Source organism: Apium graveolens, chromosome 8 (genome assembly GCF_009905375.1).
Source record: "Apium graveolens cultivar Ventura chromosome 8, ASM990537v1, whole genome shotgun sequence".
In the NCBI taxonomy this organism is placed as follows: Eukaryota; Viridiplantae; Streptophyta; class Magnoliopsida; order Apiales; family Apiaceae; genus Apium; species Apium graveolens.
In genome coordinates this window covers 180,313,183-180,385,271 of record NC_133654.1, presented here as the reverse complement: position 1 = coordinate 180,385,271, position 72,089 = coordinate 180,313,183, and the positions used below count along the sequence as shown (strand labels likewise).

The 72,089-nt window shown below is 36.9% G+C and overlaps 1 protein-coding gene, 1 long non-coding RNA gene and 1 other non-coding gene across 3 annotated transcripts; 2 read left to right on the top strand and 1 right to left on the bottom strand.

Annotated features, from left to right (window-relative positions):
• Window positions 1–27,977: 27,977 nt before the first annotated feature.
• LOC141676463 (uncharacterized) lies at window positions 27,978–29,901 on the top strand. Its single transcript, XR_012557032.1, has 3 exons — window positions 27,978–28,198; window positions 29,105–29,384; window positions 29,695–29,901. It is a non-coding gene; the product is annotated as an uncharacterized LOC141676463 (long non-coding RNA).
• Window positions 29,902–30,865: 964 nt separating this feature from the next.
• LOC141677041 (putative pentatricopeptide repeat-containing protein At1g69350, mitochondrial) lies at window positions 30,866–33,738 on the bottom strand. The gene has a single exon (XM_074482771.1). It carries the CDS (start codon window positions 33,521–33,523, stop codon window positions 31,256–31,258), a length of 2,268 nt encoding a protein of 755 aa, XP_074338872.1. The 5' UTR covers window positions 33,524–33,738; the 3' UTR covers window positions 30,866–31,255.
• A 12,029-nt stretch (window positions 33,739–45,767) lies between these two features.
• LOC141681258 (small nucleolar RNA R71) lies at window positions 45,768–45,874 on the top strand. The gene has a single exon (XR_012558699.1). It is a non-coding gene; the product is annotated as a small nucleolar RNA R71 (small nucleolar RNA).
• Window positions 45,875–72,089: the final 26,215 nt, after the last annotated feature.

The following is a 72,089-nucleotide window of genomic DNA, read 5'->3' as shown; positions in this document are numbered from 1 at the left end:
CCTTGAGCTCCCGAATCTTAGTAATAAATACAGCAAATAATAACCTTAGTTTTTTATCCATAACATTTGGCGCCGTCTGTGGGAACGCTAACAACCATGGCGAGAACACGGAGAACAATTGGAGCTCTAGAGGAAGGAACACCATCAGAGATAACCCAGGTGATTTCATCAACCGTGGAGATTCCTCCTCATTCAACTTATGCATCTACTCAGGGGAAGCCCAGATAGGGGCAACTCAACCTCAGCTACAAGGGACAACTCCCCCGACTATTCAAGGTACGAATCCTCAAGTTCAACAAATACATATACCTGTGAATTCTCGACCCGTCGGGTATGAATATTCAACTATTGTTACTACTAACCCCCCTTATGGGATGCCCCTTCACCCTGAGGTTGGAGGAAGCGGATATGCTGGGCGAAGCGAAGCACGAGGGCGGTCGCCCCCCTATATACGAGGTTTGGGTCCTATCCCTGAGGATCGGGAATTTTCTGGTCCTTACACTGAGAGAGACTCCGAATCTTCGGATGATGAAGTGGCCCCGCGAAGGAGGCGTCCTGGAAAAGAGCCAATGGCCGATGGAAGGCAACGCCCCCAAAGCACCCCAGGGGCGAATCCCCAAGAAGTGCAGGAAATGATCATGGCTCATGAGGCTGAAATCCAAAGGCTGAGGCATGATTTGGAGGCTCACCAGGCCACCAGACCCCACATACCTCCTAGGGGGAGAAATCCTCCTCCCATCATAGACCTGGATGGTCCGGTAAGAAGAAGGGCTGCTGTCCCAAGAACTGATCCAAGCAATCTCCTTCCCCTTGGAGATCCTGATGATCCAACTCCACCCTTCACAGAAGAGATAATGAATGCCCATATCTCAAGGAAATTTAAGATGCCCACTATCAAAGCCTATGATGGCACGGGAGACCCCGCTAATCATGTTAGGACATTCTCTAATGCACTGCTGCTGCAACCCGTGAATGATGCTATAAAGTGTCGGGCCTTCCCTCAAACCCTGTCGGGTATGGCTCAAAGATGGTACAGTCGCCTGCCCCCAAATTCTATTGGATCGTTCAGAGAATTAAGTCAGGCTTTTATTAAGCAATTCATCAGTGGAAGAGTCCATGAGAAAAGTTCAGCATCTCTTATGAGTCTTGTGCAGGGAGCTAAGGAATCCTTGAGGGATTACCTGAATCGTTTTACAAAGGAGGCTTTAAAAGTCCCAGACCTTGATGATAAGGTAGCCATGATAGCACTGCTACAAGGAACTAGGGATGAGTTTTTCAAGATGTCCTTGGCCAAACGTCCCCCTGAAAACATGTTGCAACTCCAAGAGAGGGCAGGGAAGTATATCAAGGTTGAAGAAAGCATGAGGAAGACCGTAGTAAGTAATGAGCCCACTAGAGGCAAGAAACGAAAAACTGATTTGGAGTATATCGCTAAGGACAAATATCCTAGAACCGAACAAAACCCTGATTCAACCCCCAAGAAGGGAGGACCTGGGCAAAAGTTCACTGAATACGCTAAGCTGAGTGCTCCTAGAAGTCAGATTTTGATGGAGATTGAGAAAGATAGAGATATTCGCTGGCCTAAGCCCTTGAAGGCTAATCCCGCCAAGCTAGATAAGAGCAAGTATTGCAGGTTTCACAAGGATGTTGGCCATGACACCGATGAGTGTAGACAATTGAAAGATGAAATTGAGTTTTTGATTCGAAAAGGAAGGTTGAACAATTATATTGGAGATGGAGGGGACAGAAACAATAATGGAAGGAAGAACTTTGAAGATCGTAGGAGGGACCAAGACGATCAGGGGCGGAATCCCCAACCTAGAGGGCCGGTTATAAATGCAATTTTTGGAGGACCACGACGTCCTCGAGGACCTGTGATAAACACGATCTTTGGAGGTCCAACTGCTGCTGGATTGTCCAAAAATTCCAGAAAGGCATACAATAGGGAGGTTATGCATATTGTTGGAGAAGCCCCAAAGAGGGCCAGGACAGAAGTAACATTGGCTTTTGATGATTCCGACCTAGAGGGTGTGAAGTTTCCCCATGACGACCCGCTGGTCATAACACCGATAATAGGAAATAGCCCGGTTAAGAGGGTCCTTGTGGATAATGGTGCTTCTGTGGATATCTTGCTCCACGACACCTTTCTAAGGATGGGGTATAACGACTCCCAGTTGACACCTACCGACATGCCGATATATGGATTTGCTGGAGTAGAATGTCATGTGGAAGGGATAATCAAATTACCGACCACCATAGGTACGGAGCCAAGGCAAGCAACGCAGATGCTGGATTTCGTGGTGGTAAAGGCTAGTTCGACTTATAATGCTATCATGGGGAGAACAGGGATACATGCCTTCAAGGCAGTCCCCTCTTCCTACCATTCAGTCATGAAGTTTCCCACCCGAAACGGGATTGGAGAAGAGAGAGGAGATCAAAAAATGGCTAGAAGCTGTTATGTGGCCTCTTTGAGGGCAGATGGAGTCGGGGGCAGGTTCTTCCTATTGAAGATATGGATGTTCGAGAAAATGATGAGAAGAGAGGAAAGCCAGCAGAAGATTTGGTTTCGATTCCTTTAGACCCCAAGAATCCTGAGAGGATGACTTTCATTGGAGCCACATTAGAGGAGCCCCTTAGAGGGAAGTTGATGAAATTTTTGCAAGAAAATAGTGATGTGTTTGCATGGTCAGCAGCTGATATGCCAGGTATAGACCCGGAACTGATTACTCACAAGTTAAACGTGGATCCAAGCCGGAAAACCGTGAAACAAAAGAAAAGAAATTTTGCCCCGCAAAGACAAGAGGCTATAAAACAGGAAGTAGAAAAGCTCTTAGAGGCTGGTTTCATTGAGGAGATTCAATTTTCGGAGTGGTTAGCAAACCCTGTAATGGTGAAGAAGGCTAATGGAAAGTGGAGGATGTGTATAGACTTCACTGATCTGAATGATGCATGCCCCAAAGACTGTTTCCCGCTGCCTACAATTGATACTTTGATTGATGCCACTGCTGGACATGAGATGCTGAGTTTTATGGATGGATTTAGCGGATACAATCAGATCAAAATGCATAAAGATGACATTCCAAAGGTATCATTTATCACTGACTTTGGTGTTTATTGTTATCTTGTTATGGCGTTTGGTCTCAAGAATACAGGAGCCACCTATCAGAGGTTGGTGAATAAAATTTTTAAGGATCTTATTGGGAAGACTATGGAAGTCTATGTTGATGACATGCTAGTCAAGAGTCTAGTAAAGACTGATCATATAACCCATTTGAGGGAAGCTTTTGAGGTCCTAAGGTACCACAAGATGATGTTGAATCCAACGAAGTGTGCTTTCGGAGTAGGATCTGGAAAATTCTTGGGATTGATGGTCTCAAAGAGGGGAATTGAGGCCAACCCCGATAAAATAAAGGCAATCCTGGATATGGAACCACCAAAAACTGTCAAGGATGTTCAGAAGCTCACAGGAAGGGTTGCGGCGCTAGGACGATTCATCTCCAAGTCAGGAGACAAGTGCTTGTCATTCTTCAAGTCATTAAAAACATTAAAGACTTTGTATGGAGTGAGGAAAATCAGAAGGCATTTGAAGAGTTAAAGAAGTATATGGGCCAAGCCCCGTTGCTGGCCAAGCCAGTTCTGAGTGAAGTTTTATTCTTGTACTTGGCTGTTTCAGAGAGCGCCTTGAGCGCGGTGTTGGTTAAGGAGGAGCTGAAAGTCCAGAAACCCGTATACTATGTCAGCAAAATCTTGCATGGTGCAGAGTTGAATTATTCAACTATTGAGAAATTTGCTTTAGCCTTGGTAATGGCTTCAAGAAAGCTGCGTCCTTATTTTCAAGCTCACCAGATTGAAGTGCTAACAAATCAGCCACTGAGAAACATCATTCACAGTCCCAAGGCAAGTGGGAGACTGATTAAGTGGGCAATAGAGTTGGGAGAGTTCGATCTCAAGTATAAGCCACGTACGGCCATAAAAGCCCAGGCACTAGCTGACTTCGTGGTGGAATGTACCATACCCAACCAAGAAGTCGGGGGGCAGGAAGATACCATACCTCAAGACAAAGAAGTCGACAATGGGGACAAGGAGAAAGAATATTGGGTTCTCTATTTTGATGGAGCATCAAAAACAAATTCCAGTGGAGCAGGGTTGGTTTTGCAAAGCCCTGATGGGTTCTTAATTGAGTATGCTATGAAGCTAGATTTTCCAACCACAAACAATGAGGCAGAGTATGAAGCCCTGATAGCTGGCCTTGGTCTAGCTGGGACACTTAGAGTCAAAAACTTAAAGGTCCGTGAAGACTCGAAGCTGATCATATCCCAGGTAAAGGGAGAATTTGAGGCAAGGGATGATACGATGGCTAAGTATGTCCGCCTAGTAAGGGTTGTGATGACCCAATTTAATGAATGCCATGTTGAACATATTTCAAGGGAAGAAAATGTTAAGGCAGATGCGCTATCAAAGTTCGCTTCGTCTAAGATTGAAGAAAGTTCAGGAAGTGTGTACTTCCGTGTTTTGAAGACACGAAGCATAGATATTAAGCTAGTGGCTCCCATAGGCTTGGGGACGTCATGGATTGATCCCATCAAGGCTCACATTCAGACCGGTTGGTTGCCAAGTGATGCAACTGAAGCACGGAAGTTAACTGTTCGGGCACTAAGGTACTCTTTGATAGATGGGATTCTTTACAAAAGATCTTTCGTGGTTCCCTACTTGAGGTGTCTCAGGCCCGATGAGGCACGCTTGGCTCTTGAAGAAGTGCATGAAGGTATTTGTGGACAACACTTGGGGGGCAGGGCCTTGGCTCATAAGATAACTCGTTTAGGCTTCTATTGGCCAGAAATGATGGCTGATGCCAAAGAATATGTGAAGAAGTGTGATCGCTGTCAGAAGCATGCACCAGTTGTTAGACAACCCCCCGAGATGCTGACCTCTATCAACTCGCCTATTCCCTTTGCCATGTGGGGGATGGATATTCTAGGGCCTTTTCCTATGGCCACGGCACAAAGGAAATTTCTGATTGTAGCCATTGATTATTTCACCAAGTGGATCGAAGCCAAACCCTTGGCCAAAATCACTACTAAGCAGGTTGCACAATTCCTGTGGGAAAACATTATGTGCCGATATGGAATTCCCCGTATCCTCGTCACTGACAATGGAACACAATTCAACAATGAGGAATTCAAGAAGTATTGTGAAGAAAATGAAATTGAGTTACGATTCACCTCTGTGGCTCACCCGCAAGCCAATGGGCAAGCAGAGGTAGCAAATCGGATAATCCTGGATGGACTAAAGAAGAGGATCGAGATGTCAAGAAATAATTGGGTAGATGAGATACTTCCAATATTATGGGCCTACAGGACTACCTGTAGAGTCACGACAGGAGCAACTCCCTTCATGTTGGCATATGGGGCAGAAGCAGTAGTTCCAGTAGAGATATCACATTCCTCTCCAAGGATTCAAGCTTTCAATGCAGAAGAAAATGAGGAAGGGCAAAGGTTAGCCCTGGATCTGATCGATGAAGTGCGAGATAGGGCACATGCAAAGATAGTAGAATATCAGAAAAAGGCTTCATTCTACTATAACCTAAGGGTCAAAGAAAGGTTTTTTAAACAAGGCGATCTAGTCTTGAGGAAGATAGAAGCATATGGTGTAGGACAAAAAGGGAAGCTTGCCCCGAATTGGGAAGGACCGTACAGAGTCAAGAGTGTTCAAGGTAGAGGAACCTACAAGTTAGAGACTATGGATGGTTTTGAAGTCCCGAGAACTTGGCATGCACAAAACCTGAAGGTTTACCATGTATAGGGCAGCCGGATACGATTCTCACTCGTCAGGATGACGAGTAGGTTGAAAAGCACCTTGAAGCTTTGCTTGCTTAGGATTTGTATGTTTTAGTTTTATTACGAAGTTTATTAGGACTTGTGTAAGGGACGAATCCCAGACAATTTTATGAAATTCATGAATTCTTCAAAGTATGTTTGTGGCCTAACGAATAAAAACCAAATGCATGGATGCAAGCATAAAAGGTGATAAAATAAGATCAGATAAATATTACAAGAAATTTGATAAAAAAAAAAGTCTCGAAAATAAGACAAGCCACGCAGGGCTGAAAAAGCTCTAAGGAGCTGAGGTGCCCTCGGCATCCATATCATCGTCCTCTCCACTCTCGCTGGATGTCTCTGTCGTCTCGGAGGAGGAGGAAGAGCTGTCGTCCTCAGCAGGTCTGGAAGAAGACTCGGGAGGAGGAAGGAGTGGATCCTGAGGAACATGGTCCGAGACAACTACTCGGGTACGAAACCTCTGTAGCAAAGCCTCGTCATCAGGGCAGATATAGTCCGCCGGGTTAATATCAGGACAAGCCTCGTTCACGGTCCCAAGGGCTGTGTCCCAACCAGTCCTAAAAAACCCGGGAAAGACTGAATCATCCCTAATCCTCATGGATTGGGCAAACTCCTCCGAGTCCAGATAGTTGTCTATAGCTTTATCCTTCTACGCCCGAAGTACCACCAGCTCGGTGTTAGACTCTCCGAGTTCTTCCTCCTTGCGCTTGAGCTTCTTCTCCAGGGTAGCATACTTCTTCTGTTGCCTCCTGAGGGCATTATCGGCCTTATCAGAAGCCCGCTTCCATGATTCGGCTTGCCTCACAGCGCCTTGAAAGTAGGCGTTAGACTGAAACAAAGCAATTAACAAAGTATAAGGCAAGAAAATGCTACAAGAACGAAAGATAAGTTCAAAAAAGAGAAGGCATACCGAAGTCAGAGACTGAGCTCCCATGAGCTTAATCCTCTCAAGATCAGGGGTGGCCACCACATCAGTAAAGTCCTTGGGAGTCACGCTATGGTAGGACCAATCCCAAGCATGTTTCGTGGAACCAACTACGGTGTCCCCTCGGCGGAATCCCTAGAGAGGCTGAAAGGCGCCTGTGGCAGCAGCAGTAGGGGCAGCAGCAGTGATAGGAGCACCATGGCCTCCAGCTCCTTCAGTTGAAGCCTCCCCTATAGGCTCTTTGTGCTTCTTCAAAAAGATAGGCTCCGTGGCCTTTCCCCGGGTGTCTAGGCCTGCGAGCCGAGCTTTCTTCATCCTAGCTGTCTCCTCAACCAAAGGAACATTGTCCTCGTTAATCTCCTTAGCAGCTGAAACAAAGCAAAGGACAAAATAAGTGATGTTAATAATGCATGAAATGAAGTAAAATTGAGAAGGGAAGAAAAATACCCTGTTGAGAAACAGAGGATAGTCCCACATGAATCAGGGAAAACTCCTCTAAGAGAGTCCAGCTGGTGGTGGTGCCATCATCCTGAGTAAGCCCATTATAAATAATAGTTTCTTCAGGAGTTAAGTGAATGGATTTGAGGCTACCATCACTGACCTTCCCGAAGGAAGATCGAAAAAGTGTGCCCCAGTCACCATTCTCCCAACGTAACCCAACGAAACTATTCCTCCAATTTTGATTATTATCAGGAATAGAGGCGCTGTTAAAGATATGTTTGCTTTTGGGCCTTTGCTTGACATAGACCCAGCCACAGATACTGAAAGAACTATTATAATACTGAAAGACCTTCCTAAAAACAGCTACAGAAAGAGGAAAGCCCTCCCTAAGACAACAAACCATAAAACATAGAATGTTCCTCCAGGCGTTTGGAGGAAGCTGACACGGGTTGATTTGTAAATCAGCCAAAAGATGAGGAATAAAAGGATGGAAAGGAAACCTAAGCCCAGCATTAAGGGCATCTGTGTAAATGAAGAGAGTGTCGGGTCTCCAGTGGCAAGTACGGTCACCACCAGAGACTGGAACTAATCTAAGAGGAGGAAGGACGTTATAACGAGCATTTAGTTTATTGAAATCAATGTTGTGCCAAGTGTTATAATGATTAAAAGAATCGAGATGTGCAGTAGAGGGATATTCATCCCCCCTAGTGTTAATCATATCGATTAAAGACATGTACGAAGAACGGATCTCGATATCCTTACCTCGTTTTGAAGCCGAGGCAATCTTCGCCGCTCTCTCGGAATTCTTGTCAGCCATTAGTAAAGCCTAGAAAACCTGAAAGTCTTGAAGGGAGGAGTGGCCAAAAAAACTAAAGGAAGAGAAGAGGGAGAAATTTGTAGGATGAGTGGAGAAGTGAAATGAGAGGTGTGAGGAATCACACTCTCATCCCACCTTTTTATAGCCAAGAAGAAGGGGATTTGGGCCTCAAAAAAGCCCATATGGGCCCAAAAATGGAAGGATCTAGAATGTTCCAGATTATTTTAGAAAAATCTTAGAAAAATATGGAAAAATCTGGAATGATATAGAAATTCCAGAATATTCTGGAAGTGAGGCTCAAGAGTTAAAGCCCAATCCAAGTTTGAATGGGCTTTGGATATTAAAGCATGATAAAGGCCCAGTCCAAGAAAGCCCAGAAAGAGGGCCCAATTAGTTGACAGACAAAAGCCCAGATTTAAGAAATGGGCCCTGGATGAAGACCCATTAAGAGGGTGGCCCAAGAAATCCAGGCCCAAATCAAGGACCAAGAGAGTCCACCCCAGATGTATGGCCCAACTTCAAGGTAAAAGGATATGAAAATAATTATTCCTGACCCATTCGACCAGAAAACGTGAGGAAATCTTGGTCGAATAACCTGAGGTCAAAGTTCTGTTGATCAAGGCTGAAAACTAAGCATAAATCGACCAGAATTTAAACTCATTCGACTAGAAATCAAATGAAATCCTGGTCGAAACAATCCTGCTCGAAATTGCTTCGACCAAGGCAAAAAAGATGGCTAATTCGGTCAAAAAGCATGAAATCCTGACAGAAATGAAATCCTGGTCAAAACATTCTACTCGAAAAATACAAAAAAAAAATGAAAAAAAGGGGAAAAATCCTGGCCGAAATTCGACCAAGATTCCTGATCGAAACCATCCTACCCGAAATCCTGTCGACCAGGGCAATATGGAGGTTAATTCGACCAGGATCCTGGTCGAATGGATTCCTGGTCGAAATCTGCATAAAAAAAAAAATTCCTGGAAAATTACAGAAAAATAAGGAAATTCCTTAAATAATTTCTGAAAAATACTAATATTTTCAGGAATAAGGAATAAATCCAGAAAATTAGGGAAAAATCCAGAAATTAAGCATAAATCCCAGGAAATTAGGGAAAACTCCAGAAATTAAGGATAAATCCCAGGAAATTAGGGAAAAATCCAGGAAATAAAGGATAAATCCCAGGAAATTAGGGAAAAATCCAGAAAATTAGGGAAAAATCCATAAATTAAGGATAAATCCCAGGAAATTAGGGAAAAATCCAGGAAATAAAGGATATATCCCAGAAAATTAGGGAAAAATCCAGAAATTAAGGATAAAGCCCGGGAAATCAGGGAAAAATCCAGAAATTAAGGGAAAATCCCAGAGAATTAGAAAAAAAAAATTCCTGGAAATTAAGGAAGATTCATTGTAAATATGTAGGTCGCTCCACACTTTACGCAAAAATGAAACCCTGTAAGGGAACGAATAGATTTAACTTCTGCGAAACCTAATCAATGTTTCCCAAAAGTTGGGGGGCAAATGATAGGGTTAAATAAATCCTGGTTTTATAATTAATGGGCTGCTAGGCCCAATAAGAAGATGTATGATATTCAGACCAGAAAGGTTAAGCCTGATGGACCAGATCAGGCCTGGTGGAATAAAAAAGGCCCAAAAACCCTGATTATTAATTAATTTCATAATTAATTAATAAGGGAAAAATCAGTTATTGAGAAGAGTCCCGATAAGGATATAAATCCTTATAGATTAGCCTCAAGGGGACCTAAAAGGATAAGGAATCAGTTTCTTACTATCTAGGACTCCAAAGTCCATTCTAATTATGAGACTTGCCCATCAAGTCTCCTATACCAAGTCCAATTCAAGGACTCCCAACATCTATATAAGGGCCCTCACCCCACAGATCAGAACTACGTTTTTTGGCTTGATTCTCTAATTCACAGAGATACGTAGGCATCTCGTAAAGGCAGATCGAGCCACGAAGCACGAGAGCAGCCATTAAAGGCCTTGAGCTCCCGAATCTTAGTAATAAATACAACAAATAATAACCTTAGTTTTTTATCCATAACAGTCGAGTGCTACGTTATTTCACTAAGTAAAATCTACCAAGATATTTTGTTCATGAAATCATCAAGTACGCAACATTTGCACAACAATTGCATAATCTATTGGAATATGAATAGAGTGTTCATCGTATCAAAAGAAATCAAAAATCAAAGTGATAGTATAAATAAAATTTTGGATTTTCAAAATAATAAAAAAAGTTCAGATTTATTTATAAAATAAATTAATTAATTAATTAAATTAATTAATAGATTTATTAAATAAATAAAAATGAATTTATGAAATTATAAATAAAAGTAAAATAAAAGGTAAAATAAATTCCGAAACATAATCCAGAATTGGGAATTGGGGATTTTAAGATCAAAACCGGGTCGAAATTCCCAGGAAAATGGGTCCTGAAGAACAAACCCGGGTTAATGAACCCATCGGAAATTTTCCAGATTCCGGTGGTTCTCCCGGAATCCGGCGAGATCAATTCCCCGTCCAATAACTCCGTTTCGCTCCGATTTTCCACCGTTTTCGTTCACCACAGCCACATCAACATCAACGTCGAATTTACAACGTCCGATCATCGTCCCCACCCGAAGTCCGACCAAAAACGCGAAGAACTACGGCGAGCTCCAACAAATTCCGGCTAGCTCGATTTCTGGTCAAAACACGTATCGTTCATACCAGTTTTTATAGGGAATCAATTCTAAACTTGATTCTAAGCAATAATCAACCATCAATTACAACCCATAACCCTCAGAGAAATTTTCCGATAAAAATCAAGAACAACTCCGGCCAAATCCCAATCTCACTAATTTGTACATGAAAAATTATAATCTATAGCTTAAAATAAAGCTTAAAGCACCTATAATCAAACCCCCAACAACATACTAACCTCAGATTCTACAAAATCAAAAACGATCAAAGAATAGAAACACATAAACCATAATAATCGAATTAACACATCAAGCTATCGTTTGATGATATAAATAGTGCAAATCGATTGTAAACAACTATATAAAGCTATTCAAGTAATCAATTTCATCACATAACCCCAGAATCAAAAAGCCCTAAATCTCAGTCAAGAACCCTAATTTACGAATTTAAAATCCAAGAATCAAAACGTGAAATTGATTGAATAAAAAGATAGAGGAGATCAAGAGGATCAATTTGGATACTCACATGATATGATTTGAATTTCAGAAACTCTCAGAATCAGAGATTAATCTTTCAGCAAAACCAAGAACAATACTCTCACCCACACTTCTGAATTTTCAGAAAATAAAATATTTTAATGATTTTTTATAATTAATTAATAAAATTTCAGCTATTTATAGTAGTAAGAAAAATACCCCTAATTAAAATTTAGTCCCTAATTATATCCCTAAATAAATTTAATTGACCCTTAATTAATAATTTTTGGGTAATAATTTTTAATTTTTAAATATCCAATAAATATAAAATATATGCCAAAAATTCCCAAAAATTGTGAATAATTCAAAAATGCCAAGAAGTGAAATATTTGAAAGTCCCATGATTCTATAAAAATAAAAATATGATTTTTATGGGGTTTTTAGCACCCGAAGGGGCCCGGAAAAGTTGTTTTTCGCGAAACGAGAAAATTTCTAATTTGCCTGGATGTTCAGAATATCGATATGTTATAGGCCATACTAGGAAAAATAAGGCCAATTATTTTATATGAAATGTCAACTATTAAAACGAAGTTTGGGCCGCATAACTTTTAATAGAACATCATTTGACTTACAATAAAATACCCGGAAAATATTATGACTATACGGAATACACACGGCACATAACAGGTAATATTTTAAGACTAATCACATTTAACGATATAGTAAAACACATAATTCACCTTTATTATGATATAATATAGTCGTAATTCCCAATCGTTACAGATTAGTTTGGTTTGGTTTTTTCACATAACGGTTTGGTTTTGGATTGAATTTTAGGGAAACCGCTTTTGGGACCTCCAAACCGACCGATGCTAAGCTCTAATGATAACAAACATATGTTATTTATAGATGAACAAGGAAGACGAGATGAAGATAAGTATGTATAAAATTATAAAACTGCATTCATTAAACGACTACATTAGAGTAAGTCCAAGAGTATCTTAGTGTTGTATTTTAACTCCAATAATAATTTTTATACCTTAGTATTATTATAATAATATATGTTTAAAGAATTGGACAAAAAGGGAAGGAAGAGAGAGAGAGAGAGAGAGAGAGAGAGAGAGAGAATAAATCAAAACACAGGGATAATTGAATTTTTTAGTGATAAAAACAAAATAAGGGATAATTAGTGGATCCTTATTAATAAGGTATGAGATGTTGCTCTGAACTTGGATTACTAAGAAGCTGCTGAAGCACTATTTTTGCTCAAAATCCTTATAATATATTATTAGTTAAGAGCTCATATAAGTAATTTGTTGGATTGGCTCTTATAAATCAATTGTGTGTGGAAATGAAACCAAGCGGGGCTTTATATATTGCCAATACCTACTCAATACAAAGATCAAATTACCTGTTGGGTCCCAATGTGTTTGTAGAAGGGGGGGTTGAATACAAACAGTACCGAATAATCGAATTAAATACGGAATAAAAAATGTGAAACAAAATTCAAGTTAAATAAAAATATTATTAAACTTGAAAGGTGTTACAACAACTGTATCGATTACAAGGAATTAATCTCAAATTAATTATCACAAATTTAGAATAAATTCGACATGAACTTTTTCTATTTTTGTAATAATTAGAATCAAATGCTAAACGCGATTTGAGATTAAGTTCTAGGGATTTTGATCCGCTAGATTGTTACACAAGAACAAGATAAAGATTTCTAGTTGATTGGATTTAACTTTACAATCTAGAAATTGATCTTGAAGTTTTGCAGAGAAGAATAAAATGTTTGCTGCGGCTGCTCTGTTCTTGTTTGTTGACTTGTGTATTTGATGATAATTTTTAACTGCTGCTTGTCTGCTTCTTTTTAATCAACAGAATAGAATTGAACTGGCAAGACAATCCTGAGCTCAGCAAGACAATCGGTAGGACAATGGATTGAACTAGCAAGATAATCTGAATGAACTAGCATGACAATCAGAATGAACTAGCATGACAATCTCCTTCCTAGTGTAACTTTCGGTGAGACTATTGTTTGTACTAGCATGACTTTCGGTATGACTATTGATTGTCATACCGATTGTCATACTAGTACAATCAGTTTGACTTGTTGAATTTAAATGAATTTTAATCCAATTTAAATTCTGAAAATTCCTAAAATTAATTCAGAATTAATTAATCAATTAATTCAATTAATAAATAAATTATTCTTCGCAGATATAATTTATTTTCTTAATTAAATTAGATGAATTAATTAATTAATAGAGAATTAATTCTAGTCTTCAACAGCACCCATCTTTCTGCAAATCTTCTGAAAATCACTGAAAATTATGAATCAATTCCACCACTTCAATGTTGACACCCGATGTACTATCTGGTTCATGAGTGACTAACTTCCGTGACGTTTCTTCATGTCTTGACTTTGACACTTTGATTTTCTTCAGATTAAATCCTTGTAATTAATGATACTCTGACGAGATCTCTGTCACTTGATTAAATCCACGATCTTGATTTATATCACTGAGGCATGATCAACTTCTTGAACTTCTTCCAGTGAATTACCTCCTCAAGTCTGTAGATGAACCTTGTTTCTGAATCCTTTGACAGATATTACTTTGCGAGATCTCTCTGACGGTCGATCCACTATTTACTTATTACATTCTTATTTGAGTTGAGTTGAATCCTCGAATATACAAATAGGCTATGACATATGACTTACAATCTCCCCCTATTTGTTTGTTAGACAATAACACACAAATACCTAGAGGATAACTCAACTAACAAATAAGAAAAAGATATAACCATACATGCAAAGTAAATAGCAGAAAAGTTCTGGATGAGATTTAACATTTTCCAGATTCCAAGTAGATGTTCCTCTAGACTGAACATATCTTCAAGTAGTTCCATCTTCATTTGTACAACCACATTTCCTGTTGAGAAGCCCATATCTCTTGCTTCTCCCCCTATGAGAATCAACTGATTAAAGAAGATCACCTTCGTTTACCACCTCTCCCGTACAATAGGATCCGCAGATAAAACCAATGGTACTCCCTTAACAGCTTCTTCCCTTATCAGAAAATCACCTTGTGTTTACCACCTCTCCCGTACAATTGTTAGGTCCCAATGTGTTTGTAGAAGGGGGGGTTGAATACAAACAGTACCGAATAATCGAATTAAATACGGAATAAAAAATGTGAAACAAAATTCAAGTTAAATAAAAATATTATTAAACTTGAAAGGTGTTACAACAACTGTATCGATTACAAGGAATTAATCTCAAATTAATTATCACAAATTTAGAATAAATTCGACATGAACTTTTTCTATTTTTGCAATAATTAGAATCAAATGCTAAACGCGATTTGAGATTAAGTTCTAGGGATTTTAATCCGCTAGATTGATACACAAGAGTAAGATAAAGATTTCTAGTGGATTGGATTTAACTTTACAATCTAGAAATTTAATCTTGAAGTATGCAGATGAAAAGATGAAATATTTCTTCTTGATTTTCTTTTCTGCCTTGTTTCTTGACTTTTGTGTTCTTAATAATAAGTTGTTGCTTCTCTGCTTCTTTTTAAATCAACAAACGAATAGAATTGACTTGGCATGACAATCCTATAGCTGGCAAGACTTTCGGTGAGACAATTGAATGAACTAGCAAGACAATCTGAATGAACTAGCATGACAATCAGAATGAACTAGCAAGACAATTATCCTCCTAGAGTAACTTTCGGTATGACAATGGAAAATGGCCTAGCATGACAATCGGTATGACAATCCTGATTGTCATGCTAGTTCATTTTCAATTGTCTTGCTGATTTAATGCTTGAATTTAATCCAATTAAGCTTCTGAAAATTCCTAAAATTCCTAGAATTAATTCAGAATTAATTAATCAATTAATTCAATTAATAAATAAATTATTCTTCGCAGATATAATTTATTTTCTTAATTAAATTAGATGACTTAATTAATTAATAGAGAATTAATTCTAGTCTTGAGCAGCAACCATTCTTCTGCAAATCTTCTGAAAATCACTGAAAATTATGAATCAATTCCATCACTTCAACGTTGACACTCGATGTACTGTCTGGTTCATGAGTGACTAACTTTCGTGATGTTTCTTCATGTCTTGACTCTGACACTTTGATTTTCTTCAGATTAAATCCTTGTAATTAATGATACTGTGACGAGATCTCTGTCACTTGATTAAATCCACGATCTTGATTTATATCACTGAGGCATGATCAACTTCTTGAACTTCTTCCAGTGAATTAACTCCTCAAGTCTGTAGATGAACCTTGTTTCTGAATCCTTTGACAGATATTACTTTGCGAGATCTCTCTGACGGTCGATCCACTATTTACTTATTACATTCTTATTTGAGTTGAGTTGAATCCTCGAATATACAAATAGGTCTATGACATATGACTTACAATCTCCCCCTATTTGTTTGTTAGACAATAACACACAAATACCTAGAGGATAACTCAACTAACAAATAAGAAAAAAGATATAAACATACATGCAAAGTAAATAGTAGAAAAGTTCTGGATGACATTTAACATTTTCCAGATTCCAACTAGATGTTCCTCTAGACTGAACATATCTTCAAGTAGTTCCATATTCATTTGTACAACCACATTTCCTGTTGAGAAGCACATATCTCTTGCTTCTCCCCCTATGAGAATCAACTGATTAAAGAAGATCACCTTCGTTTTACCACCTCTCCCGTACAATAGGATCCGCAGATAAAAACCAATGGTACTCCCCTAACTGCTTCTTCCCTTACTAGGAAATCACCTTGTGTTTACCACCTCTCCCGTACAATAGGATCCGTAGTTACAAACAACAATGGTGTGGTGTAGTGTACATATGATCTTTTTCTTCCTCCCTGCTATTTCTCCCCCTTAGTTGAGGAATCCTCCAAACTATTACTTAAGCTTTTATCTCCCCCTTAAAGAAGGAATGTATGCCGTCGTCTGAAGGAGTTCTCATATTTCACTTGGTTGGAAAAGAAATAACAAGTAGTTTCTCTTTCTTCCTCACTGTGAGTGTGTGATTCTGTTTAGTGTACCTCACATGTGTTTCACTCTTCTCTCCACTCGTGTTTACACTCATTCTCATAAGTGTATCACTCCTCTCATAGCTCCAAAAATCAGCTATACCTGCAAGGAAAATCACCTTAGCCATCCTTAAGGAGGTCACAGGTGGTGCAATGAGAGTTCACAAATCCCCATCCTTGTTAAACTCGTCAGATAAATCTGAGTCATAATCTACAAGTTGCTAGTTTCCCTTTTAGGGTTCCAGATTTGAATTCTGGGAAGGTAAACAATGATCCAAAGATTTTAGCATAAAGATCAAGGTTCCCTTCTAATGTCTGTGAAGACATTTCCTTGTGGCTCATCAGGTAATATCTGAATCATTGTCAACAAGTTGCCGATCTGCGCCTATGTCAGATCCACTATCCGCAGATGCATCCAGGGGATTTAAGCCTGGGGAGGTAGACACTGACCACTGACATATGGCTTTTGGATCAGTATCCTCTCCTAACACCTGTAAAGGCAATTGGTCCACTAACGAACCTTGAACAATCGAATCTGACCTTAAAATGGTCGAAACTCTTGTTTCCGTCAACTCATCCTTTGTGTGTGTAACATTTCCTTGTGCATCAAGAATTGTTTATGTTTGAAATGGTGACACTACATTGGATACCTTGGCCGACAGGCAAAGTTCAATAGACGCACCCTGTTGAGAGAATGAATCTAGTAACTATTTTTGTGCCTTTTCAGCCATTACATCTTTTTGAGAAGATGTATGGGGGCTAGCAGTTGTCTCGGTTTAAATACTACTCATCTATGTAGGAGACAGAGCTACTGGGTTGACTACAGAACCTTCCTTATGTGGTGCACTAGGCACTATCTCCCTCACGCTCATTCATACTACTTTTAGTGGTAAGAGAGTGTTGGCTGGTTCTGTTTTTTGTGTTTGTCTTTACAGTCTGGGATAGACGTTGTGGGTTTTCAACCTCATGACTGTTAATGAAAGAAAGTCATTGGAGACTGAACCTGTAACACAGAATATATGGTAATAGAGAGAAAATGATTTACAATAGTGATTTCAAAAGATTTTACATGAAATAAGAAATCACTAATGTAGAAAGAAGTTTAATTTTTGTTTTTCAAAATGAATGAGTTTTTGATAAAACATTGATCACTTAGGGTAAAGTCTAAGTAATTCTCATTCATGTCAAAAGCTTACAAATATCTGCAACATAATGTTAACAACATATCATTGACCGATACTTGTCAAGTACTTTAGATACTAATTGTTATGTTGCATAAACAATATACCACTGCACATATAAAACAATATGATTGTGCTTAGTGATAAGATAGTTATTAATATGACGACTCTACTTATTCATATAAAATTATAACTTCTGTTAGAGTGCCATACCATGTTCTTGACGATTGCTTGAGCAGTATACTAGTTCATACCAACCTGAAGTGAGATTGTGAAGAAGAAATTGCATAGTCCAATAGATCTGCAGCTGCAAAGTCCATGAACTGTGGTGCATTGACTTCCTCTTTTGACTTACCAACCAGGAGTACACTTGTACACATCTTACTAGAGTCCAATTCTAAGTGTAATGTGCAGCAGGTGCCTGATATGTCGTAATATTCTCAAGTCTCGTCACTGGTGCTATATGTTAGATACTGCTTCCTGATAATAACCTAGCACAATATACAAAATTACAATGATAACATTCCCAGCTTGCAAACAGCCATATCCCTCAGATAAACCTTTGCTGTTATCTCCAAAGGTAACCAGGGGGCCAGCTTTCTCAATCCTCATTTGATAGCAGGGCTCTATCTCCGGTCATATGTCTTGATGATCCACTGTCAAGAATCCACACTACCGGTTACACCTGTTTAATGCCCTGCACTACAAATGGATTAGACCTTCTTCGGAACCCAAACTTGGTTGGGCCCGGCATACTTGTAGAACTGTCCTTTGTCAGGCAAAACAACATTTTTAATTTTAACGATCTCAACATCCTCAATGACTGAACATTTGACCTTGTAAACAGCCTTAACAAATTTCTGTTTAAGCTTAGGCACAAATGTCTCCTTTCTAGCCTTAGAAGGACTAGCAGTCTTAGACCTATCATGCTTCTTGTTATTCACATGCTGACGAGGAGTAGTCTTATCATTAAACACATGCTTACCATTAAAATAAGCATACATCATATTAAAAGCACAAGACATACAATTAGCAACACCACATGCTTTATGAGAGTGATTAACAGCAGGCAATTTATGCATGGTAGACATGGCATTATTGTTATCCAACTCATGTGTGTCTGAGTTAGTCTCAGTTGCTTTCACAACTTTGACTGGAACTTTCGACTCACTTGACTTGGAAACAATCTTCTCATAAGCGTGATCCTCAGCACGTATTTCTTCTTGAATAACAGAAGAGGTCGCATCAAATGGTTCAGCAATTGATGCTTTATAGAGGGGTTCATCAACACCCTTAAGCACATGTGGTACTTCCCTCCCTTTAGCACATACATGAGGAGGGGAGTTTATGCCTAATTCTCCAATAGCAGCATTGTAATCATAACCTATTCCAGATGTTTGATTAACAGCTTGCTTACTGTAGAACTCTTTAGCCTTCGAACAAGAATTGAAGTAGGCTCTAACCTTAGTCTCAAGACCGGTGATCTTGTCTTTGAGAATAGTTTCGAGTTTTCTATAACAGTCAACTCTATTCTCTAGAAAAGATACCTGTTCTTTTAATTTGTCTTGATTAATGTGCACAAGTCTTAATTCATTGACCTCTTTCTCAAGGTCTGTGATCTGTAAACTTAACAGTTCATTATCACGACGTGCACAATCTAAGTTACCTCTTAGATGATAAACCATTTCAGCATCAGAAAGTTTTACCTCTATTCTTGACGATGAAGCTTTTCCATCAATAGCCATAAGAGCAAGATTTCCTTCATCTTCATCTTCACTGTCAGTATCATCCCAGCTTCTTCCCTTTGCCAGATAAGCCCTTTCAGAGTTCTTTCTTACTTGCTTTGGCTTTCTACATTCTGTGGCAAAGTGTCCCAACTCATTGCAGTTATAGCATCTAATGGTGCTCCGATCAACCATCCCTGTTTTGTATCCACCACTGCTGGTGTTAGAGGATGAAGATCCACCTTTCTGGAATTTGTTGTAGTTGGACTTGTACTTAAGCTTGGGATTCCTCTTGAATCTGACATGGGAGAATCTCTTGACAATTTGGGCCATTGACTCGTCTTCCAATTGCTCCAGCTCTTCCAAGGAATAAAAATCATCACTTGATTGATTTGTAGTAGGAGGATCATATTCTGCTACTAACTCATTTTCCTCACCCTTGGAAAACTGTACCATTCTTTCTAACTGTTGAGATTGTTGTTGTTGTTGACCTTCAGCTACAAGTGCAGTAGATGTGCTGACCATTCTATCCTTCCCGTAGACTTCCTTCTGTTGAATCTGCTCCAACTCATAGGTTTTTAACACTCCATAGAGCCTGTCCAAAGAAATCTCACTCAGATCTCTAGCTTCTCTAATGGCAGTGATTCTATGTTCAAGATGAGCTGGCAGTGTTAAAAGGAACTTTTTGTTGACCTCCCTGATTGAATAATACTTTCCATTGATGTTCAGGTTGTTGATCAACGCATTGTACCTCTCAAACACTTCAGTAATTCCTTCTCCTGGATTTGATTTGAAATGTTCATATTCAGAGGTTAGGATTTCCAACTTGTTCTCCCTAACTTCCTCTATGCCTTCATTAATCACCTCAATAGTTTCCCACATGTGTTTGGAATTTTTACAGTTCATCACATGTCTGTTCATCAAGGGATCAAGGGAATCAATTAATATTAATTGAAGGCTGGCATCCAAGGAGGCTTCTTCCTTCTCAGCAGGAGTAAAATCTTCAGGCTCTTTTGGATAGGTTGTAGCTTCAGTAGTCACCACACCATTTATTATTACCTCCGGTTCAATAATCATCGGAGTTTTTATACCCTTCTTTAACAAGTTTGAATATTTGGGATTTGCAACTTGTAAAAATAATAGCATCTTCTTCTTCCACATGATATAATTCTCTTTATCAAATTGTGGAATTTTAACGGTTCCAACTTTATGTGAAGTCATTATGAATTTTTGAATAAATAAAAATTCAAGGAGTTGAAAAATCACAAAAGTCTAGGATCTTGATTTGTTCGTTAATCAGAAGGCTCTGATACCAATTGTTGGGTCCCAATGTGTTTGTAGAAGGGGGGGTTGAATACAAACAGTACCGAATAATCGAATTAAATACGGAATAAAAAATGTGAAACAAAATTCAAGTTAAATAAAAATATTATTAAACTTGAAAGGTGTTACAACAACTGTATCGATTACAAGGAATTAATCTCAAATTAATTATCACAAATTTAGAATAAATTCGACATGAACTTTTTCTATTTTTGCAATAATTAGAATCAAATGCTAAACGCGATTTGAGATTAAGTTCTAGGGATTTTGATCCGCTAGATTGTTACACAAGAACAAGATAAAGATTTCTAGTTGATTGGATTTAACTTTACAATCTAGAAATTGATCTTGAAGTTTTGCAGAGAAGAATAAAATGTTTGCTGCGGCTGCTCTGTTCTTGTTTGTTGACTTGTGTATTTGATGATAATTTTTAACTGCTGCTTGTCTGCTTCTTTTTAATCAACAGAATAGAATTGAACTGGCAAGACAATCCTGAGCTCAGCAAGACAATCGGTAGGACAATGGATTGAACTAGCAAGACAATCTGAATGAACTAGCATGACAATCAGAATGAACTAGCATGACAATCTCCTTCCTAGTGTAACTTTCGGTGAGACTATTGTTTGTACTAGCATGACTTTCGGTATGACTATTGATTGTCATACCGATTGTCATACTAGTACAATCAGTTTGACTTGTTGAATTTAAATGAATTTTAATCCAATTTAAATTCTGAAAATTCCTAAAATTAATTCAGAATTAATTAATCAATTAATTCAATTAATAAATAAATTATTCTTCGCAGATATAATTTATTTTCTTAATTAAATTAGATGACTTAATTAATTAATAGAGAATTAATTCTAGTCTTCAACAGCACCCATCTTTCTGCAAATCTTCTGAAAATCACTGAAAATTATGAATCAATTCCACCACTTCAATGTTGACACCCGATGTACTGTCTGGTTCATGAGTGACTAACTTCCATGACGTTTCTTCATGTCTTGACTTTGACACTTTGATTTTCTTCAGATTAAATCCTTGTAATTAATGATACTCTGACGAGATCTCTGTCACTTGATTAAATCCACGATCTTGATTTATATCACTGAGGCATGATCAACTTCTTGAACTTCTTCCAGTGAATTACCTCCTCAAGTCTGTAGATGAACCTTGTTTCTGAATCCTTTGACAGATATTACTTTGCGAGATCTCTCTGACGGTCGATCCACTATTTACTTATTACATTCTTATTTGAGTTGAGTTGAATCCTCGAATATACAAATAGGCTATGACATATGACTTACATTACCCATATATTTTATTCCTCACCAATAGAAGATACATTGGCTGCACCAACCAAGTTGATTGATTTCAAAGATATAGAGGAATTATGCATTGACACTGTTGACGTGTTAAAGAAAAGCTAGTTTTGCAGACTTTTCAAGTACATGCTAACATGACTATACCCGTTGGTGCTCATATTGAAGGGACATATAATGGTCAGGTGAGTTCTTATGGAGGGAATACGTATTTTGATGATGCCAAAACTTAATTGCACGATCTACAATCTCTTGGTTATGAGAAGATGCAAAAGATTCAGAAAGTTCATGAAACTAGGGATACAAATCTTGCTGGCTACATTGGAGTTGATCTATTTTCTGATCTCCAAATTTCACGTGATTGGTTGTGTGTTTCAAGTGTCCTTTGGATTATTGTGGTCTCTTATCTGTTAACGAGGTAGTTTTGTGCTATCATGCTTTTTGACTATTCAACTGTATTTTGTGTTTAGTTTCGTACTAATTGTTATGGTAGCTTGAGTTCGGCTGCACACATGTAGATCTCTTTGATTTTGGTTGTAATAAGCACTTATACACACTATTTAAAATTTTTTAACATGTGCATTGCCAGAAACTCTAATGTGGGTAAGTAGATCATAATTAATTTTTTATATTACCGGAAAAAAGAATTTGCCAGATATGACATATTAGCATTTCAGCCCTTTATTCAAAAAAAATGCACATAAAGCCTCAAGAATACAAAATTTTTTATATTTACCCTTCAAGTGGAGGGTTGTACTTTTTAGTCCTTTCTCCGAAAGAGAATTCTGATATTGCCCTTGAGGATTTTTATGTCCATGATTCCATACTAAAAGGCAATTTTAGTTTATTAAGGAAATCTTGTAAATAACATGCAAGGACAACTTGAGAACTATGGAAAGAAACAAAAATATCAGATATGACAAGTTTATCACCTTTTGCAAAATCAACATGCAACTCCTTAAGACATTCTCGAGGTCTAGTTCTCCGAAACCAACAACTGTATGTTCTCAGACTCCTCAATAGTACAAATGAGTTATATGATCAGTCTTTGCTAAACACTTTTAGCACTTAAAACAAAGTTTAGGAAGGCTAGAAGCCACTGTTCACTACATTGCCACAAGAATAATAGGCGTGGCAGAAAACTTCATGTGTTTAATTGGACTAGCATCCATTTTCTTCTCATTCCTATTGCAATTTTTGTAATGAACTACTTCAAGCAATTCATTGATATTGCGTTCTGATATGACACATACTCATTTATTTCCTGCTTATTGCCTGTCCAAATACAATTCTCAGAATACTCTTTTGAGCATCTCAAATGGAAGGTGCTAACAAAGGTTGACAATATCGCCAACTCAACAAAAATACTAATATATTATTTTCTATTTCTTAAATTATACTTTTGACACCCTTCTCTTCAACAATTAGCACTCAAAGTTGCCAATTTATTCATACAAGTATAGATAAAAATAGACATGAAGGATCTTTAGTGGGATATGCAACATCTTTGAGGGTGTCAAAAGTTGACAACTTTTATTGGCACCCTCTTACTCCAATGGAGAGCCGACAAGAGTGCCATGCCATCAGAGGCAGATACTCTAAGGGGTAAGAGCGGTTATCTGACCCCACTTAAAAGTTTAATTTAGTTAAATATTGAAAGGCATATGTCATAGCCTACTCGTTTATTCGAGTATTTAACTGAACTCAAATAAGAATGTAATAAGTAAATAGTGGATCTATCATCAGAGAGATCTCACAAAGTAACATCTGTCAAAGAATAAAGAAACATTGTTCATCTGCAGACTTGAAGATTCACTGGAAGAAGTTCAAGAATTTGATCATGCCTCAGTGATATAAATCAAGATCGTGGATTTAATCAAGTGACAGAGATCTCGTCAGGGTATCATTTATTACAAGGATTCAATCAGAACAACAAAGTCAAGACATGAAGAAACGTCACGAAAGTTAGTCACTCATGAACCAGACAGTACATCGAGTGTCAGCATTGAAGTGGCGGAATTGATTCATAAGTCTCAGTGACTTTCAGAAGATTGTCAGAAGAATGGATGCTGCTCAGGGTTAGTATTAATTCTCTATTAATTAATTAAGTCATATAATTTAATTATGAAAATAAATTATATCTGCAAAGATTAATTTATTTGATTAATTAAATTAATTGATTAATTAATTCTGAATTAATATTAAGGTTTTTCAGAATTTTAATTGGTTAAAATCTGTTTTAATTCTAAAAAGACAACTGATTGTACTAGTATGACAATCGGTATGACAATTGATAGTCATACCGAATGTCATGCTAATTCAGTTGATTGTCTTGATAGAATTATTATTTAGATTAAAATCACTTATTAATTCAGTAAAACAATTTCATTTGAACTAATATGACAATCGGTATGACAATCAATAGTCATACCGAAAGTCTTGCTAGTTCATTTTAATTGTCTTGCTAGCTCTAAAAGATTGTCACACCGAAAGTATTATTGGACAAAGGATTGTCTTACCAGTTCATTGATCTCGGCTGTGTTGATTAAAAAGAAGCAGAAGCATCCAATTTACTTACTTACACAGAAAAGCAATCAAACAGAAGCCAAGAACAAAACAGAGAACAAGCAGCCAAATATTTCATCTTATCTGCTAATTCAAGATTACAATTTCTAGCTTGTAAAGTTAAATCCAATCAACTAGAAATCACTCTCTTGTTCTTGTGTATCAATCTAGCGGATTAAAATCCCTAGAACTTAATCTCAAATCGCATTTAGCATTTGATCTTTTAATTACAAAAATAGAAAAAGTTCATGTCGAATTTATTCTAGATTTGTAATAATTGATTTGAGATTAATTCCTTGTAACCGATACCGTAGTTGTAACACCTTTCAAGTTTAATAAAAGTTTTATTTAACTTGAATTTTGTTTCACAATTTTATTCCGCATTTTATTCGACTAAACGGTATTGTTTGCATTCAACCCCCCCTTCTACAAATAAATTGGGACCTAACAAATATGTATATTCAAATTATATAAAAACTAAAAATGACCCTCCTGAATTTTTGCTAAAAAACCGCCCCTACTTAAAAGTTTTTTTTATGTCAAAAGTTTTTTCATTGCAGGAAAAATTTGTAAGTGAAAATTTAATATTTAATATTATAAAAAATTTAGAATTAAAAATGAAAATAAATATTAGGAATAAATGACAAAAAAGCTAGGAATGGATATTGAATGAGTGTTTTCAATCAACATCACTTTTGTTGTGCAAGACACGCCTATACATAATAAGACTAAGTCATCTTGACAACCCTAAGGATAAATTTTATGATAATTTATTTGTATTATGTAATTGTATTTCTTGAATCTGTAAAAATGCTAAGTAGATTAGACTAAAAGATTTTTCTATGAACAACCATCAAGTTAAGGAATAAACTGTGGAAAAAGATCAATCCTGATCATGCCTCAGAGAGAATTATATAAACTTGGAGCTGAATAATGTTATTTTAGGAAAAATATTCTAAGTCAGATATCAACAAGTTACAGATCAGGAATGTAGAGAAGTATGTCGAGAAGCCTAAAATGACTTGTAGAGAAGTCCCAAGAGATATCGACAAGTCAATCTGCATGTAGAGAACTGAAGATATCGACAAGTCAAAAAGTCCATGTAGAGAACTATAGATATCGACAAGTCAATTCCTCATGTAGAGAAGCAGAGCTATCGACAAGTTAAATCCTCATGTAGAGAACTGAAGATATCAACAAGTCAAAATCTTATGTAGAGAACTTGAGATATTGACAAGTCATTCTACTTGTAGAAAACTGGAGACTTCGACAAGTTAAAAGCCTATATAGAAAATTTGAGATATCGATAAGTCATTTCACTTATCGATATGTGACATCTCTACTAAACAAAAGAGATCTCGACAAACAACTTCAAAATTCAGAATACAGACAATTTGAAGATTCAAGATTATCAGTCAACAAACAATTTTATCATTGAATTGGAAAACCTACAAATGCTGCTTGAAGAATACAAGATCAAGGGCCAAGATGAAATGGACAAAGAAGGGTCACAAACCTAGTTGATTCTGCACAGATATGCTAACACTAGAAATGGAAATAGACAAAGTAGCTTTAGAAAATGTGTTAGTCTATTTTAGTGCAAGTTATGTAAACCGCGCATGTTGATCTATAAAGCTTGTCACGGATCATTTATTTAGTAGTGACAAACAGATCTAGAAAAATCTTGTAATTCTCTCAAGAGAAGTAGCTGAGTTCTTATTTTTAAGAACACAGATTTGTATCAAGACAAATTTGATTTAATACAAATCAAGTGTGTCTGCATCTAGTATTTTATCACTACAAAAGTCATTCAACTGTTTTGTTCCATAAGCCATAAATTATCACACTTAACCAAAAATCAAGAAAACACATTCACCCCCTCTATGTTGCACTTCATACCTAACAACTTTAACACCACTTTAAGGTTAGTTTGATAAATGCTGTAATTGATTATCAATTGGGAAAGACGAAGGAGCATTTTGATAAAGTTAATATGAAGTTCATTTCATGCATATCCTCCCTCTTAACATGGCAGAAAAAGGGAGATAGATGGTAAAGGGTTGCATGCGCCAACATAATTCTTTATTAGCTTTTAATAAGTTAAAATTAGTTCAACTTGCAAAATTTGTCCCAATTTAGAATTTTGTCCCAATTTAGAATTTAATCGAATTATTTTCTATCACTTGAAGATCAATTTTTTAACTATATAGTTGACATGCGAACCAAAGTTGATTTTCAAAATTTGAAGGGTATTTCTGATTTCTCTCAAAACATGGTTGAGAAACACAAAAATATTTAAAAAAATTTGGTTTATGGTTTATATATTGAGAAAATTGTTACTGATTCAACGGTTTGCAACTGCAACAATTAAGAGAGAATTTTCAACCGAAAATATTCGCAGTAATTCCATATATAAAATCGTATTTTGGAATTTTTTTCGAGCCGAACTTGAGCCGAACTAAGCCGATTTCGAGTCGAGCTCGAGCCGAATATGCTAAAAGCTCGACTCGAGCTAGTTTGCTTAATGAACACATTTTTTTGTTCAAGTTCGAATTCCTAATAAATCGAGCCAAATCGAGGATATCTCGAATTTGTTCGCGGACAACTCTATAGACACGATCTCGTAAATATTACTTCCTCCGTCCCTGCCAAAAGTTTACATTTAGGTTGGGCACGAAATTTAAGAAAAATGATAAAATAATAGATGAAAGTTAAAAAAGTGAGTAAAGTATTGAAACCGATTAATATTATATGTATAAAGTGAGTATAGTGGAGATAATTAGTGGATGTAGTTATTTTAAAAATTATAAAAACTTTACTATTTTTGGAAAATTTTGAAATGTAAACCATTATAAGGAACATTCCAAAAAGGAAAGTGTAAACAAATGGGAGGGAAGAGAGTACAATTTTTTTTATCCCCCTATTTCCGAACCTGGATCAGCCTCTCCATCCTATGTGAAATTTTGGCACTCTTTTTGGCACCCCATCGGAGATGCTATAACATATAAATAATTCTCATCAGCAGGTATATGATTAGAATGGATTTTTATGATCTTTATACTTCACCGTTGGACACACGACCAAATAAATAAATAACCCACGACCAAATAAATAAAAAACCTACAGGTCAACTTATCATTCTAAATCCTTCGTAGACTAAGAATTGACATGGTCAGACTCAATCACATGTTCAGTTGTGGAAGAGCCAACACTAAGATCCTATCTAGTAAATAAAAAACAGACTCATAATTAAGAATCGTTTCAGGTGGTGAATAGTTTTGATTTTCTTGACAAACACATGCCATTGAAGATTGAGAGGATTCCACATTTTGGAGATCAAGTGGGGCTTTGCCTTTGTCATTAGATTCCATGTCATGCATTGTTCTGCAGGAGCTTTGCCAGCATTGTTGAGTTCCTTTGTTGAAACTTTGTAATGGCAATGGTACGAATAAATTGTTTTTGAGTTAAGCTGTAGGTGGGATCAGGATGGTTAATTACCTGGGCTACTAGTTCAGTGTAACCATTGAGTCTGTAAGTTGGAGTACTTGAAAGGTCATATTTGACTGCAACTTCGTGATTGAACAATCTTTTAGACAATATGAACCCCTTGTATTCATATTTGACTGCAGCTTCGTTATTGAACAAACTTTTGGATCCAATATTATAAATATTACAATGTGAGATTCGATAGTATATATTTGATTCTGGTCATGGATTATAGAATTCAAATATTCCCCGTAACACAACAGAAAAATGGTGTAACTTCATATCTTACATGCGGGGTACTATGGATAATAGGTTACTCCGGCTGTTGAGTAAGTTTGATTTGTTTTACTAGCCGCCTGGTTCGTAGTCTTTGTTGTGCCTAGCTTGTGATTCCTCTGTTCCCTAGCCGTCATGGTTTTAATATATTTCCCGAAAACCATAGAGATAGAAATTGAAATGAAAGGCTTAAGGTAAAACCCGTGCATCTTGTGGGTAAGGAAAGCATGACGATGTATTTGAAAGAATGATGACCGGGAACAAATTGACATTGAGTCCCAACTTTTGGACATGTTTCCTTGGGCTCTGCAGGAGTGTGTAAAAAAAGGAGCTTCGGAAGTGATAAGAAAATATTACCAATTTTTTGGGATACGACTTGGCTGACAAGAAATTATATTGTAAATAACTTATTAGCTATTTTTTCTCATATTTTATTAGCTTTTATCAATCATGTCAATGTCATTTTGCCTGACAAGTATCCCGTTTTTATTGATTATACTGATTTTAATCAAATCTTGACCCATTTTAAAAACAACTTTAGTTCCAATTTTAGCATACTAGATCAATTAGTCACCGTCTAGCGATTAACGTGCAATCTTGAACCATGTTTGTAATAATTATGAAATCTCAAATTTTATTAAATTTTAAGAAGATATGTTGGATACGCTCCTATATAAAGAATATTATAGGGTTTGGTCCAATTACCTCCGCTCCTCTCCAGACGCATTACTTTGCGGCTAGAGGTGAGTTGTTCTTAAAGACGCATATTTCGTAATTACATTTATTGTCACGAAATCAGGTATGCTTTCGCATTCAAGTTTTATTCGCTAGTTGTAACATTAAGACATAATTAAGACGTTTGTTGTGTAATCTTGATAATCTTAAACAATTAAGATGATCCGTGTTTATATAATTAAATCGAACATTCTTTTGGAAAATTAAGGTTTTTTAGATTGCAGGGAGAAGGACTTACTGCAAAATTGTAATAAGAGCATGGAAACAGTGAAGATGCAAGAAAAAAAAGACACAGAAATTATAATTACTGGGGAAAACTTTGACACTTGTAGAGACAAGTCTGTAAAAGATGAAGAAGTTTCCATGAAAAGTGACGATGCTTTGGTGGGACAGAAAAAGACTATACTGGGTTTATCTCTTGATTATGATTGGATAATTTGTGCTTGGGGTGATCAGTCTTGGGTGAGAGATGATGACCTTAACGATGAGTGGCCTGACATAATGGTTAATGATTCTTTTCCTTGACATTCAATTTATTCTTACATTTATGTATCTATATTAGTTAACTGGTGGTTTAAAAAAAGATTAGTTAAGAGGGAAGCAGGTTACATTTTAGGAAAAGAAAAACAATGCATTCAGTATGTTGTTAATGTACGGGTATCTATAACATATTAAACATATAGCACAAAATTACGAAAGACTCTGCTCTAAGGGTCTCAGAGCACTGTCAAAAAAACAAGATGCATGTGTGAATTTATTTAAATAAAAATTAAATAGAGAGACTAATATATTTTGGGATTACATAAAATTGTAGGAAATTGTGGAAGATGGCGATGAAACAGATGAAGAGGAGTGAAGACGAGGATACCAAAGAAGAGTAGCTCAGTATGTTTGGTAGTTTTTGTGATGTTTTGGGTTTTTTTAGGAATGAATTTGCTTGGACAACCTATTATGGGCATTCAAGTTATCTTGGGCTATGGAAAATTATGTAGCGTGAAATTTATATTATTACGCAATGAGTTATTTCATAAATTATATTAATTATGTGTTTCGGACGCTTTATATGCATGCGTTGTATTAACATATACTATATTTGTTGCATCATGCCACAGAACATCACAAACTAGCCGCAGGCTTCTGCCCAATTTTTTATTGTTGAGCTGGTTCAATCTGTTTTACCCAACCACCTGGTTTGCATCCTTGCTCAAGTATCCCGACTAATCTACGTTGTAGATCATTGTCGCCACCACAATAAATATTTGTTCCTGCAACAAAAACACCCTTTCGTAGTGTTTCACCATACATATTTTGTGCATATATATCATATCTTTGTACTTGATCTCCGGTGAGCATATATTCTGCTTTGACCCCATAAACCAAACATGCATCTGCTACCAAAAAGGTGCCAGTTCAATAACTTATGACTGGATATTTATTCACAAACATAGTCAAACAAAACATTGTCGTTAAGCAGAGGTTTATAAACTTGTTTAAATTTTCTATTTTCTTCTTATTATGTGATGCCTTCATTTGTGAATTATGTTTATACATGTGTTTCACATGACTTTGCACCACTAGTGCTACAAATATTTTGCTGTTTAAATTGGAGTCCGAGCTCCTTTTAAAACAATTGAACATTTGATCAAATTACCATAAACCCCTACTATATTCTCCCAATCATTTGATGTAATGATGAAAGTCTGTTATCGAAATCAGTAACTACAGCAGTGGTGTTGTTTGTTAGTCACAAGTTAAAAAATATCAATGTATCAAGTCCCAACAGCAACTGAAGAAAAGCAAGTCCTCATTGAGTTGTTGCTGAAACTTCAGTTCACAATTATGTCTTAAATAATTACATATTAAACTAAAATCCACATGATCCATATCTGAAATTAACTATTAAAACGTTAAAATTTAAAACCTGCTTCTGAGTCATTATTAGCTTGTGTTCAAGTATCGACATTATGTAAGAAAGACAAAGAATGTCAAAGTTATTAAGATCATACTGGACTGGGTTAATAAGTTCTCTCAGTATCTTGCCGAAAAATATTGCCCTTCGAGTACATAGAGGGGGACATATAAACCCCCAAGGACAACTTTGGCAGAAATGTTAGCAAAAAGGGCTCAAGTATACGAACCTCGTCGTTGAGGGGCAAAAAATATAAGTTTTTTGTTTACAGGTTAATGTGTACAACATGTCATGCTTTTAGAGTTGAATTGCTATTCAGTTTTTACTCTAGTGTACTGTGTACTCTGTAATTAAGCATATCTACAACATTTCTACAGTTCTGGACTCCTGGACAAGATTTTGAATGTTAAATGTTTACTTTCTTTTATGATTGATGCACATCAACTGCTTTTATGATTGATGCACATCAACTGCTTCCATGCTTCCCTTTATCGATCTCAATCTTACTTTTTCCTAAGCCCTTTTTTAGACCTAAACCATTCATCAATGATCTCACCATACTAAACTCTCCCCATTCTCCACCTTCTGCAAAGACATTGGATAGTAGAGTATAATATCCAGTGTCATCCATATCTAAACCTAGAAGCTTTTCTTGAATTTTTCGTATCATGTCTACTTGTCTATGAATCCGACAACCATTCAACAGAGCACCCCAGTTGCTAGCATCAGCTTGGAAAGGCATTGTATTAATGATCCTGTATGCTTCGTCTAAATTGCCACCTCGGCTTAAAAGGTCAATTAAACATGCAAAATGTTCTGACTGTGGTTCGGCACCAAAGTCCTTCATTGAGTTGAAGAATGATTTTCCTTCTTCCACGTATCCTGCATGACTGCATGCAGATAATATATTCATAAATGTGACTTCATTTGGTTTCACCTCAGATTCTACCATTCTGTTGAATAGTGAAATTGCAAGGTCAATTTGGCCATGCATACCATAACCACCGATCATGGCACTCCACGATACAACAGTTCTTTCTGACATGGTATTGAAGATGCCCCGAGCCATGTAAAGGTCTCCACACTTGGCATACATGTCTAATAAAGCTGTATTAATGTATGTATCATCATGAAAACAAGTTGTAATAAACTTATGGTGAATCCATTTCCCTTTCTCAAGATATCCCATATTTGAGCAAGCTTGGATTACACTCAGAAATGTCACTGCATCCATTTCAAGACTTTCTGTATACATCTGATCGAAAAGACTAATCGCTTGTGCTGAATAGCCATTATGACAGAATCCACATATCATTGAATTCCATGTTACAACACTTCCTTGTTGTCTGTTCTTAAATACCAAGTATGCTGAATCCACAAACCCGCATTTGGCGTACATGTCAATTAGTGAATTCAGGACAAACTCGCTTGAACAACTTGTTCTTATAACATGACCATGTATCTGACGTCCGTACAGCAAAGAACCAAACTTTCCACAGGCTGAAAGAACAGTGGCCAGTGTGAATGAATCTGGAGACATACTGTAACTTTGCATCTTCCTAAATAGAGTCAGCGCCTCTTCTAACATTCCTTCCTCAATGCAACGTGATATGAGCATGTTCCATGATACTATCTGTCTCTCTCTTGATGCACATAAGATCATGAATGCATATCTTATATTACCACATATAGCATATAAATCTATTAAAGCTGGCCCTAAAAAATTATATTCAGGGTCTATAATTTTCCTAATAACAAAACTATGAACAGACCTGCCCATTTTTAACCAACCCAACCGAGAACAGGAGCGAAGAACACCCAACATAGTTACTGCATTCGGTTCTCCCTTAGAAGATAGCATCTCCATAAAAATATCTAGCACTTCTCTAAAACACCCACATTGATTATAGCACGTAATCATAGATGTCCAAGTAGCTGTAGATAAATGAACAACACTATTAAAAAGCCCCTCTGCACTACGCAAATCACTACATTTACCATACATTGTAATCAAAGAATTATCCAACGCTCCATCACTCAGAACACCCTTTCTCACTACATAACCATGAACCGACTTCCCTTCCCTACACAACCCCAACTCCGCACACGCCTCAGCCACACTAAGCAAAACCACCGAATCAGGCTCAACACCTTCCGCAACCATTTCACAAAACAACTCCACCCCTCCACTCTCCTCACCATTCTGCACATAACTCAAAATTACGGAACTCCACGAAACAAGGTCCCTCGCAGACAATTCCTCAAATACGCAACGCGCATACCTCAAACAACCAGTCTCACCATACATACTAACCAAAGAAGTCTGAATCACAAGATCAAACTCAAGCCCACATTTCACAATCCTCCCATGAACAATTTCACCAATACCCAAATCACCAATTCCAGAACAAGCCCTCAAAATTGATGGAAAAATAAAGCTACTAACTTGGCTCAATTTCTTTAACATACAATTATACATAAAAATAGCATCTTTATACAAATCATTCCAAACATAACACTTAATAAGTACACCCCACATGAAAGAATCAGGGTTTGAGAAGCTATCAAACACAATTCTAGCAGAATCAAGATGACCCACGTTTGCATATGATTCAATAAGTTTAGTTGAAGCAAGCTGGCTCTTTTGGTGACCATTGACTATGAGATAAGCATGAAGTTGAGGTACACTTCTTGAAGTTAGAATTCTTTTGAATAAAGGCATGTAAAGTGTCATTTTTGTAAAGGCAACTTGTATGCAAGTCTTAATGTTGAGTTAAATGGGCCAAAGAGTTGAGCTTTGTACAAGATTGCATCAATGTAATACAGTATTACATCAAATTACAAGATTTATTTGTATTGTGACAGCAATTCATAATTAAAGAGGTGGTTGAGGTTTTTTAGAACAGTGAAGTTTAGGAATGAAGCTTATTACAGAGGCGCGGAAAGAAAAGAATTTATGTAATCCGCGGCAAGAATTTATGATTATGCGTATTCAGTTATAGTGTTAAATGCGGTTTACAATATAGAAGAACCCTTGTGATTTACCCCGTGCGCATCTAAAGAGTAGCCGCAGGGTAGCGGTTCCGGCTTATCTACGATAAAAAAATAATAATTAGAATATTATGAATTTTTAAAAAATAATACAATATTATTATTAAGCTTGCTGTATTAGTTTAAGAATGGGTTGAATGATAGGATTTTAAAATTGAACCTGTAAACTATCAAATAATATAATTGATTAATTAATTGATAAAATTAATAATTTATAGAACGGAACATATTTGTGATAAAAACTTGAAAATGTAAAATAATTATTAGAGGTTTTTCCTGGTACGGTCCAATGCGATTTTAATATAAATTGCAAAGTAAATTACATATGTGGGTTGATCAAATTCTGAAAGTGTTACCGCAATGCTAAATTATGGTTTATTATTAAACGGATATTTGAATATATTTATTTACGATTCAAGATATATTCCCTCCGTCCCATTGGGATGTTTACGTTATTATTCAGCACGTATTTCGAGGCTTCTATAAAATATAGTTTCATAATTTTTTTTAATTTTTTTAATAAAAATTTAAATATAAAATTTTTATTCAAAAAAAATTAAAATTTTTTTATAAAACTATACTTTAAATGAGAATTGAAAAACGCGTGCTGAAAATTAACATAAACAATATAGTGGGACGGAGGGAATATGTATTTAAGATAAAATTTATTAAACTATTATTCACCGGCATGTAACACTAACAAAACAAGGCTTTATCAAGTAGGTGACTCACTTAAAATTGTTCTATCAAATCATGGATAAAAGTAAAAAATAATAATGTACTCATTCTTAATATAAATAGTTGTAAATGTAGTAATACAATGCTATCATTGAATAGTATAACCGGGTAATTGAATAAAAACACCAAATAGTAATATCATATAAAATATAATTAATGATCTTTATTAATAAGAAAAACCCCTTTTTAAATGATACATAAGTACAAATTTTGGTTTCACCGTTTTTTGGTACCACCAATTTTTGGTTCACTTACTCATTCATATATAACTTATAATTTCACTTTTGTATGTCTTTTTATTCTACTAAAAATTTTGGTTACATATTTTATTCCTTATCTATATCTTATACTTCTACTTGTCTTGATTTTATTAAATTTGGTTTTATTTTTGTTATCTTATACTTATACATGTCTTGTGATTCTTTTAAGTTTAGTTTTATTTTTGTTTCCTTATATTTCTAAGTTTGGTTTTATTTTTATTTCACCCTTATGGCTTTAACTTTGTGTTTCTAATTCCCTTGTGTATTACTAATTCAATATAATTCAATATATTTTATACGTTTTTGGTTTCATTAAACTTTTGGTTTTACCCTTTTTGAATTTCGTTATAACTCTAAATGTATAATTTTTATTCTTCTTTTACTTCTACGTGACTTATAATATTATGTTGCCTAGTAAAGTAATTGTTTAAGAGGGGCTGGATACAATTTCTAAACAAATCGATGTATTATAAAAGTAAAGTAAGAACAGATGAATCAAATAACAGTTTATATTGATCTTTAATAAACTGTTACAAAACTCTCTCACGAACAATATTCTTAAGAGTTTCTAGGTTATACGAATATTCGAGTTCTGCACTCCACATTGTGATAACCTATTTTGTGTTTATATACTACACAACTACAAATCAGTCCTCTATTAATTACAAGATATGTTACAATTAATTCTAATACTTTACATATCCAAATCAACTACGATCCTATAAATCAACACCTTTTGATTTATTTCGCAGTCTTGAATTATCATCTAAGTCATTCTCAACGGATAGCCTTAATCAACGGATAAATGTTGTAGCTTCAACGGATAATCATTTGTATATATCAACAGATGACTAAAGATCATCAACAGATGATATCGAAACTTTCAACGGATAATCATATCACAACAGTTGATCATATCCTGATTGTTAGATAGACCCTGATCCTCGACTTAGCCAATTCTCAATAATCTCCCCCAATTTACGCTTTACTAAATAAGCATGAATTCTAATAGAATTGTCTAGTGCCAAAAATCAGATAGACAAAATAAGTAGTATAAAGCTTACTTTGTTTCAGACTTTGATCTTCATATTTCTTGATAAATTCTGCAGTATCTCTGAACAAAAGTTTTAACTCTGTCATCAATCTTTTTCAACATAATATCTTCTAACTTGATCTTCAAATTCTTCTCATACTCTGTTTTGTCAGATAATTGATAGATAACAGCTTTCAGATTTCTGATTTGAGCTCTTTATGTCATCATGTCTTCCGGTGAAACATATCAAGTTTTTCTTCCAGCAGGTCCAGCAGGATTCATAGTTATATGTCTCTGAGTAAGAACATTTTCAATGACAGCTTCATCGTTCTTCATGTTGACTTCTTACCCTCTAAAATTTATGTATTTAGAAACATATGATCCAAAATAATATAAACCTTCATCCAATGTCCTTCTTCTGATATCAGCAAGAATTATGTTTGACTATAACCTAAAAGTTTCATCTTCAACTCTTAGCAAATAATGAATGTACTTCAATTTCTTTGTAGATATGATCATCAGTTCATCAAGTGAAAGAACTTGAACATCATCAACTTTCACAGCATCAGAGGTCTCCTTTACTTGTTCATCACCATCATCATCAGAATTGATATTTCTCCTCCTCAAAACTGATTCAGGTTGACATTTTGTCTTTGATACTATCTCCCCCTTTTGGGCATCTAGACTCTATAGAAGAGGGAAAATAACATCCAACTTGGAATTTGTAGCATTCTGACCAGCCTCCAAAGCTGTCAGCTTTTCAGACGTATGATCTTGTTTTGCTTCCAAGCTAAACATTCTCTTTAGCAAACCACTTTATTTGTTCGTACCTTTAATAGTCACAGAAAGATCAGCAAGCTCTTCTCTGATTTTAACAGTATCTTCCTTCAGTGTAGAGACAGAATAATGTAGTCCTTTGACTAAAATTGTAATGATTTTGATAGATGTTTTCATATCAGTATGTGAAACCAATTGGACAACATGATCAGCTAAAGTCTGAGCAGATTCCATAGATATCTTTTCACTAGGTAATCTCCAAGAATGATATCATTCTATGAGGATGTAGAATATCATCATGACAAGATGATGAACCAAAAGTAGAATTTAGATGCTTCAATACCAGCTTTCAAAACAGCATCATCAGGATTATCATCATCAGAGTCATCATAATCATCTTGATCACCAGAAGATTTCTCAGAAGTATTAGAATCCACATCAGAATTAGGAACTATGACTTTCATCTTTAAATCAATATTTAACTTAGAAGGCTTAGTTACCTGTGTAGATCATGTAAGAAAAGAACCATGAGTATCTAAATCTCTCTATTCTTTTAAAGTGATCTCATCACTTCTCACACCAATAATCTCATGACTTTTAATAGTCAGAGCTTCCTCACAAGGATTAACTAAATCCTGACTCTCATCTACCTCTCCTTTTGCCAGGTAAGGATCACGCCTCTCTTTAATTCTGTTTTTCACTAAATCTTTTCTCTCATTCTCATATAAAAATCTCAGAGAAGTTTGTCCTACAGAAATAAGAGGTGACTGAGAAGAGTTGTCTAGATCATATGTCTAGAGGTATTCCTTTTTAAAGGTCTAATCATAGTCATATCAACAGATAAAATAGAGTGTAAAGGATTTGTACCTTGAGAAGTATCAACCATTGGTATGGCCTTGAGTGGTTGTACAAGATTTCTTCAATCTTATCTTGAGAAGTGATCAGTACATCTGTAGAATTAGGAACAGCTTTATCAGGAATTGTCCTTGTATCAGGGTGTTAGTCGCTAAACATGCGCTAATATTATACGCAAGTATACGCGTTCGCAAGTAGTATAAGATATAAATCAGATTCGATCCCACAGAGACTGTATTGGTTAACTAATCAACTCATGCACTTAAGCAACAATGTATGGTTATTAGTCAATGCTAAGAAGATAACAAAGTGAGGTTGTTTATAACTAAGAATTAAACTAATTATTATAACTACGAGAATAAGATAGATTGAGTTAATATATATGACAAACATGGGATTCTAACTTCACTAAGTACTTCATTTAATAGCCTTATGGTTCTTAATTTTAGCATGCAATGGTGATGACACTAATCAGACAACACGAAACTGATAAACGCCAACTTTCGTTACACGAGTACCATTCTACCAGACATCCACAAAAGAGATAGAAGCTGAATAGGCACCAATTATATTGAGACCCTATATGTCTATAGAATTTGACAACAAAACGGTTTAAGCACAAGTTATCTATCTTGATTACATAGGGCAAGTAAGATGGTTAAAATTACCTACGAATCATGCATAACAATACATGAACCTATGCTAGCATGGCAAGTTCTAAATCCTTAAATTCACTTCCGTTTCATTAAGAATTAACTCACTATCTTATAAGTTTGCGATGCTCACAAGACGAATACACACAACCATAACTAGTATATCATACAATCACCACACACTAAGGCATCGAAACAATTTAACTAAAGAAATCGTAAATAAATCCGCTAGAACCCCACGATAACGATTAGCTCATAATCGAACTCATCGCCAACGTGGGTTCCAATGAAAATATGATATAACAAACGTAGTCTTTATACGAATAAATAAACCAAAGTACAAATAAGAGTAAAGGTTCAGCAAAACAAGAAACAAGCATCCAAATTACAACTTAAAATAAAGATTCACAAGAATAAACTAGATAGTCTTCGCCTTTGTTGACTTGTGCCCAAAAGGTCTCTTGTCGTCTTCTCCTTGCTTGATGTCTCTGAAAAATGACCTAAATTATGTTTATATAGCAGTCCATGCATCCCAGGAGTCCAGCAAATCAAATTGTAGTTGAATCAGGATTTTAATATCCCGACCCAGCGCGGCCGCGCGCTTCACCAGCGTGGGCGCGCTGACTTTCTGCTCTCCCGGCGCGGCCGCGCGCAACACCAGCGCGGGCGCGCCTGCCTTCTACCAAAAATTCTTTTTTTCTTCTTCTTTATTCATTGCATTTTCGAGCCAGTCTTTCAAGCTTTTATTCCAGCATATCCTAAACACCATATTAGCATCAAAACAATGCTAATTTACCTGATTCACGAAGTAAAGCCTGAAATGCAAAAATCCTTGAAAACACGTTAAAACACAAATAACTTGAGTACAAATACACTAACTCAAAGCTTATTAGAGCATAAATAAGTGTCATAAATGTCACTTAACACACCCCCAAACTTGAATCGATGATTGTCCTCAAGCATAAACAGACTCAAAGAACAAGAAATAAAAATGCATGAATGCAACTATATGAATGCAACGATCCCCAAAAAATAACTAAACCAATCAACCAGTAACACCTCATCAAATGCAATTATTCGCATAAAGATCCATCAAATCTCACAAATCAATCTACACACCAAAGACGTGCGCATGTGCAACTGCTTACAGATATACTATCACAACTAGATCGAAAATCATAACTCACTACTTATCAAAACAATCGCAAGTTTATAAATAGAATAAAAGCTAGACTCAAAATTACTTATAACACTTCAATTCTTATATCGAAATTAACATGGATTCATGCTTTTATTCACAACAAAACAACACAAATATGCTTATTTGATCGTGCAATGAATGAGGTCCACAAAAGACTTATACAATAGCACTCATGTAGCGAGCGTTATATTAGCGGATCCCAGACTATAGAAGCCTTAGGTCACTAGGCACAAAGTCCCCTAAGAACTTAATAACTCGAGTACTAAAGAGCCCACTCGTGATCAATTATACATAACACTTATTTTTTTTTCTTTTTTTTTCAATTTCAGAATGAGTGCGTTTCGCTTCATCTCATTCAACCCTAGACTACTCATAAAAACATGAGCCGGCTACTAGCCATTTGACACCTAGCCACACAACTAACAATGAAATCCAATTTCTCCAATTTTTAAATATCCATGTCTTTTATTGTTAAGAGCATATCCTAGATTCTAAATATAAACAAGCGATTAAACCTCGATAATAAAAAAAATCATGACTATGATCTAGCACTCTAGAAACCTATAAGATTTAGTGAAATACAAGTGTCTTTAGCATGCAAATCAATCCAATAAGACTCAACATCACTAAATACGACATCACTACACTAACATCAATATCACCAATTAATCGGAAAAAATTATCTAAGGGAATCATGATATAATGCAAATGCATGAAACTACATGAACAAACTATTATCATAAAAACTACCAAATTAAAAAAAAACTACATGGCAAAATATATGCAACTATATGAAATAAAACTATCATGAACATGCAAACTATATGAGACTCACACAAACTATATTCCTTCAACTACTACCCCCAAACTTAAAATATTCACTGTCCTCAGTGAAGGTAATAGTAAGGAATCAGGCATACCTACAGTGAATCAGAATCCTCACCCTCAAGGGATGGAGTGTCAGGTGTGTCCGGAGGTAGATACACGGAATCCTCATCAAAAACTGGCCACTAAATATCAACTCCGGTGGCTCTAAATACAGTCCCAAGTGCCTGGGTGAGATCGTGTGCAAACCGACTGTGGATGTCGTGCATCGCATCCATCCTCCTCGCAAGACGCCTATACTGCGTCGAACTCAAACCAGCTCCCATGTCTGCTCCAGCTGCCTCCTGCTGTGATGAACCGGCCTCCTCTTCTAACTGCGCTCTCTAAGCTGCTTTACTCGCTTGCTGCATCCCACCAGCATACATCTGATCGCGGGGCACACCTCCTGGGAGATGATCAAACGTGTAACCAAGCCCCTTAGGATCGGGCTTACCTCCTCCCCCACTCAACCATGCTGTGCAGCGTAGAACTGTCAATAGGAGCACTGGGAATCTGAAGTTGCTCATGTGCGGGCCAATGAACACTAACTGCCAAGCACAACTTTGTCATAATGGACGCATAAGGAATAGCCCCAGTAGTACCTCCCCTAAAAAACCTCAGGATTCCCTGATATATCACCATTCCCAAATCAATGTAATGACCCTGCAGAATACCCCAAAGCAGACGGGCACGCTCCACCATAATCTCATGCACATGCGAAGATGGCATGATGTTAGCACAAATAAACGAGTTCCAAGCCCGTGCATACATGTTCATGCATGAAGCAGGGAACGTGGGGTAATCAGTAGTTCCCCTCTTGAACTTTCAATGAGTCTCAAGCACATAGAGAGTAACAACGATGAGATCCAAATCGAAGTCCTCAGGAGTCTTATCATTCCAAGTATCCTAGCCCACCTTCTTCGCAGGCTGCTCAATCACCGTCCTGATAGCCTCGACACTGTACTCAACATTCCTTCCTCTCACCATCGTGAAATCATTCTTCTCCGCCTTAGCGTTGGCGTAGAACTCCCGCACAAGACTCATGGGCACAGCAGCTGGAGCCTCACAAAAAAGAACCCGTCCCATCTCCAACAGCTTACCATCGTTCCTTGATGGCAGAAATCCTCTCTCCTTAGCAATAGGTTTCGAGAGAAGTCTCGTGTACTCCTCCTTAGCCTCAGGAGTACAGAACCTGGGCCTCACACCACTCGCAGTAGAAGAATCGGTAGCGCTGCTTCCAACTTGAGTTCTTTGTCTTTTGGGTGCCATCGGGATTGAAAAAGAAAGAATAAAAGCTTAAGTGTTTAGAGAAAATTTGTGTTTGAGAGTTTGTAGATTGGTGGAGAAGTTGTATACAAGTGTATGTATTTATAGGTGGAGGGGGGGTGAATTTGATAAGGAAAAGAAGTGGGAATTGATTATGAGAATCGTGGGAATAATGGAATTGATTAGGAGAGGGAATTATGGGATGTGGAAGAGTAAAAATTGGGTTAGAATTGATTTTGGAATTAAAATCCCGATTTTCTCTAATAAAACTGCTATTTTTATTTTTTTCTAGACAGGGACCCATCGCGGGCGCACGCTAGGACAGCGCGGGCGCGCTCTAACTCTGGAATACCGGTGCGGCCGCGTGCTAGGACAGCGAGGGCGTACTTGGTTTCTGGAAAAACAGCGCAGCCGCGCGCTTGGCCAGAGCGGGCACACCCAACTTCTGTACTTGGCCCTGAATTTTTTCCTTTTTCTGATTTTTTTGTGTTTTCCTCTTTTCTACTTGCTTCCTTTACCTACTAATGTACAACACACTTGGGTTGCCTCCCAAGAAGCGCTTATTTTACGCTGCTAGCTCGATGTAGAATCTCGAGATCAAGTGGACAATAAAACAGCACTAACCACCTCGCGGTTTACCGTATCACCATAATAATGCTTCAACCTTTGACCATTTACCTTGAATGCTTGGCCCGAATCATTCTAAAAAATTTCCACCGCTCCATGTGGAAACACAGTTTTGATTATGAAGGGCCCTGACCATCTTGACTTCAACTTTCCAGGAAAAAGATGGAGATGAGAGTTGAATAAAATAACTTGTTGCCCTGACACAAATTTCTTGAGCATTAGACCCCGATCGTGCCACCTCTTGACTTTCTCCTTATACATCTTGTTGTTCTCATAAGCTTGAAGTCGAAACTCATCAAGTTCATTCAATTGAAGCATCCTCTTCTTTCCAGCCGCATCCAAATCTAGATTTAACTTCTTCATAGCCCAATATGCTTTATGCTCGAGCTCCACAGGAAAATGACACCCCTTACCATAAACCAACTGAAACGGCGACATTCCCAGTGGAGTCTTATATGCTGTTCTATACGCCCAAACAGCTTCATCAAGCTTCAAATACCAATCCTTCCTTGATGGACATACCACTTTCTCCAAAATGTGCTTGATCTCCCTGTTAGATACCTCATCTTGACCATTTGTTAGAGGATGATAAGCCGTAGCAATGCGATGATTCACATTATACCATTTCATCATGGCAGTGAACTTGCGGTTGTAAAAGTGTGACCCCTCATCACTGATTATGACTCTTGGAGTTCCAAACCTTGGGAATATTTGCTTGTAAAGAAAATTAAGCACCACTTTCGCATCGTTTGTTGGCAATGCCTTAACTTTAACCCATTTCAACACATAATCAACTGCCAACAAGATATAGTGATTGTTATAAGACGAGACAAATGGCCCCATGAAGTCAATTCCCCAAACATCGAAGACCTCAACCTTGAGAAGCACATTAAGAGGCATCTCATCCTTCTTAGACATATTACCCACCCGTTGACATCGATCATATTTCAAAATGAACTGATGAGCATCTTTAAACAATGTTGGCCAAAAAAACCTGCTTGAAGAACACGAGCTGCTGTCTTTTCTCCACCATAATATCCTTCATAAGCCGTTAAGTAGTAATCTCGCAAGATCCCCCCCGTTTCGCTGTAAGGAATAAATCTCCTGATGATTTGGTCAGCTCCTTGGCGAAAAAGAAACGGCTCATCCCACATATACCACTTCACTTCATGAAGAAACTTCTTCCTTTGAGCATAAGATAAGTCGGGAGGCATGATGTTACTCACAAAGTAGTTCACAATGTCTGCAAACCACGGCTCTTCTTCTTGCACTCCAAACAGCTGCTCGTCGGGAAAAGACTCATTTTTCAAGGTCTTACCCAATGAAGTAGCATTAGGATTCTCTAAACGCGAGAGATGATCAGCAACTTGATTTTTAGTTCCTTTTATGTCCTTGATCTCTAGTTCAAATTCTTGGAGCAATAGAACCCATCGAATCAATCTAGGCTTCGAGTCCTTCTTCGAGATGAGATATCGAATTGCAGCGTGATCAGTAAAAACTGTCACCTTAGTCCCAAGTAGATAAGATCGAAATTTCTCAAAACCGTAGATAATAGCCAAAAGTTCTTTCTCTGTAGTAGTATAATTTAGTTGAGCACCGTTGAGGGTCTTACTAGCATAGTAGACCACATGAAATGTGTTGTTCTTCCTCTGCCCAAGAACTGCTCCAACTGCATAATCACTTGCATCGCACATCATCTCAAAAGGCTTATTCCAATCAGGTGCGGTTATGACAGGTGCCGTGATTAAACTCTTATTCAATGTCTCAAATGCTGTAAGGCACTCGTCATCAAATTTAAAAGGAATATCTTTCTCTAACAGACTACACAAAGGCTTTGAAATTTTCGAGAAGTCCTTGATGAAACGCCTGTAGAAACCCGCATGACCAAGAAAACTGCGAATTCCCTTAACAGAAATAGGTGGAGGAAGATTCTCAATGACCCCCACCTTGGCCTTGTCCACCTCTAGACCTTTATTAGAAACCTTGTGCCCGAGAATAATTCCCTGACGCACCATAAAATGACATTTCTCCCAATTGAGAACCAGATTGGTCTCGACACACCTCTTGAGAACGTGTCCCAGATTCTGCATGCATTCATCAAAAGAATCACCAAAGACTGAGAAGTCATCCATGAACACCTCTACATTCTGGCCAATCATGTCAGAAAAGATGGCCATCATACATCTCTGAAATGTGGCTGGTGCACCATACAGACCAAAAGAAACTCGTCTGAAGGCGAAAGTACCAAATGGACAAGTGAAGGTAGTCTTCTCCTGATCTTCTGGGGCGATACAAATCTGATTGTAACCCGAATAGCCATCCAGAAGACAATAATACTCATGACCAGCTAACCTGTCAAGCATCTGATCAATTGCCCTTTATTGATCAAGAATGACGAAATAAGCAAGAAAGATGAGTTTATCAACCTTGACTAAGACATCCTACATAATACCTCACGGATATATAATAGAACGGTCAGCCAACTGCAAAGTCATATACGTCAGTTTAGGATCAGGTAGATCCAACAGCTTGAAGATTGACAAAGGCATCAGATTGATTCTAGCTCCCAAGTCACATAAACATCTATCAAAAGACACTTTTCCAATAGTACATGGAATAGTAAAGCTTCCTGGATCTTTAAGCTTCGAAGATAACTTCTGCTGCAGCACATCACTGCATTCCTCCGTGCGAGCGATAGTCTCTAAATCATCTAGATTTACTTTCCGAGAGAGAATACCTTTCATAAACTTTGCATAACTAGGCATCTGATCGAGAGCCTCAGCGAAAGGTATGTTGATATGAAGTTTCTTGAACACCTCCAGAAACTTCTCGAATTGCTTGTCCAGCTTTTTCTTCTGCAGCCTCTTAGGAAAAGGCGGTGGATGATAGATCTATTTCTCCCCTGTATTACCCTCAGGCAGTGTGTGCTCAACAGTAGTCTTCCTTGGTTCCATTTCTTCATCCTGCTTCTTTACTTTTTTTTTCAGCCCCAGCTTCTTTAGTCAACTCTTGATTTTGTATGGGATTCGCAACCTTCCCAGACCTCAAAGTGATTGCCTTTACCTGCTCCTTAGCTTCCTTCTTTCCTGACACTTCAGTGTCACTATGCAATGTACCAGGTTGACGATTTAGCAAGGCATTGGTAATTTGCCCAATCTAATTTTCCAAGGTCTTGATAGAAACAGCTTGACTCTTGCACATGAGCTTCAACTCCCAATGAAATAGGATGATTGCGGTTGTTAGTATGATAGGTGGCTGGCACAGGTTGTTGTGATCGCTGAAAGTTGCTCATAAATTGATCCGATTCACTAGAAATTGCGCACTGATCTATCTCATGGGCACCAGCACAAAGCTCACAGAAACTAATGATTTGATTAACTCCATAATTAGCCAAAGTGTCCACCTTCATTGTCAAAGCCTTAAGTTGGGCAGCTATAGCAGTTGCTGCGTCCAACTTCAGAATTCCTACTACTTTTCCCTGAGTCAGTCTCTGGGAAAGATTCCGGTACTCATTAGCAGCCATCAGTTCAATAAGTTCATAAGCTTCATCGTAGCTCTTAGCCCACAAGGCTCCTCCTAATGCTGCATCAAGCATGGGTCTAGAAGTAGCACCCAATCCATTGTAGAAACAGTTGATAGTCATCCAATCAGGCATGCCATGGTGTAGGCACTTCCTTAACATCTCCTTATATCGATCCCAAGCCTCACATAGAGATTCTCCAGTTTGCTGCGCGAACTGGGTAAGAGCATTCTTGATTGCTGCAGTTTTCACCATGGGGAAGAATTTAGTGAGAAACTTTTGAGCGAGATCTTCCCAAGTGGTGATAGACCCTGTTGGTAGAGAATGTAACCAGCACTTAGCCTTGTCCCTCAGAGAGAATGGGAAGAGTCGTAGCTTGATAGCATCTTCAGTCACATCACTGAACTTGAAAGTGTCACAGATCTCGATGAAATCCCTGAAGTGCATATTGGGGTCTTTGGTAGGAGAACCCCCAAACTGAACTGAGTTTTGTATCATCTTGATCATTCTTGACTTGATCTCAAATGTGTTAGCCCTGATGGCTGGTCTAATGATGCTAGACTGAATGTCATTAATCTTAGGCGTAGAATGGTCCATCAAAGCCTTCGGATTTTCTGCTTGATCACCCATAGCTACTACAATTGGCTCTTCAACTTTCTCTTCTTCTTCTACCTTCTTTTCTTCCTCAAAAACTTCCCTATGAACTACCACAAGTTCTTCCTCAGCTTTATCCAGTGTTTTCTTACGAGTATGCGAACGCGTAAGCATACACCCTCGCTAGATCACCTGAATTAAAACAAAGAAACAAATAATTAATAATGTCTGAGTCAATAAACTTTAACGACCACTGATGGAAAGCACATAAACTAATAATTAAACTGCAGTCCCCAGCAACGGCGCCAAAAACTTGTTAGTCGCTAAACACGCACTAATATTACATGCAAGTATACGCGTTCGCAAGTAGTATAAGATACAAATAAGATTCGATCCCACAGAGACTGTATTGGTTAACTAATCAACTCATGCACTTAAGCAACAATGTATGGTTATTATTCAATGCTAAGACGATAACAAAGTGAGGTTGTTTATAACTAAGAATTAAACTAATTATTATATTTACGAGAATAAGATAGACTGAGTTAATATATATATTAGGTCACATACACTGTAGAGGGGGTGAATACAGTGTAAAGTACAATCAAATCGAACTTTAATAACTCAAGTAACAGAAAACAAACTTTATTGAAACAATAAACTCTGTTACAGTATGGAACTGTTACCTCTCAGTGATGAATAAATATCACGAGAGCTGCTAGGGTTACAATGAATAATCTTCTCGAATATGATAACACTTATAGTGTAAAACCTATGTCTGTGTTTATATACTACATAGTTACAAGATAATCGCTATTGATATGGAATATAATTCTGCTTCCTAAAATATATCAATCAGATATCTTTTCTTCCAAGTATTCTATTCTTCATAGAATTCCTTCTCCATGCATATCTCTTCTTATGTTTATCTCGATCTTCTTTCCTTTAATCAGCTGTTTTCCTTATCTGAACGTCCTTCAGTACTTAAGTTCTGATATCCATCTTCTGATGATTATCTCCTGATAATATAAGTACTGATATCCTTAAGTCCTGACTTCCAGTAAGTACTGATTTATCCTGTTTAAGTAAGATCTGAAAACTAAACATAAATCATATTAGCCATGACATTATCAAATATATCTAACAATCTCCCCCAACTTATAAATTAGCATAATATACAAGTTTAACAGATATTTGATGATGTCAAAAACATTAAGTACAAATGCATGAGAATTAGACTAGATAACTACAACTTACAGTCCTTAAAGCTTTACCAATCTTTAACTTCTGATAACAGCTTTAGTCTGTACAAATATCAGAATTTAATCAGTTGTAGATCTTGACTTGGCTTCATCTTCTGATCTCTCTGATGTCAGGAGTTGTTCTGAGATAGTTCTTCAACAAACATTTCTCAGCATATCTAAGTTCATCAATCATCCTCCTTTTAGCATCTTTAAGCTCTGCAGTATCTTCACCAATTTGAAAGATTGCAGCCCTGAGATCATTAATCTTAGCTTTTCTTATATCCTGATCCAGTCTGATCAAATATGACTTATCAGACTCAAGATTAAATTCTACAGCCCTGTAACCCAGAAAGGTAGTTATAATCTTTGCAGTGTTGGGCTTCATTTCAACTATATCACCCTTGTGATCTCTGTACTTTGGAAGATATGTGCTGTCAAACTTAACAAAATAAAGCCTTTTCTGTCTTTGAATCTGATTCTTCAAATAGTTTGCAGCACTTTCTGTTATTGAGTCATTCACTTGAAGTAAAAATAATACATGCTCCAGTTCTTTAAAATACTTCAGTGGAATGGCATTTTCCCTTATATAATAAACCCTACCATCTGTCATGAAGTACAACAAGATATGTTCTTTCAAGTAGGTATGGTAAACCATTTGTACAGATTCCAGTTGATTCAATCTCTCAGGAGTTGCTCCAATACCTGGTTTACTCAAGGAAGTTGGATCATTGGTAGTGTTCTGTATTCTTCTTTCATCAGCACTTCCCAATCCAGTTTTATCTCTTACTTCCTTTCTAGTAACTACTCTTGCTTCAAAACCACTTGCAGCAGTCTTCAAAGGTTGAGTCTGTTTTGCTTTAGTGAATCCTGGTAGGAGTGTCTTTGATTTATCTTCTGATATCAAGTTAACTTGAGCTATATCAGAGGTTACTTGCTTCTTCGAAATATCAGAACTTACTGTCTTTTGACTCTGAACAACTTGAGCCATGTCAGAGGTTGTCTTAAAAACTTTTCTTGAAGTCAGAGCAAGATCATCCTTTTCATCAGTGATTTCTTCATTCTCAGGAGGCACATAAACCTTGATAGGTTCACCAACTTTTTCTTTACCCTTGGATCTTGGATCTATCTGCGGTTGTGATTTAGCCAGTGTTGCTTCAGTATTTGTCCTTTCTTTTATCACAATGCCTTTGAGTTTTGGAAGTGTCTTTTTACCAGAAGCTTCAGATTTAGATATGACTTTCTCTGATTTAAGTCTGGCTTCTTCTTTCATTAAAATCTCCAAGTCCATTCCTGGATTTTCCTGAAGAAATAACTGTCTTGACATTTCTTCATCAAGATCTAAAAGTTCATCAGAACTTATCCTTTTACCAGTAGCAGAACTAATTCTTTTTCCAGTATCAGAACTTGTCCTGTGACTTGTGATTTCAGATTTTCTTGATGAAAAACCTCTACCTTGACTATGACCTCTACACATTCCAGAGTTTCCTTGGTCATCCTTTTTATCATCCTTCCCCTTCAGTGTCTTATCAGTTATACATTTGGACTTAATTACTTTCTCCCCTTTTTGGCATCAGCAGGTAATAGAAGAGAGACAATCAATTCCACTGAGGCATGGATTTCATTAAGTTGAGATTGCTGAGAAGCTTGATTTTTCAGAATATCATCAATCTGAGCTTGTTGGTTCTCTTGAGTCTTCTCAATATAAGCAACTCTGTCAAAGGTAGGTTGGAAGAACTTTTTCTTGTCAATCTTCTGAACTTGTTCTTGCTTAATGAATTCTTCCTGAATCTTATGTAATTCTGCATGAGTAGTTGAATGAAGACCTTGTAGATGTTTAGTACTCAATGCAGTGACTCTAAGCTGTGTTTTGAAATCAATAGTAATTAACATCTCATCAGCTTTAGTCAAGTGCTCAGCAAGATGCTGTGCAGATGGAGCACAGGTAATTGAGTTCCATTCCTTAGTCCACTCCTGACCTGCAGGAGTTTGACTCCAAGGCACTGGTGCTTCTCTTGTAACAAACTGCTTAATAAGTTCAGATTTAAGAATAGTTTATTGAGGGGCATGTCCTGAAGGACCTGCTTCATCAGCATCTGCAGTTAGAGTAGCATCACCAGTATCTCCAGCATTTGCAGCATCAGAACTTACAGAATCAGTATCTTCTGATAAAACAACAGTATGAGTAGCAATGGAGGCTTCAGCAGCATCCTCTAATTGCTGATCTGGTTCCAAGTTCTGATCAACAGCCATATCCTGATGCTCACCTATATTCTGATCATCAGCATCTAGATGCAGAGAAGGTGTAGTAGATAATTCTGGAGTTTGAACAGCATCAGTAACATGTGTAGTTGATGGATTAGTTGCTGTTGGAGCTTCTAAGTAAAGTAGTTCAGGCACAACCAAGTTCCGGATATCAATATCAGTACTTGTGCTTGAATTAACAGGAGATACAGTCTTAGGAGACACAGACGGTGTGTTGGCTTTTTCAGTAGCAGCTTCCTTAGTTGGAGTTAATGGTGAAGCAGTGGCTTTAGCAGATTCTGGTTCTTGTGAGATTAGAGATTCCTGATCTCCTTCCTTAACTGCTGCTTCCTCATCATCTGAAACTGGCCTTTTTGCCCTCTGTTTCTTGTATCTCTTTGAAGATATGAATTCCTTGGGAGTTTCATCAACAGTCATTCTTCTAAGCCTTTTGAGAAGCCTAGATCCCCCAATTGCAGAATCCTTCTGAGAAAGAACTTTCTCAGCTGCTTTGACAACAAGTTCTGATGTAGAAACCTGTTCCTCATTGTCAGATTCATCTCTCAAAACAATCCTCCTTCTCTTCTGAGGTGTTTGGGAAACCGTCTTTGTCCTCTTAGCCTTGGAAGATGAAGGCTTCACAGGAGGTGCTGAGGATGAAGGTTGAACTGTCTTTGAAGTGGAGATATATGATTTGAGATATTGTCTGAGGGTAGGTTGAGTAGTATGAGTGGTATGTGCTGATGATTGTTATGGTGTTTGAGATGTGGTGGTTGGTTGGACATTAGGATAAACAGATCTGTAGGTATCAGGATCAGCATTTACTAAGATCTGTCTTACAGTTTGAGGAATCTGTAAGGATCTAACCACCTTCTTCTTAACATCAGCAGTTACCAAATCATTAAAGGCTCGTTTTGTAATTTTGAAAGATGGAGTTAAGTCAGTGGTAGATTGGGGGTTATCAGCACAACAATGATTAAAAATAAGCTGACAAAATCTAGCAAAGTAGACAACATTCCTATCTTCTGTCATCCTATCCCCAATAAAACCTATCACAGCAGTTGCAAAATCAAAATGAGTTTGGTTAATGATTGCATACCTGATGTGCTGACTCATTATAGGGATTGCATCAAAGTTGGAACACTTATTCCCAAAAGCTTTAGTGATGCAGTCGAAGAAGAAGCTCCATTCCTTTCTGATATGAGCCCGTTTCAACTGCCCAAGCTTAGCCAAACTCTGCTCATACCCCAAACTATCCATGAACTCTTTAAGAGCTGATTCCTCCAGGGTTGAAAAAGTACATCCTTCTGGTAGATGTAGGGCCTTGCGAATTGTACCAGGAGTTACCCCATATGTAGAATCACCCACTTCAAAAACAATACTAGGAGTACCATTTTGACCACCATTATCAAAGTTTCCAGTCCTCCAAAATGTCAGAACTTGTTGGCTTGAAAAGGTTGAAGGTTGGGTCAATGCATACCCGATTTCACTGTGTGCAAGAAGATCTTGCACAAAATACAACTCAGACGGAGCTTCAGCATTATCAAGAATTGCAGCATAGTTATTTGGAACAAATTTAGCTCCATCAATGATCAAATCCTTAGGTGCCATGAAAAGAATCGAGATTTAAGAGTGCTTGTTAGGTGTTTGATAAAATGTCTAAATGAAAAACCAATGCCAGGAGTAGAAAGTGAGTAAAAGCAAATGAAGAGATAAAGTATAATAGTGAATAAAAGATTAAAAAAAATCCTCTCTCTGTCTTACTTATACTTTGAAAAAAAATATAACCGTTGGACACCTGTCAGACATGCAGTAATAATGAATAGTTAATGGGCACGATAAAACAGTAATCATTACTTACCCACTTGTAGTTTTTCAAGGAAAAACCGTTCCACTTACCCAGTAATTCCATTAATCAAGGTAAATCAGTTTTAATTCAAAATTGAAACTGTTTCCACTTATTCAATTATTTTTCACTGCAACACCAATATTCTGAAAAAAAATTCGAGTGAGAATGACCAAAATAAATCAAGGGAACAAGTATTGATAATGTAAAATCAGAACTTAATTTAAATTTAAATTGTAACGCTCATCAGAATATGAATATTTATCAGGATTTATCAATGCATTTCAGAACATCTCAGAGACAAGAACTTGCAAAAAAAGAAATTTCATTAATATATTAAGAGAATACATTCATGAAATTTAAATTACAATAGAACTTTTACAAGATTGTCCTAAGCTGCTAAACCTAACATCAACATCTAATGTCCTGAGCTAAGAAGCCTGACAAAGCTGATGATGAAGAGAAACAGGAAGAAGAAAATAAATTATTTCTTCTTCCTACTCTCGACAAAGAGCATAGCGAGTCGTATTATTTGCTCCTGCTTTCGAAGACGATGAAGGTGAAGTTCTCTTCGAACTGCCAGCAGATCACGTTTAATAGCCGCTGGAAATTGAATCCAGAGATTGTGAGGGATGTTGGCGATAGGGTATGGAGTTGGAATCCCATTTAAAAAGACATGTACAGTCTCATCGCCATAGTTGTAAAACCAGCCAAATGCAGCCATTTGTAGTGGTAAGTGTAAAACGAGAGTGAGGTTGTGATAAAAGAGTTGATGTGAAGGCTGATGTGAAGTGGTTGTTTTTATAGGCAAAAGAATGCCAGGAGACGCATAGAAATTTAATGCTGACAGGTAGAATTAACTCTACCTCGTCTCCCCAGACTTGGAAGAAGGAAAACAGTCATTGGAAGTTTAAGTCAGGGTTAATGCGCACAAGTAACAAGTAAAAATTACTTTACGTGTATGTGAACCACTATCCCTAATGATATTGACTGTTAATATTCTACCCAAACATAGTATGATTTAAAATGAAACTATTTTTAGATTTTATCCACAAATAAGTCAAGTAAAGAATCAGAATTGAATATCAGAACTTAGACTTATATCAGAACTTAACAGTTATCAGAACATAATTTCTTAACTCGAAAAATGAATGCCTATCTTAGTAAGTCCTCGCACAAATCCTGATTTAGATTTTTGAGAACTTAATCATCAGAACATGCAATCAGAACTTGTCCTCAGAATTTGTGTAATGTGACACAGAAACTGTTCATCTAAAATAACATAGATCACCACAGTAATTTTCATCATTCATATGGAGTGTTTAGTGTGTGCATTAAGCTAAATATCAGACAAAGAGTAAAGTCTGATTCACTTCAGTACATCTTAGAAATAAGGCATAATTAAAACTTTACTAAAAACCTATCATTATTCTGAAACCTACTATTGAATGAGTTCATGCTTGAGTCCACCTCAACTATTTTGTGCTAATTTTGTGCATCTTTTTAAATTCCATTTTACAGTGGCTTCTCAGTGTAAGTGAGTCACGACTGCTTATCAGAATTTATGTTATTATCAGAGTATTTCTCCAGTAATCATAGAGTGTGAAAAGTCACCAAGAAAATATTTTGCTTTTCTGATGCATATTTACTTAATACCAGCAATGCACTTGGGTCATCCCTTTCACATTTGTACTCTAGATCTCAAAGGAGTACCTGAATTTTAATCCTTGAATCTTTTTTTTTTCTTTTGATAAGAGAGGTTTATCAGCACTTAGTACATTCAACAGATTTACTAGCGTCAGAACTTAACAGATGAGAAGCATTATTCTAGTTTGTGACTTAGTAATAAGATAGACAAAGTAAACTCAACTAAGCTCAATATCAGAATTTGCTTGTGTCAATAGATTTCCACAGAAATAATTACTTCTAACATGGGATCTCTAGTTTATTGAAGACTACTAGGTCGGCATCTATCACAGGTATCCTCATAGGATAGAGTAGTTACATTAACAGACATATCACTATCAGAGTTTAGAAACTTACATCAGACAACAGTCAGTACTTAAGCAAATTTTCAATTAAGCACAGAATACACAAAGAGAGTAAATTCTGTAAATACTGATCATAAAGTCTGATGCATCAGAACAAAACTAAGCAGATTTAGAGAAAGAACCTGAAACCATTCCAAGTTCATTTACCAATCTTGTAAAAGTAGCTTCACACAGTTGTTTTGTGAAGATATCTGCTAGCTGTTGATCTGTTGGAATAAAATGCAATTCCACTGTACCTTCATCCACATGTTCCCTGATGAAGTGGTACCTGATGCTGATGTGCTTTGTCATAGAGTGTTGAACTGGATTACCTGTCATAGCAATAACACTTTGATTATCACAGTAAATAGGGATTTTGAAATATGTTAACCCATAATCCAGTAACTGATTCTTCATCCAAAGAATCTGTGCACAACAGCTTCCTGCAGCAATATACTCTACTTCTGTAGTTGATGTGGAAATTGACTTTTGTTTCTTGCTAAACCAAGAAACCAATCTGCCTCCAAGAAATTGACAGCTTCCACTTGTGCTTTTCCTGTCAATTTTGCAACCTGCAAAATCTGCATCTGAGTAACCTATTAGTTTAAAATCTGATTCTCTGGGATACCACAATTCCAGATCAGCTGTTCCCTTAAGATACTTGAAAATTCTTTTCACAGATGTTAAGTGAGGTTCACTTGGATCTGCTTAAAATCTTGCACAAAGACAGGTAGCATACATGATATCAGGTCTACTAGCAGTTAGATAGAGAAGAGAGCCAATCATACCTCTGTAATCAGTAATATCTACTGATTTACCAGTATCCTTGTCCAGTTTTGTTGCAGTGGCCATGGGAGTGGATGCACTTGAACAATCTTGCATTCTAAATTTCTTCAGCAAGTTTCTGGTGTACTTAGTTTGACAAATAAAAGTGCCTTCTTCATTCTGCTTGACTTGAAGGTCCAGAAAATAGCTAAGTTCCCCCATCATACTCATCTGATACCTTGACTGCATCAGTTTGGCAAACTTTTTGCAGAGTCTGTCATTTATAGACCCAAAAATGATATCATCAACATAAATCTGGACCAGAAGTAAGTCCTTTCCATGGTTGAGGTAGAACAGTATTTTGTCTATTGTTCCTCTGTTAAATCCACTTTCCAGAAGAAACTGAGCTAAAGTCTCATACCATGCTCTAGGAGCTTGCTTAAGTCCATAAAGTGCTTTATCAAGCCTGTAGACATAATCTGGATATTTTGAATCTACAAAGCCTGGAGGTTGTTCAACATATACTTCTTCCTCCAATTCTCCATTGAGAAAAGCACTTTTCACATCCATTTGAAAGACAGTAAACTTTTTGTGAGCAGCATAAGCCAAAAATACCCTTATGGCTTCTAACCTAGCAACTGGTGCAAATGTTTCATCATAATCAATTCCCTCCTGTTGAGAATATCCTTTTGCAACCAGCCTTGCCTTATTCCTTGTAATTATGCCATCACTGTCAGTTTTGTTTCTGAATACCCACTTTGTACCAACAACAGATCTATTCTTTGGTCTTGGCACTAGGGTCCAGACTTTGTTTTTTTCAAATTCATTTAACTCTTCCTGCATTGCTTGCACCCAATCAGCATCTTGAAGAGCTTCTTCAACTTTCTTTGGCTCAGTCTGAGAAAGAAAAGAATTGTAAAGACATTCATTCGAAGTACCTGTTCTAGTTCTGACACCTGCATCAGGATTTCCAATTATCAAATCAGGTGTATGTGATTTAGTCCACTTCCTTGCAGATAGAAGGTTTTCTCTAGAACTGGATGCTCCCCCATCATCCATGCTGTCTTCATTTTCATTTTCTGATGCTCCCCCTGAAACTATGCTCTCTGAGTTGGATTCTTCAGAATTTAGATTTTCAGAACTATCAGAACTTGGCTTATCAGAACTTGACGAATCAGAACTTGAAGAGCCAGATGTATGTTCTGATGCTTCTTGAGATGTGGTAAGATCTTGAGTATGCTCCACCTGCATAGGTGCATCTTCCTTTGGCGTAGTCACCACAGTTTCAATAACATCAGAGTTTAATCCATCAGAGTTTGAAGTATCAGGACTTAGATCGTCAGGATTTTCAGTATCAGAATTTGAGTTTTCATTTTCAAATCTCAGCTGATCATGATCAATAAAATCTTCAAGTCCAGTAATCTTCTTGTCATCAAAAGAGACATTGATAGATACCATGACCACTCTTGTTCTCAAATTATAGACTCTGAAGGCTTTTGTGGAAAGTGGATATCCAACAAAGATTCCTTCATCAGCTTTTAGATCAAATTTGGATAGCTGTTCAGGATGAGTCTTGAGAACAAAACACTTGCATCCAAATACATGAAAATACTTCAGATTTGGCTTCTTTTTCTTCACCATCTCATATGGTGTCTCTCCTTGCTTGTTAATGAGTGTTGCATTTTGAGTAAAACAAGCAGTCTGCACAGCTTCAGCCTAGAAATAGGTTGGGAGCTTTTCTTCCTCAAGCATTGTTCGTGTAGCTTCAATGAGAGTTCTATTCTTTCTTTCAACAACTCCATTTTGTTGTGGAGTTCCAGGAGCAGAGAATTCCTGCTTAAGTCCATGGTTTTTGCAGAACTCTTCCATTATCAAATTCTTGAACTCAGTGCCATTATCACTCCTTATTATTTTCACAGAGTCTTTGACTAATTTATCCAGTTGTTTGACATGATTAATCAAGATAGATGCAGTTTCACTTTTTATGTGCAAGAAATACACCCATGTGTATCTAGTGAACTCATCTACTATGACCAAGGCATATTTCTTCTTTGCAATAGACATGACATTCACTGGACCAAATAGATCAACATGTAGTAGGTGATAAGGCTCAAGAATTGATGATTCAGTCTTGCTCTTGAATGAGGATTTTCTTTGTTTGGCCTTCTGACAGGAATCACAGAGGCCATCAGGAGTAAATACTGACTTTGGCAGTCCTTTCACGAGATCTTTCTTGACCAACTCATTTATATTGTTGAAATTTAAATGAGAGAGTTTCTTGTGCCAATTCCAGCTTTCTTCAATTGATGCTCTACTCATCAGACAGATTGTAGAACCATCAGTACTTGTTGAAAGCTTGGCTTCATAAATGTTACAACGCCTGTATCCTTTCAGAACAACTTTGCCTTTAGATTTACTTACAACTTCACAGTGTTCTTTAAAGAAATCAACATGATAACCTCTGTCACAGATTTGACTTATACTCAGCAGATTGTGTTTAAGTCCTAAGACCAGAGCTACTTCTTTAATGATGACATTCCCAAGATTGATATTGCCATATCCCAATGTTTTTCCAATGTTGCCATCTCCATAAGAAACACTTGGGCCAGCTTTCTCCACAAAGTCTGATAGCAGGGCTTTATTTCCAGTCATATGTCCTGAACATCCACTGTCCAGAACCAGGATGTTATTCCTGTTGCCCTGCAATCACAAAGACCACTAATATTTAGTTTTAAGGACCCAGACTTGCTTGGATCCTTTGGCCTTATCAAGTTCGTTAACATTTGCAGCAGATTTAGCATCAGAGTTTATGTTAACATTTTTCTTATCAGAACTTACACTATCAGACTTTGAATCATAATTTACACTAGAAGGAATAATGGAAACCTTTTTTAATAGTACAAACTATGATATTCCTTACAAGTATAAATGGAATGCCATAAACTATCACAATGAAAACAAGGATTTTGTGGCTTATATCTAACAGACTGACTCTTAACTCCTGACTTTGAAGGTAAGGAGTTTATGTTCTTATTCTTCCTGCAAAAAGAAGCCAGATGGTTAGAACTTCCACAGTTATGACACGTTTTCCTAGGAGCTTTAGGAACAGGTTTATAATCATTGATTTTATTCACACCTTCCTTTCCATTCCTATTTTTCCTAGGTGATTTTACCTTGTTTGCGTTCTGAACATCTTTTAGCTTATGCTTAAGCTGCTTCTTAGTCATTAAACCTATGTTTACTTTAGCTGTCTTTTCCTGTTTAAGTTTGTCAGAAGTTAATCCCTCTTTAACTTCTGATTTCTCATTATCAGACTTTACTGCTACAAACTTAACAGGTTTTAACTTTGGCTTTTGCTGAACAGCAACAGGCTTAATTTCTACAGTTCCTTTATCACTCTTATTCTCTCCATAACCTAAGCCCTCTTTCCAGTTTTCACTACTTAGCAAATTTTGAGTTGTTCTGCCAGAGTTAGTCCAAGTCCTGATAATCTCTCTTTCCTTTTCTAACTCAGTTTTTAGAGATTCATTCATTTTTAGCACTTCATCCCTAACATAAAAAACATCATATCTATCTTTCTGAGTTTGATGGAACATAACTAACTCTTTTTCTAAGAAATCATTTCTTTTCTTAAAAGCAAGATTTTCAGAAGTTAATCTTTCACATGTTAAGGTTTGATCTCTATAACTAACAAATATGGTTTTAAGATATCTTCTCAACTCATTAATATCATCAGTATGAAAAGCATACGTAGTCTGAGGTACCTTTGATTTAGCATCTTCAGAACTGCTTTCAGCACTTGCTTTATCAGCATTTGCCATTAAAGCATAATTCTCCTCACTTTTAGAGTCTGAGGTCTCTATCCAGCTTTTCTTCTTTGTGACAAGAGCCTTGCCTTTGTCACCCTTCACTTTCTTGCAATCAGGAGATATGTGGCCTTTCTCACCACAGTTATAGCATTTGACATTGGTATAATCTCCTCTGTCAGACTTTCCTCCTCTGCCCTCAGATCTTCTGAAATTCTTCTTATCAGAACTTGTGCCTTTCCTAGAGAACTTCTTTCCCTTCCTGAACTTCCTGTATGCAATCTTTGTGATCCCTTTCACCATAAGAGCACACAGCTTCATCATCTCCTCATCAGCATCAGTCTCAGGCAAGCTTTCAGAATCTGAGTCATCATCGCTTTCAGAACTTGATGACTCAGTATCAGACTTTGTGAAAAGAGCTTTACCCTTGTCTTTCCTTGAGGTAGCTGCCTTGGGGGATTCTTCTTCAGCCTTAAGAGCAACTATCCTTGACTTTCCTCCTTTCCTCTTGCTTCTTTGTTCCATCTCAAGTTTATGAGTCTTGAGCATTCCATAAATTTCATCAAGAGTTGTTTCATCAAGATTGTAGTTGTCTCTTATTGTTGTTGCCTTCAAATCCCAGCATTCAGGAAGAGCCAACAGGAATTTAAGGTTTGAGTCTTCAAGATCATACTCCTTATTAACCAGTGACAAATCATTCAAAAGTTTGACAAATCTATCATATAAATCAGTCGATTACTCATTAGCCTTTGAGTCAAAGTGTTCATACTCTTGAGTGAGTATTGTCTTCCTATTCTTTTTAATTGTATTAGTTCCCTGACACCTTATTTCCAGAGCATCCCATATCTCCTTTGCAGTCTTGCAGTTAATTACCCTGTTTGACATTACATTATCAATGGCACTATACAGTAAGTGTCGTACCTTAGCATCCTTAGCAATTGATGTGATATCTTCAGCAGTATAATCACTCTTCTCCTTTGGTACAGTCTTTGCTGCTTCACCTGTAACTACAACAGCGAGCTTGGTCGGTTTGTGAGGTCCTTCCTTGATTCTATCAAGATATTCTGGATCTGTAGCTTCCAGAAACATGGTCATCCTCACCTTCCATATGACATATTCAAATGGTCTCAGTATGGGAACTCTGATGGTCTCATACCGACTTTGAATTTGTATCTTTGGAGGTTCTTCAGTTTTGGTAGATTTAGTTGGAGTTTCTGTGTCAGACATGATTGTGTTTGGATCTTAAAATATTTGTGCGTTAACAGATAGGCTCTGATACCACTTGTTAGGTCACACACACTGTAGAGGGGGTGAATACAGTATAAAGTACAATCAAATTGAACTTTAATAACTCAAGTAACAGAAAACAAACTTTATTGAAACAATAAACTCTATTACAGTATGGAACTGTTACCTCTCAGTGATGAACAAATATCACGAGAGCTGCTAGGGTTACAATGAATAATCTTCTCGAATATGATAACACTTATAGTGTAAACCCTATGTCTGTGTTTATATACTACACAATTACAAGATAATCGCTAATTGATATGGAATATAATTCTGCTTTCTAAAATATATCAATCAGATATCTTTTCTTCCAAGTATTCTATTCTTCATAGAATTCCTTCTCCATGCATATCTCTTCTTATGTTTATCTCGATCTTCTTTCCTTTAATCAGCTGCTGTCCTTATCTGAACGTCCTTCAGTACTTAAGTTCTGATATCCATCTTCTGATGATTATCTCCTGATAATATAAGTACTGATATCCTTAAGTCCTGACTTCGAGTAAGTACTGATTTATTCTGTTTAAGTAAGATCTGAAAACTAAACATAAATCATATTAGCCATGACATTATCAAATATATATAACAATATATGACAAACGTGGGATTCTAACTTCATTAAGTACTTCATTCAATAGCCTTATTGTTCTTAACTTTAGCATGTAATGGTGATGAAACTAATCAGACAACACGAAACTGATAAACGCCAACTTTCGTTGCACGAGTACCATTCTACCAGACATCCACAAAAGAGATAGAAGCTGAATAGACACCAATTATATTGAGACCCTATATGTCTATAGAATTTGAAAACATAATGGTTTAAGCACAAGTTATCTATCTTGATTACATAGGGCAAGTAAGATGGTTAAAATTACCTACGAATCATGCATAACAATACATGAACCTATGCTAGCATGGCAAGTTCTAAATCCTAAAATTCACTTTCGCTTTATTAAGAATTAACTCACTATCTTATAAGTTCGCGACGCTCACAAGACGAATACGCACAACCATAACTAGGATATCATACAATCACCACACACTAAGGCATCAAAATAATTTAACTAAAGAAATCCATAAATAAATCCGCTAGAACCCCACGATAATGATTTGCTCATAATCGAACTCATCGCCAACATGGGTTTCAATGAAAACATGATATAGCAAACGTAGTCTTTATACGAATAAATAAACCAAAGTACAAACAAGAGTAAAGGTTAAGCAAAACAAGAAACAAGCATCCAAATTACAACTTAAAACAAAGATTCACAAGAATAAACTAGATAGTCTTCGCCTTTGTTGAATTGTGCCCAAAAGGTCTCTTGCCATCTTCTTCTTGCTTGATGTCTCTGAAAAACGACCAAAGTTATGTTTATATAGTAGTCTATACATCCCAGGAGTCCAGCGAATCGAATTGTAGTTGAATCAGGATATTAATATCCCGACCCAGCGCGCGCGGGCGCGCTGACTTTCTGCTCTCCCGGCGCGGTCGCGTGCAACACCAGCGCGGGTGTGCCTGACTTCTGCCAAAAATTCTTTTTTTCTTCTTCTTTATTCCTTGCAGCTTCGAGCCAGTCATTCAAGCTTTTATTCCAGCACATCCTAAACACCATATTAGCATCAAAACAATGCTAATTTACCTGATTCATGAAGTAAAGCCTGAATTGCAAAAAACTTTAAAACACGTTAAAACACAAATAACTTGAGTACAAATACACCAACTCAAAGCTTATTAGAGCATAAATAAGTTTCATAAATGTCACTTAACACAGGGATGTGCTGCTTGTCAGGAATTGACCCCATAATAGAATTTGATACTAAGTTTGCAACAGTACTTTGAACTGTTGGTTCTTGTGTGACTTGAGGTATAGAAGCTCCTTCAATCCTTTGAACTGAAGGTTCTTGTGTGCTTCCCTAAAAAATAGGATCATTGATAATAACAACCAATCCAACAATGTGCTTTTGATGAGTTTCCCTGTCTTGTACTTTTTTTAGAGTTTCATCAACCACAGAACTTTGACTTCCTTGAGCAATGTCAGGAATAGTCAGATGTGATAATATGATTGCACCTACACTTTGAGCAAGTGGTTCTTGTGTAGCTGGGGCATTAACATGTGCATCTTCACTTTGAGAAGATGGTTCTTGTATACTGTACCCCTTCTATGATGATTGAAGTTTGATCTTCTTGCTTTGAGAAATAGATGAAGTATGTGTTTTCCTCTTAATAGGCTTCTGCAGATCAACTTCCTTAGCAATTTCAACTATCTCAGTTGTGTGAGATGTAGTAACTGTCTGATCAGGAATTATCACTATCTTTTCAGGAATTACTTGAGATCTGTCAGGATTTGACAATATTTTGTCAGGATTTGTAGATTCCTGATCCAGGGAAATATCATCCAACACTATAAGACCATCTGATTACTTGTGAACCTTTTCTGCTAACTTCACTAGTCGTCGTTTCTTAGGTTTAGTAGTTACAATCAAACTTTGGTCTTCTTCTATATTAGCACCAGTAACCTCCATTTCTCTAGCAGGCTTCTTGAATACAATTGGATCATCACTGTCACTTTCAGTGTTTAATGATTCATCAACCAGTCTAACACCAGCTCTAATTTTCCTTTTCTTTCTTTCTGCAATCTATTTGATTTTAGTTATTGACGGAACACTTTTCTTCCTTACTCCACCTTTTTGATCCAAAGATATAGGTGAGTGTGAAACATCCTTTAGTAGTTCAGTCTCATTTCCTGATGCTCCCCTTGCACTTGTGCTATCATATCCATGTCAAGCTCCCCTGTATCAGTGTTGTCTGTTCCTGATTGAGAAAAAATTCTGTTTGAATACTGGTCACCAGACTGATTTTGATTTTCGGTTGAATGATTACCTCCTGATGAGCTATCATCTATTGTATTTGGGAAATTTCCAGTAGATCCTGTATTTTCTGGTTCATCTTCTTCATCAAAATTTAAATTACTAGAGTCATCACTGTAACACCCCCAAATCCGGGGTCGGGGATCCGGGTTGTCACGAGTTCCATTTCCCTTAATAACACCCAATCTTAATAATTAATTGACTACTCTGTACTGTGACCCCATAATAAACACACACACCACACGTTATAGTCTCAGAGATGAACATCCAAAAATAATCACAATTCATTTTATTCCACAATTATCTGCCAATACACCTTAAAAGGTTTTCTGAATAAAATTTACATTTTCTTTGCCATTATTACAATTCATAAATATACATAAACCTGGTACATCAAAAGTTGAAGCCTAGCCTATTGGTAGTTCCTACCTCAGCTACAGCGACATCAATGCCCATAGGAAGCTGCGGAACGTTTCCTATCCGCTCGCGGATTGGGAGCTTGGTCCTGTTCATCTTGTATATCTGATGTTGTGTGATGGAAGAAGAAAGCAAGGGTGAGCAACAAGCCCACCAAAATAATATGTGTATAATGATTAACAATATATGAGCCTTCTCATAGTATTCATGAAAGTCTTGGTCAAAAGAAATGAACCAAGTTTGATATCTTAATGCGATGAAGTCGCAAAATATTTAGTATATATACATATATACTTTTCAAAATATTAGAAGTCCTCTTCCATGCATAATATACACAAAGTCCCAGTGTATAAATGTATAAAAAAATATCGTTGTAAGGTTATCTCATATATCTAACCTTGTCTCAACGTTTTTCTGAAAATCTTTGTCATTCATAAGACAATTATTGATTAGATATAAGTTTAAAAGATGAAGTTACAAGATACCCCAATATACTTATATCTTTCCCAAATACTACTTGAACTACCACCGTTCAAGTTATAATCAGTTTCAAAAGTTCATCACATAGATGGGACTACAAGACAAGATTTGAATAGATTCAATCTTTGAATATCATTATAAATAATAAAGTTACGAGATACTTCATTAAGTCCCGACATATATATACACCTATATATATATACATTTCCTGAAAACCTCTGTCATGTAAAGTATGAACAGAATTGCAATATCCAATAAATTTGGAAAGGAAATAATTTTAGCATAAACCTGATATCTTGCTGATCAGGCAAAGATACCAATAAGTAACCTTTTCTACTAGTAGATGGACGAATTCCCCACTGGTCATCACCCTGGTCGCAATAGGACCTTATGTTGGACTGCCACTCAGCCACTTATGCATTTGATGGACTCCCACTGAGCCACTTACACTATCATGGACGCCCACTGAGCCCATGTTGCTTATGCCGACTCAATAGATGGACTTACTTCCCGAACGTTGGGTAAGTAATCAATTCATTTACCAAAACTACAACCTTGTTACGAATATAAAATACACCATAGAGCTGGATCCCCTAGATTTTTGAGCGAGTATTCAAGTCCCCTTAAAATGGAAGATCTTGAATTTGAAAACAAGTTTTGGGATCCACTCTACCCTTTTTAAATTCATTTTGATGACTCGAAAACATTTTTAAGAATATTTGGAGTAATACTGATTTGTTAAAATAAATCAGTCCCGATATGAAAGAAATATCAGAATATTATTATTTAAATAATATTCCCATAAAGAATAATTGAGGTAGAAGTTGGAAAACTTATACTTGAATGAATAGCAAATAATCAAAGATATACTCATACGAAAGTAATATCTTTATTTGAATAATCAAAAATAAGTTTGATTATCGACACCTTATTCTTTAATACAATAAAGAATATTATTAAGTAATAAGCAGAGTCATAATACCTCGAATGAATACTATAAATAATATTCATAAAATAAAGGAGTCATACATCCTCAAATGAATATCCAAGTAATATTCAATAATAATGTGAACTGAGTCATAAGCCCTCGAATGAATATTCAAATAATATTCAAATAATAAAATAAACTGAGTCATAAGCCCTCGAATGAATATTCAAATAATATTCAATTAAGTAAAATAAAGGTATCGAATAAACCTTATTCGATCAATAGTTTTAAAAACTATATCCATATATATATAAATATATATATATATATAATATAATCGGGAACATCGACTCTCGGTTTAGAAATATGTTCACCTTTTATCCCCTATACTAAGGGTATACGCAACTACTTGCTTATTTCTAGCATAGGTATTATGCAACTATAAGCATTGAAATCAACAGATAGATAACCAGATTACGAAACAGACATGCATATATACCATATCAGCATGCTCCAATATATCGCAAAATTTGCTAATAACAATCATGCACTATCACAAGATAATGCATATACACATATACATCACCACAACAGTATAACGGGTAGAAAACTTGCCTGAGCGACTGGGGGTTACGAATGGCTCATGACAAGTCTGGTAACCTATAAACAACAAGTAAGTTGGAATTAAACCAAAGTCACTTGTAAATCTATACTCCAACCAACTCAGACTCTAACACTCGTTTTGCGCTTACTGATTCTCTTAAGTCACTCGAGTACCCTCGGCTCCACCATTTTTAATAAATTAACCATTACGAGTTTTAAAGCGATTCCTTCGCGAGTGTCTTACCAACTGCCTTACACTCTTACCATAATTGTTTCATACATTAATTAACCCTTTTTGGTGTTTAACCTATGTTTCAAAGTAAGGCGAGGGGAAATGTTTCGTTCGCGAAACGCCGTTACTTGAAACGGTCGTTTCTCCTAAACCGTGCATCGGAATCGAACGAACTACATATCAAAACGAAGCTCGTAACACGAGCTATCTAGACATGGAAATGGCCATAATTTAGCAGGGGTTTCTCGGGTCCTAATGTTATGCACAAAAACAGTCTAAAGAAAACCAGACGTTACGACGGCTATGTTTACGTGATTTCCCAAATTTAAACCATTCAAAACCAACCACAATTCAACCCCAAATCAATCATACAACCAACATCCCTCCAAACCACATCATAACAGCCCCAACAAATCCACATTAACTATTTATACTTATTCCCCACATGAACTAAAAGCTTTACTTAGGTTCTTTAACTAATTATCAAGATTTACAACTCCAACAATACCACAAAACCAACTAATCTCTACAACCTAACCAAACTTCAAACAATCAAGAATCATGCTTCACATATACTATATCAATCATATTCAATCCTAATTACTCAAAACTAAAGCTAGGGTTTGTAGTTTATACCTTCCTTGGAGAGTGGAGAATCAAGAGAATGGCTTGGAATCACCTTTAAAGTCCTTATCCAAGCTTAATCTAAACAAAACTTCAAGAACACAGATTTTAGTTCTTGAAAAACACTATTCACCATCTTCTTTCATGATTTATAGAAAAAGATTGGCTTGGAATTAGAAGCTTAAACTTATAGGAAGTATGTAACTATCCATGGGGAAGCTTAGATAATTACCTTGCTAAATAGTAAGTGGTGGAGCTTGGATCTTCATTTTTTAAGAAAGAAGCCGAGAGCATGAAGAAGAAAGAGAGATTTTTTGTGTTTTGCTTTGTTTTGCTTTTGGTTGGTTGATTTGGTTTTGTTTTTGTTTTAGTTAATTACCTAATTAACCTTGGACTTTGTGTGGTTCTCATTCAACCACACCTCCTTCCTTCCCATGTCATGCTTGTGTCATCCTCATGATGTCATCCTCCCCTCCTTGTCCTCTTCTCATTGGTTGGGTGACATCATCCTCTCTAATCTCTTTGATTAATTTCCTAATTGTTTGCCTAATAACCGCTGATCTGTTATACGGTTCGCTTAACTTTCGTTTTCGTTTATCGTTTGAGGGATCATACCCGGGATCTTATTACTTAGGTTCCCTTAACCTTTCTCAATACATTATATTCCTTTTTATGATCCTCTATTATAATCCTTTAATTTAAATCCTTTAATTTAAATCCTTTTATCCTGTTACCTTATACTCAATTCTTTCCGTATCTATTGGATTTCCGGGAAAAATCAAAGTGTTCGGATTTGGATTCTGACGATCTTTACATACACTTATATCCTATATAAAGTACTAATAAAATCTCAGAATATCCATATCAGAACCCCTACATAGTGTGGCATGAAAAGTTTTCTCATTCAGCAAAAACACTATTCATAAGGGTTTCAAAATTTCCCAAAAATTGGGGTTATTACAGTCTCCACTCCTTAAAAGGATTCCGTCCCGGAATCAGATAGAAAATGAATAGGGATACTTTCTTAGCATTACACTTTCTAACTCTCAAGTAAATTTTCCCACATTGTGGTTCTTCCATCAAACTCTGAATAGTTTGATAACCCTTCTCCTAAGCACTTGTTCCTTTTTCAATCTATAACCCTTCCTGGTTGCTCCATATAGGTTACGTCTGGTTGCATGTATATGCGCTCATATGCCCCTATTTATCTGGCATCCGAATTACACTTCCTTAACATTGATACGTGAAACACGTTATGACTTGCTACATGTTCTGGGGTAAGGCTAGCTCATATGCTAACTTCCCAATACTTCTTAATATATCCAAGGGTCCGACAAATTATGGACTTAACTTTCCTTTCTTTCCGAATCTCATCAATCCTTTCCAAGGGTTTCCAAGGGGATACCTTTAACAACACTAGGTCCCCTACTTCCTATTCTTTGTCCTTTCGTGTCAAATCAACATACTTCTTATGTCCATCTTGGGCTACTACCAGCCGTCCTCTGATTAGATCTATTATATCCTTGGTCCTTTGGACTACTGCGGGTCCGAGCATCTTGCGCTCTACAACTTCATCCTAATCATAAGGGAGATCGACATTGTCTTCCCTCAAGGATCTCATAAGGCGACATCTCGATAATGACATATGATCTATTGTCGTAAGAAAACTCAATCCGTGTTAAGTGATCATTCCAATTCCTTTCAAGTCTATTGCACAGACTCTCATTATAGCTTTTAACATTAGAGCTTTTGCTTCTCAATACCCATTCTTTTCCAGTTCGTAATCGCTACTGCCCTCCGTTCCTAATATTATACTGGTTACACTTTTGCTCATTAGCGTTCTATAACCTTTTAATAACCACGTCAACCTTAGTATCACGAATGTGTTTCCATTCCGAATACCACCAAAATTTTACTACTCCTTTTTTAGCTGTTTCTATTATCAAAAGCTTCATCCTTCATATAGAAGTAAAAGAATTTATTGAGAGATCACTATGATCATGAACACTTGTTATATCGCATAGTTAGTACAGAAGGTGGCCAGCCTTTAGTACTTGACAAGCAATTAAACAATAGATGGTATCCTACTAGGCTTCTATCACACAGATAGATAGTCATTCGGCAATACCTCCCCTTCTGGAAGGGTTGTTCTTCTCAGATTACATGAAATGAAAAGGAGAGAAAAACACGAATTGAAGAGAATTGTATATATATAAAAATACATTGCCACAAAATATCTGGCTTGGAACCTACCTCTGAACTATAGAGGTTTGTCATAGGAGAACAAAACATATATGTATTTATATCAACATCAAGTATTATAGCATCGTATTTCACATGCCTAAATATTTTTGCTATTCCGTCCATCATTCTATGGACCCATGCTCTTCCTCGAGCTTATACACAATCACCTTTGAAACTCCTTCGATACCGAAAATCGAACCTGGGATCTCATTCTAGACATCATCGTTACTTGAATTCTATGCTTGCACCATAACCTTCCTCGTATAATAATACGACTCTCTATTGATAAGAAAGAATAAATATTCAATAGGTAGATACTCTACTTAATTAGTCTATCAATGATAACTTATACACTACCACGACCCGTTTAGTGGTACTCAATCTCAACATCCATTCCAATACAACTCTCACGGTTGTAACCAGCTCATTACTCGCAGAATCATTGCTGCATTACTATGGTCCACTACTGACCTACTGTCGTCATTCACGTTCCATGAAATCTTAATATCTAACCATACGGAGTCCATACATGTCGTATCAAATCCTTCTAAGGAGGTAACATAATCACCATTTCTGATTCATGAAGAACACTCCTGATCCTGACATACATACATGACATGAAGCAGATAAAATTGCAGAAGAGTTTCAATCAAAGCAACGATAGCAGGTTAATACCATTCTAAATCATATGCCTTAAATAGAAGACTTAACTCAAAGGTTCGTCTAGTCCTTTTTGAAACATGGTCCTGGCTTATCTCAAGATAGTATCTTCTGATATAGATAGCCCGCTCATGGTGATTACACGAATTAAACCTTTACCACCTACCATTACGGTTGGGTATTGCACAGTCATCAGAAGGAATGACAATCTTCCAAACCAAAATACAACCATCACAGCTTTAACCATCATCACTGTATCCCTCTCGCACGAGCGCCTATAATTATCCTCTTACATTTAAAGTGTCGACCACCTCTTTGGCCTTTCCTGATAGTAATATTTCCTTACAATCAATGTCGTCTTAACCACTTTCACTAATTTTCTACCCTATTTCCGATCACTGCTTGAGTGAAGATGTTTTCCTTAAAATCAGATGGGTAAAAAAAATATCACCATTTTTCCATAAGTTATTGCCTCAGTCTTTAGAGGCTAATCACTGTCAAGACTGACTCTCAATCATACTTAGAACATCTTTTATCCTAGGCCCTAATTGCCCTGAACAATTTCGACCTTTACTGGTTCGATTCATATTTTTTCGTGGTTTAACACGTGCCCCACTTGGCAACATTATAATTACGTCATATTTCCTTTATCAACATTTCTATTCTTGAGAATTTTGAATATTACCTTTCTCCTTGTAAAACCTCTAAGGTTATCCTTCAATCGTTCCTCCTGTATTCCCTAGATACAGGGCATATCAAAATACCATTTACTATTACTAGAACCATTGTCTATATACTTCTGAAAAATTTCTCCACTGATTCTTAAAGGTTGTTGTTACCTTAACCCCTTTCCAAATCATACTGTCAAAACTCATGATGTCCCTATTAAGGGTGAAATGCCAACCTTTATGCATTCCCCTAGGATTCATTTTAAGTTACCGATGTTCTATCCTTAATTCCACCTATAAAAGGTACCTGCATCCTTCCATGGATAAATCAAGTCATATATCCCTAACAAGGGTGTCTTATTCAATCATTCCCACCTCGATAGTATATGCCTAATTTCACAATAACATCTGTATTCAAAATGGGGTCAATCAATATGGCCTCCAAAAGATAACAACGGTTATCCGCTTGTCTTGCCTAATTTGGTAACGATAACAAGGATGTTCTGGAAGATATTGGTCGTGTTTAACGTGAACTTCTTTTTAATAATTCCTTATTTACTTTTGTTGTTTATCTCAACAGTCATCTCAATGTTGGGATATCTCTCATACCTGGCATCTCCCTTTCTGGGTATCATGCTACCGGTCTTACACTTCACATCCTTGAAGGTCACTTCCTTCATCCAATTTTTCCTAATTTCTTACTTCCTTGCCTCCTCAGTCTATCAGCGTCTCATTATTTATCCTTCAAACTATCTCAAGGTTTCCTCGAATCCTCCCAACTTACAGGGGATAAAATATATTTATCTCTTATGCCTTCAACCATCAATTTAACTCATGGTGAATCACCCTCATCCTGACGAATGCATACTTTTCTATGTCTATTGCTACGAGTCTTTAGGGTTTCCTCATACCCAACTCCCTTATCATACCTCAAACTCTATTGCCCTTGTATTCCTTTCCACTTCAGTTTCTTTTTTTTTCCTTTCTCTTATCATTATTTCATGAACCAATGCAACATAAGCATTGATTTCAAATATCCCGTCATTCTGGATTCGTGTCCTCAGAACGAATCTTGATAACTTTTACAACTTAGATTCATAATTCATCATACTCATCCACATTTGTTCTAGCTCCAAAGCTTTTACACTATCTCCTTGTCTTTGGGAATTACTTTCCCGAAAACAATTGACTGAACTTAAATCAGTTTATTATAATCTCTTGCTTCGTGCCTTCCTTGGCCTTTCACCAGCGGGTGGTCTCTCTCTTAGGAGGGTAAGTGACAAAAACAGTCTTTTGTGATTCGTCAATCATTCAGAATCTCAAATGATTCCTCTATTTCCTTTAGCCAGGCTCTTGCCTCGACTAGGTCAACCTGTTCCTTGGAACTCTGAGAGCTTAGAGACTTAAAGGTCCTGAAAGAATTTCCTACCACATTGTTTCCTCAAGGTGGTGGTTGGGGATAATAGTCTAAGTTCTGTCTAGACAGATCCATAAATTGCCGTATAGGAGTACCGTCTCGGGTCTCCTTTCCTTACTCGACTTTCTGTTTCCTTAGTATGAAATGTTTCATCCTTCTCCCATACTCGGGGTTATCTTATATATTAAAAACCTTGTTTTCCACTCTATTATGTTATGGGTTCTTTCTTTCTTGATGGCAACCTCCCTGACTATCACATTCAGGGTTTGCCCTAAATCCTATTCCTCAAACTATGGCTCTCATCTAAGTTCTCATCCTTAAGCTCTTGAACTTTCGGAACCCAACTTCTATAGGAATACCTCATTATTCCCTTATCATCTTTCTCGGTATTAATCTCATATTTATTTGTTGGCTCTCTGCCTTCATTCATCACCTTTTTCTGGCACAATATGCTCTTTTCCAATAATTCGGTCTCTATTGCAATCTCAAACAGCTTTTCGGTACCGGCTCCGGTTACCTTCACTTCTATTTCCATCTTCTCAAAATCTCTTATAAACTCTCTCAAAGACATCATCATCTTGAGTCTCTCCTTTTTACTAAGGGCATCAGCCACCACATTGGCTTTCCCTGAATGATAAGGAATCTCATAATCGTAATCCTTGCTTAGCTCTAACCACCTCATTTGGCACATGTTGAGCTCTTTTCTGCGTGAAAATGTACTAGAGCACTTATGGCTTAGGTAATTCTCGCACTTCTCTCCATACAAGTAGTGCCTCCAATATTTAGGACAAAACTATTGCCATGAGCCCAAGCTCATAGGTGGGGATATCGAAGTTTATATTCCCTTAATTATCTTGACGCGTACGCGATTACCTTGCTGTGCTGTATAAGAAGCACCCTAATTCCTTATGCGAAGCGTCACTACAATTCACAAAATCTCCTTTTCCATCCGGCAACGCCAGCATAGGGGCCGTCACCAACCTTTGCTTCAGTTCTTGAAAGCTGTTCTCGCATTTCTCTGTCCATTCGAACTTCTCAGTCTTACGAGTAAGCCACGTTAAAGGGGGGCTACTATCTTTACAAACTTGAATGAACCTCCGGTAGTGATCGACCAATCCTACCTCTGGTAGTCGACCTAACCATGGTCATCAATTCATCAGTGGTCCTTTATTCATTCTTGTCAGGATCCTCCATGGGATCCTCCTCAACAACTATCCCTTCTAGGACAACATCCACAACCGCTACATCCTCAATATCAACATCATCCGGTCCTGCATTAGGACACTCTATCGGATCCACAATCCGATCTCCAATTAGTAATAAAAGATCATCGTGCTGTTGCTCCTCAACCTCAGGGTTCGGTGTAACACCCCCAGATCCGGGGTCGGGGATCCGGGTCGTCACGGTCTTTCATTCCACAATACCACTTCACTTACTTAATAAAAATAACCTTATGCTGTGACCCCACACTAACACACACCACAACCCGTTATCGTCT

Bases quoted from the DNA above. Each gene is read 5' to 3' on its own strand.
- LOC141677041 (XM_074482771.1), bottom strand. From the start codon at position 33,523: ATGACACTTTACATGCCTTTATTCAAAAGAATTCTAACTTCAAGAAGT.